This window comes from Chlorocebus sabaeus, chromosome 20 (assembly GCF_047675955.1).
Source record: "Chlorocebus sabaeus isolate Y175 chromosome 20, mChlSab1.0.hap1, whole genome shotgun sequence".
NCBI lineage: Eukaryota > Metazoa > Chordata > Mammalia > Primates > Cercopithecidae > Chlorocebus > Chlorocebus sabaeus.
Window position 1 is genome coordinate 38,146,755 of NC_132923.1, and position 72,089 is coordinate 38,218,843.

Sequence of the window (72,089 nt, forward strand, 5' to 3'; positions counted from 1 at the left end):
AGGAAGGGAGAGGAAAGGAGAGGAAAGGAGGGGAAAGGAGAGGAAAGGAGGGGAGGGAAAGAGAGAGATGAGGTAAGGAAAGGTACTTCAACTTTGGATTTAAGAAAGGATTTCCACATTCTTATGACCTAAAAGTGAGATGAGACCTTGTTTTTTCCTCTTATCCTCCCTAAATCTGAATTTAAATAGAAGGAAAAGAAGATATTTTACCTCTTTAGTTGAATGTATTCCTTGGTTTTTTTTTGTTTTTTTTTGTTTTTTTTTTTTTTTTTTTGCAGCTATTGTAAATAGGATTACCTTCTTTATTTGTTTCTCAGCTTGAATGTCACTGGTGCCGAGAAATGCCACTTATTTTTGTACATTGACTCTTTATCCTGAACCCTTACTGAATTTGTTCATCAAATCTAGGAGATTTTTTTGGAGGAATCTTCAGGGTTTTCTAGGCATAAGATCATATCATCAATGAACAGAGATAATTTGACTTCCTCTTTTCCAATTTAGAATCCATTCATTTCTTTCTCTTGCCTGATTGCTCTGGTTAGGACTTCCAGTACTATGCTGAATAATATTTTAGCCAAGGAAATGAAAGATCTCTATAAGGAAAACTACAAAACACTCTGGAAAGACACTGTAGGTAATAAAAGCAAATGAGTAAACATCCTTTGCTCATTGATTGAAAGAATTAATATTGTTAAAATGACCATACTACTCAAAGCAAGCTGCAGATTCAATTCAACTCCTATCAAAAATGCCAAGATCATTTTCAAAGAGTTAGAAAAAAAAATCCTAAAAATCATACAAAACTAAAAAAGAGCCTGAATAGCCAAATAAATCTTAACCAAAAAGAATAAAGCTGGAGGAAACACATTACGGGACCTCAAATTATACTATGAAAATATAGTAAACAAAACAGCATGGTACTGGTATAAAAATAGTTACACTGAGTAAAGGACCCCCTTTTCAAAAAAATGGTGCTGGGAAAATTGGATTTCCATATGCAGAAGAAGGAAGCTGAACCCCTATCTTTCATGATATACAAAAATCAAATAAAGTTTGAGCAAAAACTTCAGATGTAAGACCTGAAATTGTAAAAATACTGGAAGAAAACCCAGGGAAAGTTTTCCTGGACATTAGTCTAGGCAAAGAATTCTTGACCAAGACCTCAAACATACAATCTATATAAGGACACATGCACACGTATGTTTATTGCAGCACTATACACAATAGCAAAGACTTGGAATCAACCCAAATGTCCATCAGTGACAGATTGGATTAAGAAAATGTGGCACATATACACCATGGAATACTATGCAGCCATAAAAAAGGATGAGTTTGTGTCCTTTGTAGGGACATGGATGCAGCTGGAAACCATCATTCTTAGCAAACTATCACAAGAACAGAAAACCAAACACCGCATGTTCTCACTCGTAGGTGGGAACTGAACAATGAGATCACTTGGACTCGGGAAGGGGAACATCACACACCGGGGCCTATCATGGGGAGGGGGGAGGGGGGAGGGATTGCATTGGGAGTTATACCTGATGTAAATGACGAGTTGATGGGTGCAGCACACCAACATGGCACAAGTATACATATGTAGCAAACCTGCACGTTGTGCACATGTACCCTACAACTTGAAGTTTAATAATAATAAATAAATTTAAAAAAATAAATAAATAAAATAAAATAAAATGTAAAAAAAAAAAAAAAAAAAAAAAACCAAAATAGACAAATAGGGCTTCATTAAACTAAAAAGGCTTTGCACAGCAAAAGAAATACTCAAGAGTGAAAAAACCACCTGTAGAATGGAAGAAAATATTTGCAAAGTATGAATCCAACAGGGGACTGATATCCAGAATTTACAAATAATTCAAACAACTCAACCACAATAAAAAAAACAAATAACCCTATTGAAAAGTGGGCAAAAGACATGAATGGACATTTTTCAAAAGAAGATGTGCAAATGGCCAATAAGCATATGAAAAAAACACTCAGCATCACTAATTTTCAGAGAAATGCACATTAAAACCACAATGAGATTATTTTACACAAGTCAGAATGGCTATTATTAAAAAGAAAAAATAACAGATGTTGATGAGGATGAGGAGAAAAGGTAATGCTTATACACTGTTGGTGGGAATGTAAAAGTACAACCTCTATGGAAAACAGTATGGAGATTTATCTAAAAATAAAACTACCATTCAATCTGGCAGTCCCACTACTGGGTATCTACTCAAAGGAAAATAAATAATTATATTACAAAGGGAAATATACTCATATGTTTATCACAGCACTATTCACAATAGCAAAAATGTAGAATCAGCCTAAAAGTCCACTAACAAATGACTGGATAAAGAAAACATGGTGTGTATGTGTGTGTTTACACATATATACAATGGAATACTATTAATCCATAAATATTCAGCTACAAATAATGAAATCATATGTTTTGTATCAATATGGAGGGAACTGGAGGCTATATTTTAAGTGAAACTACTCAGAAACAGAAAGTCAAATGCAACATGTCCTCACTTACAAGTGGGAGCTAAACAATGTATACACATGGACATAGAAGGTGGAATAGTCACTGAAGACTCAGGAGGGTAGAAGAGGAGTGAGGAATGACAAATTTCTTAATGGGTACAATGCACATTCTTCAGATGATGGTTACACTAAAAGTCCAGATTTCACCACTAAGGAAATGTTTTGTTACATGTTATCCATGTAACAAAAATACACTCATACCACTTAAACTTATACAAAAAGAGAAGTATTCCAATATAAAACTGGGCAAACATAGTAAAAGGTAGTTAACATGAAAGGGTGCTCAACTGACATTAAATTTAAGAAAGTATTATTGATCTCATTATTAGTCATGAAATACCAATTAAAGGAGTAAAAATATACCTTTTATATCTGTTATATTGGCAAAAATAAAGAAGCAAAAATAAAACTTTTGCTTCTTTGGAGGATGTACTAGGTAATGGCAGGTCAATGCTGCTGGTTATTAGAAAACAAAAAGCTGTATAAATTATATACAACAGATGGGAAAATAGAGGCCCAGGGAAGGTAAGTAATTTAACCAAGATCACACAGCTGATAAGTGATCATGGTGGACTTTGAACCTATATATTCAAGACTTAGATCTTATTACTACTATTTAACTCTACTGACTCTAAAAATGTACAAATTATTTACAGAGTCCGGTGGATTTATTACTATAGTGAGTTCTGCCTTATCCAATTTTTACAAATAAGAATTAAGTGGACTGTTTAAGGTCTTGCATTACAGTGCAGATAATGAAATAAATTCAAAGAGCATTGACTTTCATGAACCTGCTCTAGTGTATACACTATTTGATGGCAAAGCACACTAATAATAATAAGATCATCATACATAAGAAAAAAAAGCTCTGAAAATATGCTTTTAAAAATACCACACCCTAATTATGTGCTACAGAAAAATTAATTCCAGACAATTTAGAGTTAAGTGTAAAATAAATGAAAGCATGTAATATTGAGATCAAATGCAGATTTACTATCTGATTTTAGGGTAGTGAAGCCTAAAAGTAAAGGAAGAAAAAACAAAATAATTAATCATATGCTTTAAAGAGAGAGAGAGAGATCTGTTCTGTTCCATTGGTCTATATCTCTGTTTTGGTACCAGTACCATGCTGTTTTGGTTACTGTAGCCTTGTAGTATAGTTTGAAGTCAGGTAGCGTGATGCCTCCAGCTTTGTTCTTTTGACTTAGGATTGTCTTGGCAATGCGGGTTCTTTTTTGGTTCCATGTGAACTTTAAAGTAGTTTTTTTCCAATTCTGTGAAGAAAGTCACTGGTAGCTTTGAAAACCAAACACCACATGTTCTCACTCATAGGTGGAAATTGAACAATGAGAACACTTGGACACAGGGTGGGGAACATCACACACTGGGGCCTGTCTTGGGGTGGAGGGAGTGGGGAGGGATAGCATTAGGAGATATACCTAATGCAAATGACGAGTTAATGGGTGCAGCACACCAACATGACACATGTATACATATGTAACAAACCTGCACATTGCACTCATGTACCCTAGAACTTAAAGTATAATTTTAAAAAGAGAGAGGGAAAATTTCTGTCTCAATACTATTTTCCTGTTAATTTTAATTATGTTCACTTATAAATTGCATTTATTCTTCTAAAAACAGGCTTTTATATTTCTGGCCAATTTTTCCCCATTAATTTGTGCATCATTATCTTATTGGTTGATAAGAACACTTTATATTAATGGCATTTACCCTCCGTCAAATATATTGTAAATATTGTTTCTCTATTTATCTTTTGCTTTTTACTTTCTTCTTAATGTTTTGACATTATTTTAGCATATCTCTTTATAAAATATATAAATAAGCTTTTCAAAGAATGAATGTGCAAAGAAAGCAAGAAAAATAGTTCAACATGACTGTTAATGAAATAAATATTTTAGAAATGAAATATTATTTCCTCCTAATAGATTAGGAACAATTTCCAAATAATGATAAGGCCTGGTGCTGGAGTAAACACAATAAATAACTCTCATAGACTTTTAGTTAAAATGTAAATTTGCACAATATTTTTGGAAGGCAATTAAAGAATTTACATCAACAGCATTAAAAAGAAGTTCAAACTTATAATCCCCTCTATTCAATGTGTTCAGGACATCGTGTTAACCCCCTGGTTTACACACAAACATGACAATAGTGTCTACCCTTATTGAATTAAGGAATCCACAATAGAGTTGAGTGCATGCTCAAGCAGATACAGCATCTGTTAATGGCAGAACAAGTTATTGAAATAATCTTCTATAAAGACCAACCAAAATTTCTGGATGACATAGAATAAAAGCATCTTCACACACACACACACACACACACACACACACACACACACACAAAATATTGAGAGATGATTTGGCAAAAATCTAGATCTAAGTAAACGTAGAATGCAGATAGGTAAACGAGTGTTCTAAGCCATATTTATTTTGAATGTATTTGCCATCTGGACTAAATTTCTGTGAAATTGAGCTGGCAGTTTGTGGCTCTCAATGAATTGGTCTATTTCATTTAAATTGTTCAGTTAATACATGGCAGAGTTGTTCATAATATTTCCCTATAATTTGTTAATGTCTGTAGGGCCTATAATGATACCTTTTTTTTATTTCTGATATTGGTAATACCTTTGTATCTTCTCTCATTTTCTTCTGTTTTAGTTGCTCTAGAAGTTTATTACTTTATTAACCATTTCAAAGAACAAACTTTTGGTTTCTTTGATTTTTCACTATTGTTTTCTGTTTTCAATTTAATTGGTTTCTTGTTTTGAATTTGTTTTCCTTATTTTGGTTTTATTTATTTACTTTTTTTTCATTTCTTGAGGTAGAAGCTTAGATGATTGATTTAAGAACTTCCTGTTTTTTAAAATATAAGTATCATTAGTGCAAAAAATTTCCTTCTAAGCACTGCTTTACCTGCATCCCATGGACTTTGATATTTTGTATTTTCATTTTCATTTACTTCAATTTTTTTGCTTTTTAAAAATGACATGTATCCACCAATATAATGTCATACAGAATAGTTTCACTGCCCTAACAATGCCTGTACCCTGCCATTTCATCCCTCCTTCCCTGTAACCGCTAGCAACTACTAGACTTTATATACCTATGTGTGTGTATGTCTATGTGTGTGTGTGTATATATATATTATTCAGATGGTATGAACTTTAGGGGGCCTTATAAAATTACATGAAAAACTTTTCTTCTCTTTACACAGGTTAGTTTAAATAATACTAAAATTATCTGTTCTTTATGAGCGATGTAGAATTCAGCTGTGAACCCATCTGATTCTAATTTATGTAATAATAGATTTTAAATTATATTTTCAACCTTTTCTATGGTAAATAATTGATTCAAGGTTTTAGATTTTTCCTTGGTTAAATTTTGGTAATTTATATATTACTAAGAAACTATCCATTTCATCTAGAGTTTATAATTTATTGTTATAGTTGAATGTAGTTTCTTGGGGGTAACTACGCTTTAAATATATTATTATATTTCTTTACTCATTCCTGATTGTGCATAGTTTTCACTCTTTTTGTTTGTTTGTTTGTTTGTTTTGTTTTGAGATGGAGTTTCGCTCTGTCACTCAGGCAGGAGTGCGGTGGCTTAATCTTGACTCACTGCAACCTCCGCCTCCTGGGTTCACACCATTCTCCTGCCTCAGCCTCTCTAGTAGCTGGGACTACAGGCGCCCGCCACCATGCCCGGTTAATGTTTTGTATTCTTAGTAGAGACTGGGTTTCACTGTGTTAGCCAAGATGGTCTCTATCCCCTGACCTCTTGATCCCCCCGCCCCGGCCTCCCAAAGTGCTGGGATTACAGGCCTGAGCCACGGCACCCGGCCTACACTGTTTTTTCTCCTTAATCAAGTGCATGAGGAAGTTACCTAAAATAGCTTACTGTTCTTTTAAGAAAACTAGCCTTTATTAGTTATCTATTTTTTCTAATTACATTTTTCTTTTATTAATTTCAGCCTCTGTTTTTATTACTTACATGTTTCTACTTTAGGTTGATTAAATTGGATTTTTTCTGATTAATTAGAAAACTACCTTTATTGTTTTTATTTTTATTTTTAAAAACAGACTTTGTTCTTTAAAACACTTTTGGATTCACAGTAAAATTAAGCATAAGGTACATTAATTTTCTATATACTCCTCTGCCTCCACATACAGTCTTCCCTTAGCCCCATCAACATCCTACACTAGAATGTAGTACGTTTGTTATATTCTATGAAACTATATTGACACATCATTATCACTCAAAGTCTGTAATTTACATTAGAGTTCACTCTTGGGGTGGTACATGCTGTGGATTTTGACAAATGCATAATGACTTATATCTACCATATAACATCATAAAGACAGTTTGCACTGCCCTGAAAATCCCCTGTGCTCTTACTCTTTTATCATTTTCTCCCACTAACTCTGGCAATCACTGATATTTTTATTGTTTCCATAGTTTCGCCTTTTCCAGAGTGTCATAAAGTCAGAATCCTGAGTGTATAGCACTTTCAGATTGGCTTCTTTTACTTAGTAATATGAATTCAGGGTTCCTCCATGTCTTTTATTTTTTGTGTGTGTGTGTGTGTGTGTGTGTGTGTGTGTGTGTGTGTGTGTGTGTGTATGGTTTGATAGCTCATCTCTTTTTTAGCACTGAATAATATCCATTGCCTGGAGGTACCACAGTTTATTTATCCATCCATATACTGAAGGATTTCTTGGTTGCTTCCAAGTTTTAGCAATTATAAATAAAGTTACCATAAACATCCATGTGCAGGCTTTTGTGTGAACATTAGTTTTCAGTTCATTTGGGTAAATACTAAGGAATGCTATTGCTGGATCATACGGTACCAGTATGTTTAGTTTTATAGGAAACTACTAAATTGTCTTCCAAAGTGGCGGTATCATTTGCATTTACTCCAATAATGAATAAAAGTTCCTGTTGCCCCACATACTTACCAGCATTTGGTGTTGTCAGTGTTTTGAATTTTTGCAATTCTTATATGTGTGTAGTGGTATCTCATTGTTGTTTTAATCTGCAATTTCCTAATGACATATGATATTAAGCATCTTTTCATATACTTAATTTGTTATATTTTTAAGTTTCACAAGAGACTGCTTCTTTGACCCATGGATTATTTAGTAGTATGTTGTCTAATTTCCAAGTGCATAAAAAACACACCTGGCATTTTCCGTTTTTCATATCCAGTTTGACTTCATTATGGCCAGAGAATATATTTTATAGAATTTCAATTTTGTGAAGTTTGTTAATGTTTGTTATAATGATGTCATCTGCCTTGATGATGTCATCTACCTTGGTGAATGTTTCAAGTTTGCTTGAAAAGAACATGCATTTTGTTCTTGTAGGTTAATATGTTCTATAAATATTTATTGGGTCCCAATAGTTGTTGGTGTTGTTCAGTCCTTCTACATACTTGCTGATTTTATGTCTGGTGATTTTTTTTGGTTTTTTTTGAGACAGAGTTTTGCTCTTATTGCCCAAGCTGGAGTGCAATAGTGCAACCTCGGCTCACTGCAACCTCCACTTCCCAAATGATTCTCCTGCCTCAGCCTCCTGAGTAGCTAGGATTATAAGTGCCTGCCACCACCCCCAGCTAATTTTTGTATTTTTAGTAGAGATGGGGTTTCACCATGTTGGCCAGGCTGGTATTGAACTCCTGACCTCAGTGATCCACCTGCCTCAGCCTCCAAAAGTGCTGGGATTACAGGTGTAGCCGCCGCACCCAGCTATATGACTAGTGATTTTATCAGTTACTGAGAAAGGGGTATTCACCTCCCCAACTGTAGTAATTAGTTTTCCTTTCAATGCTGTCAGTTTCACTTCATATATTTTAAAACTCTATTGCTGGTGCATACATATAGAGGATTATTATATCTTCTTGGTGAATTGACCATTTTATAATCATGTAATGATCTTTGTGCCTGCTAATTTCCTTTGCTCTGAAGTCTACTTTGTCTAATATTTATATAGCCATGCAAGCTTCCTTTTGATTAGTGTTGGCAAGCATATATTTTTATCTTTTTCCATTCTTTTACTTATTTTTTTTTTCTTTTTTTGAGACAGGGTCTCACTCTGTTGACCAGGCTGGAGTAAAGTGGTACAATCATAGCTAGCTCACTGCAGCTTTGAATTCTTAGTCTTATGTAATCCTTCCACCTGCATTCTTACTTTTACTTTTTTATTTTTTTTTTTGAGGCAGAGTCTTGCTCTGTCATCCAGGTTGCAGTGCAGTGGCATGATCTTGGCTCACTGCCACCTCCACCTCGTGAGTTCAAGTGATTCTCCTGCCTCAGCCTCATGAGTAGCTGGGACTATAGGTTCATTTTACCACACTATCTAATTTTTGTATTTTTAGTAGAAATGGGGTTTTGCCATGTTGGCCAAGCTGGTCTCAAACTCCTGGCATCAGGTGATCTGCCTGCCTTAGCCTCCCAAAGTCCTGGGATTACAGGAATGAGCCACCATGCCCGGCCCATTCTTTTACTTTTAATTTACCTGTAATTGCATATGAAATGAATTTTTTGTAAGCAATATATAGTGGAGATATGTTTTTATACCCATTCTGCCAATCTCTGTCTTATTTATATGATTAGACCACGTATATTTAATTTAATTTTAAATGGTCAATCAATAGGGCATCATCCCATACTCTCGATGACCATAGAACCCAAGAATAAAGAACAGGAATACTGCCCTATTAGTGTAAAGTGGGAATTATCAATAGGCTTCGCCCAGCAGTCTCTGTGACTGCAATGTCTGATGAGTAGGGTAAATGGCACAGGTAAACTTTTAATGGTGTTCACCTGGAGTATGGCAGGTTCAGTCAAAATAATTCTGTTCTACAGGACTGCCCTTTCCTGGTCCTTTGGCTAGAGAGAGCATGCTTTTCTTGGAAACTTTTTTGCCTTTGACCTTTGGCCTCTTCTGATTTGGCGCTTCTCTAGAACTAAGGTCAGACTATATAAGGAGTACTATCATCTGAATAGTTGTGTTCTCTTCCACCCTCCCATTCCCTCCGCAAATTCATGTGTTGAAATCCTAACCTCCAAGATGATGACAATAGGAGATGAGGTGTTTTATGAGGTTATTAGATCATGATCACAAAACCCTCATAAATGGGCTTAATGCCATATAAAATAGATACAAGGGAGCTCATTTCCTGCTTCTACCAAGTGAGGACACAGAGAGAAGGTGCGTCTATGAGGAAATGGTCTCTTGCCAGACACCGAACCTGCCAGCACCTTGCTCTTTGATTTTCCAGCCTCTAGAACTGTGAGAAATAGACTTCTGTACTTTATAAGCCATCCATTTTACAGTATTTTGTTATAGCAGCCTGAGTGGAGTAAGCAAAGGCCAAACAAAACAAAACAAGCCAGAGAACTCACCACCAATCCCTACCCAACCTGCCTTCTTCTCCTCACTTTTCAGTCTTCTGATAGTTGCCATTTGGATTTTGTGTAGAATTTTAGTTTTAATTAGCAGAAGAAATTGAGTAGGGTGTACTTATTTCATCTTTTCTGGAACCAGAAATCTTCCTACATTCTTTTAAAAAAAATCATTATGTTCAGTAGAATTGCTTATTACTATAATTTATACCTTAAATATTCCTTATAGTAATAAATTGTTGAACACACTGAACTTTACCACTTTAAAAAATATTTCACTTGAATGATACTCAAGTACAGTTTAAATAACATGAATCTTTTTTAAAGAAATGTAAAATCATTATTTCATTTGTCAGAATATGAAATGAAGGGGAGATCTGTCAAATGAAGTAAGCATTAATATCAAGAAATTTAGGTTCTGGGAAAAGTTTTGGTTATCTTTTTATTGAAATGAATAATCCTTTATTTTCAAGAAGCAAATTTTAAATACAAAACTCACTAGAACATCTTTTCTATGTATTTATGTATTTTATTTTTGACGTTGTCCCTAAGATTGTCTGGGTAGTTATTCTGGTTGCATAGATGCAATGAATCATTCCCCAGCCTAGCTCCTATGTACAGTATTCATGGGCACATATCGAGTGTTCAACAAACATTAGCAAATAGACTGAGTGCTTAATTGATTATTAATTATACTTTTGTAACTTATTCCAAATTCTACTTTTCAATCTTCAACAAAATCATTGTTTTTCACATTCACTTAATCAATAAGTATTAAATATCTTGTGTTTTGTGGTAGGCATAGAGAAAAAAATAAAATATGACCTTTTTACTCAAAGATTATAATCCCAACAAGAGAAACAAATATGTAAACAAAATCCACAGAGATAGGGGTTTGTAAATTGTTTAGGGAAACACAAAGCAGAAAGCAGCAAATTCTACCACAGGAATTGCAGGGAGTTGATAATCAGAAAAGATTTCACAATGGAGGGAAGAAGGTGGCAGGGTGCTGGGGATCGTGGGGGAAGAAAAGGCTTGCTACTGCTTGACTTTATGTTCTCATTATTTTTCACCTCCTGGTCATGTCAGAGTAGACAGAGAAGAGGATTTTGGTATGGGAGATATGTCAAGGACACAAAGCAACACAAGTTTAGATTAATTATGAACAAGAGGGTATCAAAGAAGTTTCTTAGGGGGACATAATCTATCCTTCACTGAATTTACGCTGCTTGGCGATTAGTAATACTGCTTCCTGAGGAATAAAGATTATTTACGGCAAAGCAGCGTGTAAAGCGAAAGAAGACAGAGTCCAATTTTGTTCTGAGATGCCCATTGCACATCCAGGTGAACATATCTAGTGTCCACTCTACAAATGTGTATGGAGTTCAAGGAAGAAATTGAATGTTCAGATATAGATTTGGAAGCCACTAGGACAAAGTAACATAGGGGAGTGTATAGCAAAAAGAGAAAAAGTAAAGGACATCATCTTGGGGAATAGCGTGGCTTAGTGGAAATTGGAGTAAAAGGAGTAAGAAGGAAATAGAGAAGAGAGGTCAAACAGGTGGGAGGAGAAACAGGTGTAACCAGTGTCACTGAAACTAAGGGAGATGAAATGTCCGAAGGGTCAAATGCAAGACAGCAGTCAAGTAGAATAAGGATTGCAAAGTCCATTGACTTTGTCAATTGACAGTGTAAATAAACTGAGACTGGCTGCTTGCAGTGTGAAAGGAGGCAAGAACATGGATACAATGACTATAGACCCTTTCATCGAGGATCTTGGCTAAGATGGGAAAAAGGCAGATAAAGAGGGAGTCTGTAGCCAAGTAGTCAGCAAGAAGGAACAGCTTCAGGAGGAAGAATTGCTGATGGAGCAGGATTCTAGCAGAGATAAAAGCATATAAAGAATTATTATCCTTGAATGGGATCACATGAGTCCCTGAAACCCAAAGAAATAAAGAATCAAAACTTGTACTTAAAATGAGTATTGTCTTTTTAAAAAATCATCTCTTTGAAATGTTATAAAATTAAAATTTTGACTGAGTTGCTTAAAAGGTTTTAGGAATACTCATCTCTTAACTTTACACTTAAAGATGGATGGATTTTACACCCCCCCACCACACACACAAGTTTTCTTGTTTAAATGTAGGAATAACTTTTGGAAATTGCCCAAAGTTATTTTAAATCATGTGTGATGAACCAGGCAAGCTGGTGGATAATCCTTTGGTGTAAAATGTTTTCTGGAATGGAGTTATTAACTGGCACAAAAACAAACTTTAAAAAGAGGGTCCCCAAATGTTTGTTGTTAACAAAATATTCAATAAGTTCATGCCCTTTTTAGTTCAATACTTTTATGCATTCGTTCAACAAAAATGTATAGAAATTCCACTGTGTGTCAGACGTTAAGTGAGAAAGTACTTTTGCAAACAGGACTCAATTGCACATGTTCTAATAAATTTGTTATTACCTAGATTTGTGTAACAATATATGCTAACTTCATATGACCACACATACTTCTCCCATGAAAACCAGTAAAAAGTAAAATTTGGCTTATGTTTTTAACTCTTCCAGTGATTGTATTTCTATTGGTTCTAAAGCATTTGAGTATAATTCTCACTGGCTTAATTTACAATTATGTATACTAACAAAATAATTCAGCTGAATAGAGGAAGTTCTAAAATGGCATAATGTACTGCTGCACAAAGAATCCTGGGTTCACTGAACTTAACATCACTTATATATCTCATTAGAAGTTTGGAAATATTAGCTGCATATAGAAAATGGGCTGGCATTAAGAAGCACGGTAAATTTTCCCATAGTTGAATTATGTCTATGATGATGCTTCACTCTATTATAATAGTGCCTCAACTTTTATATCACAGTTTCTTAAGTGTGATCAGGTGGTGAATCTGCATTTTTCACAAGCTTTCTAGGTGATATTTATGCAGCATAAGATTTGAGAATCACTGCTAAAATAGTTTGAAATTGCTGGGCAAATGTAATGGGGAAAAAAAAACAACAACAACTTTGTATCCACCAGAGACAGTGCGCTTTGATATTGAAGAACTATTCCCGGGTGGTCAGGTATGGCAGTGGTGCAGGCAGGCAGCAGAGTGCATTGCCCAGAATATTGATTTTGGATCAAGCAGATTTGAGGTGGACCCATGTTCACTTATTTCTAGCCTGTGTGCTTAAGAACAATGATATAACTTTTTTGGTCCTTAGTGTCCTCCTCTTCAGAATGGTGGGAATCATTTCCTCACAAATTTACTGAGGGGATTAAATGGAAATAGAAGTACAGTGTACATCTTTTTTTTTCTCTTTGTTGAACCTATATTCATTTCCCCACCTAGTCTCCATTTTAGAGGTACAACCTCAAACACCTTTAAGATTAGGCCCATGGGGAATACAAATGACCTAAGTAGTCAGGAAAAGATCATAAAAAATTATGGAAACTGTGGAGAACTGGATAATGTATACTCCACCTAAGGGCATTCTAATAAAAAATAAAATCAAATAAATCACTGCAGGTCAAACAAAACCCATCTGCTAATCAAAACAGACACATGACAGTCTCCATTCTCTGCCTTAAACTGGCAAACTCAGGTCACTTTTTATAAACCATATGCCTATTCTTAATCATCATGTTACACATTCTCGACTTCCTGAACTAAGTATGTGAACTTTAGCTCAGAAACCATGAATTTACTCCCATTTTCCTGGCTTTCTCTTCAGGTATACTGGAGAACCAGGCTTAGTTATCTCAAGAACACTTTTTTCCTTTATATAGAGTTTCATTAAGTGTTGAGACCTCTCAGTTCTTCAGTCTGCTCAACTTCCCATCTGCTTGAGGATGGAGAATAGCACAATCACTTTAAAGATCGAGAGCATATCAGATCGTCCCTCTATTCTAGTTAGGGTAACTTATTTCATTGTTTTCCAGATTCTAAAACAAAGGGACTATTGGAGGAAACCTGATATCCACCAGGAAGTAGATAAAGATGGTTATTTAATTACATCAAATAAACCTTAGTTTTATACCCAGCTTCATAACATAGCTTCACCAACTTCTGTCAACTATCTCTCTTTTAGTTTCAATTCCCATGCTGCAAAATCAACACAATAAGTCTTTGTGGTATTGTTTTGATGATAAAATGAGACAACGTTGTAAAGCTTTTTGTACTACAAGGGTGTTCATCCCTGCTCTTTGAAGTCTTGCTAGGTATTTAGCTAATGCATTTATACATTAGGATCAATCTTAACTGAGCCAATTTAATCACTTAGCGAGTCCATCACCATTTTTTTTTTCTTAAATAAGCAACTGGGTGGGCTGGTGGTATCTAGTGCTGGGTTTGAGCACTGATGTGTGATACTTCAGGGTTGAAGTTTATTGGCTTGGGGTCTTGGGAAGAGAGAAAGCACTGTCTAGGAATTCTGAGTCAGTCATGGAATAGGCTGTAGTTGACTAACCAAATCTAGATTAAGGCAAGGCAAAGGAGTAAATCAAGAACAAAGTTAAGTTTTCATAGCTTAAAGGGGAGCTGTGTCTAAAGTTAGGGTAGAGATAAAATGGCAAAGCTAGAGAAATATTCTTGGCCAAAGAAGAGCAGCTTTTTATAGGAATTTTGGAATGAAGGTAGAGTTTACATGTTTAGGAAAACACCCTATGGATATGTTCAAATACAGCTGAGTTGTATCCTAATTGGTATAGAATTGAGACCCAAATTCTTATTCATCATGGTGTTGGCTCAGAGGACAGCCCAGCCAGCCTTGCTGTCCAGTCTGCCTTCAGTCACAGGCTCTACTCTTGTGTCAATGTAGCTGTCTAACTGAAGCAACTCAAGCAATATCCGTTGTTTTTTATGTGTATTTGCTTCTGCAGTTTCCTCTTGATGGTGAGCAGCTACCTCACCCTAGTGTATTTTCTTTTAAGAAACCCTAGATTCTCTGGATTGTCTTTCTCCTGACTGCAGGCTATTGTCCCAGACCTTTTGCATTGCTTCTAACCCTGTCGTGTTCAGTCTACATGCATGCCTGTTTAAGATGCAAGTGTTATTACTCCTTTTATACACTTCTGCTTCTTACTTGGGTCAGAAAATGCCTTTGAGTGAATAGATCAACCCAGCCTAAGCCATCTCCTGATATTTGGACTTCTTCATCCTAATGCTATTCACATCTCCCTAGTGTATCCCATAAATTACCTCCTTTATATCCTTCTCCTGGAGTAGCTGTGAATACTCCTATTAAAAGGCATTCAGTGAAATTTATGGAGGCTTCTTTCTATCTTCTAATTCTCATTCTCTAATTCTAGCTTACATCTGGAAGTTGAGGGTTCGATGTGACTAAGTTTTCAAATTATCTTTCCTACAGATTTTGAAATATGTCAACAAGATAAAAAATACTTAAATAAATGTAATTTTCCCCAAACCTATGCTAATAATGTTTCTTTGGCCCTTCCTCCCAGAAATACAAGAAGCAAATTCAATTTTTAAGGAATAGAAACAAGTATGTATAGTAGGTAATGAATACTATGTATTACCTGGATGATATAGAAAACCACAGTGCTGAGTAATACACTAACATAAATAACAGCTTACTGGGCAACATGGAGAAGGAAAAAAAGTTAGCACCTGGTTTATAAGAACTCAAGTTTCTAAATCCCCAAATAAATCAGGAAGAAATCATTTGAATTACAAAAGATTAACTTGATTTAGGACAGCTTTCATCATAGTTCTTTAAAACAGTAAACCACTGAAATTAACATAAAATATAGTTTTGGTTTCCAAATGTCAATATTATATCTTTTTAAAAATACAACACTTGTATAAATAACATAATTCACCTAAAACATTAAGTAAACCACAAATAGAACTCCTTGAATATCAGATACACAACTAAACTTCAAACCTACCAGTAAATTATACTAACTTCCTAGTCATACTGCATTATCTACTTTCAGAACAGAGATGATTACTTGATTTTGTTTTTCCTTTCTAGATTGTCTCTTTCTTCTTCCTAGGTGAGAAAAATGCACAAACACAATTTTGTTTTGTTTTGTTTGTGTTCAGGCTTATGGCTAAGGTTTTGCTAGAAGGTATATTTGGAGTAGAAAAAACATGAAAATAAGGAGGAACTGCTGGAGACATGCATTTACAGAAACAAAATTTATCATAGAATAAAATTTAACTTTATTGATAATGTGAATATATATGCATTTGAATTTTGATGTGACTAGAATATAATTAAATCGCTTTTGCTATAATTTTTCTTATTGTATATTATAAATGAAAAAATCTGACAAACAAATCTCACCCATCTACACACACCAAAAATCAGTATATGTTTCAGAGTTGCATTCTAATGCACTTATTGCAGGAAACATGTTCATAATCTGATGCAGAACATTTGTGATAATATTAAACTGGTCAATATGTTAAATCAAGGTTATGCTTAATGTAGATTTGTCTTGAATAAATGAACCATAAAAATATTTAATACTCTCATTGTATTCTTATTTTGTAACATAATTATAGGAGAAATCTTTGAACAAGGATTATCAGAAGGAGATTTATTTTAACATGGACACTGAAATGCAGACTTATACTTTGCAACAATAACATGGTGGAAATTAATCAGAATCAACATCTTTTTTTTTTTTTAGCCTGTTAAGCACATTTGTGTTTTTTTTTAATGAAAATATTACTTTTTGGCATTTAAATGTTGATTCAAGAGGGTGTAACAATGCATACAAAAACAAGATCTGAATCAGTGACTATAATTATACTAGGTGTATTTACATTATTTATGTCTGTTTGAATGTAGCTTATTATATGTAGGTTTTGTGCACTAATTACTTCATGTTTTCTATAGATTTTGTTAGTTTTAGAAATATTTGTTTTTAATTAAATAGCCTGGTCCATTCATCCAAGGAAGCCTATATCTGAAGACTTTATATAATCTTATCGTTGATAGCAAATGAGCTTCACTATTTGTTATAAAAAGTAGGACACGGTATTAATAACTCTTGGTAATTTAGGAGTCTTTTTGCTTTCCAAAAACATGTACTCCGATGGGCCATGAGTAGTATTTTTTTTTTTTTTTCGTCAGTACTTAAAGGTATCTGAAGAGCGTTCGTTACCTACTTTGTGTCTCAGGACAAGCTTTCTCCTAAGCATGCTCAAGATTATGTCCTTTTATACTTCTGCAATCAATTTATCATCAGTAAATTTCTGAGATAGGTGGTGTTTAATGACCATTATATAAATGATTAGCTGGGACCTAGAATCTTTTTTTTTTTTTTTTTTTTGAGACAGAGTCTTGCTCTGTCGCCCGGGCTGGAGTGCAGTGGCCAGATCTCGGCTCACTGCAAGCTCCGCCTCCCGGGTTCACGCCATTCTCCTGCCTCAGCCTCCCGAGTAGCTGGGACTACAGGCGCTGCCACCACGCCCGGCTAGTTTTTTGTATTTTTTAGTAGAGACGGGGTTTCACCATGTTAGCCAGGATGGTCTTGATATCCTGACCTTGTGATCCGCCCGTCTCGGCCTCCCAAAGTGCTGGGATTACAGGCTTGAGCCACCGCGCCCGGCCGGGACCCAGAATCTTTAAGTGAGTCATAGAGCTAGAAAATTACAGAGATTGGTCTTGAATTCAGATCTTTTGCAGCGAAGTTCATAGTTTTTCTCCTCTACTCTATGTTTAATATCTATAGTTGACTCCTCCATTGCCACACTCGGAGGGTCTGCTATGAGTCATACATGTAGATTAATTTTTCCATGTATTACTTGGACCAATCAAGATACTGAGTGAATCCATTTTGAAGGGACGTGAACATGCCTACTGCCAAACTCATGCATAAATGTGTCTCTGATTATATATTAATATTTATATGAAGAAATTTTGAAAATAACATCACATTTTGAAAATATTATAAGAACTTTCTATTTAATTGAATGAACATTTATTGAGCACCTACTATGGGCTCTCTCTCTCTCTATATATATATGTTTGTATATGTATAATATTGGTATTTCCTATAGAAATTTATTATTTTTATTTGCAATAAAGATATATCAACCACCAACCTGCACATAAAATGGTATTTGGCAATTTTAATGGTCTGGAAAATGCAAATTAAAACCAAATAATGAAATATTTTTAATACTGCTAGAATCGCCTAACCACTGGAAATATTGGTGCAATTATGGATCAAGACAAACTCTCATATATCCAACCACTTTGAAAAAACAGTAAGTTTCAAAAAGTTGATCTTCCCTCTGATGCAAGAATTCTTCTCCTAGGTTTTTGTCAAAGAGAAATAAAAACATATATTTACAAAAAGATTGGTACAAAATAGCTTAACAATTTTATTTATAATAAGCCAAACTAGGAAATAACTCAGATATCCATAAATAGAAGTATATTCGTGAAATACTGATAAAACTCAGTAACATTAACAAATCTCACAGGCATTGTGTTGAACTAAAGCGAGATATGAAAGACTACATACTGTATTACTCCAATATATGAAGGCTAGAACAGACAAAACTAATATACAGGGATAGAAAACTGATAGTGGTTGACTGTGCTAGGGAAAGGGTTAAGTGGTGGGTAAGGGGCATGAAGAAACTTTCTGGATGATGAAATGACCTATATCTTGATTTGCATGTTGGTTACTTGGGTATATCCATTTGCTAAAGTTCATCAAATTGGTCACATAAGATCTGTGCATTTCACTCTATATAAGTTGTACTTCAATTTTTTAAAAGTAGTTTTGTGGTAAATCCCTTTGCAAAGAAAACAGCCTGCTTGTAAGAAATTTCCACCTTTTATTTAATGTCAATAATTCATTTTAAAATTTAATATTTGCTTATAGTCAGAGGTACCAATCAGACAAAACTAGCTGAGCCATAAAAGCATGGATTTTCAAACTATTTCTTAATACTTTTGAGCTTGGCTTCAGAATAGTTTTTTCATTCATTTATATACTCATTCTCATATTTATGTTTACAAATGAGAAATAACATGCCGCCACCTGGAAACTGCCATTTTTCCAGTAAATTGATAATAGCATGTATTAAAAAACTCATATAGGTTCCAAGCTATGATTTGTAGCAACTGTTTCAAAATATTAAATTGTTATTTGTTAATTATTTCTAGGTGTGATGAATTTGAAAAGGACTTTAGACCTTTGTTTTTAACTGCTGCTACGTAAATGAATTGTTTTGGACAAGCACACAGCTCTCAAGCACTATATGCAACACACAGGCTCAATCATCCAGAGAGGCAAAGCGAGTTTCCCTGCCTGAGCCCACAGTGCACCTTGCAGGTGACTTGAGAGGGTTCCACCCACTCTCTTTGTGAAGAGGGTTGTCCTAGTTTCCTGGAATGTTCGATCTATGGGCTCTGTGCAGAGCCTGCCAAAAGCACTGCAATTGGTTGTGCCAGTTGTGTTGGTGTTTTATGGCTCTGTTCATCTTTAATGATCTGTAGCCTCTCTCACCATGCAAGCTTCTGAATCTTGGATCCCGCCCAGCTGCTCTATTGATCTGAAATTTGGCCAGCAAGCAAAATCTTTTGTTTGTTTTTGGGATTATTTTTATTATCTGGCTCCAGACAGGGAGCACAGAATGGGGTGGAGACTTCACAGAAATGAGGACATCCACTCCTCTGGTAGGACTCCTGAGGGCCTAAGACCAGTCATCTGGTGCTATAAAAGAACACTGTTCAAAGTTGTAAAGAGAATTCACATTTGCATTGTATTGATGGTAACAACAGCCCCCAGAGCAGAAGGTATTGTGCAGTTCAGAGAGTCAGGGCTCTGGGGTGCCCCTTTCCAAAGCAATCTACTGCAAAACAGCAGACACAAGTTTATAAAGGCCTGGCTTTATGTGTAAGGGGAGAAGACTCTCCCTATCATGTTAGGGCTGGGAACCCAAACTCAAGTCTTAGTTTACTCAAGCTCAACAGAGTTTTTAATTTCTCTAAACCAAAAACTGAGTTTTCAAATCTGGTTGTCCTAGTCACCCTAGTAATTTGAAATGAAAAAAAAAGTGATTTCTCAAAAAAAAACCAAACAGTTCTGTAGTCAAATATTTTGGGGAAAATCTACACACAATATTTATTTTTTAAAGATTTATAATTCATATTAACCCATTTAGAAGCTGTGAAAAATCCTCTGGGGGAAAAATCTATTTTCCTTTCTTTAAACTAACATTTTCCAAATTTCTTGACTGTGGGATGCCATTTAACGGTGGTTTTGTGAAATATGTTTAGGATTGGAATATAAGATTTTTTCATGCAAAATTTTTCAGAAAAGGTATTTAATGAACATACATTAAGGTATAAATGATTAATATAATGCCTTTACTGGGAGCAAGTTTTGATGGGGCAGAGTGTGTGTGTGTGTGTATGTGTAAGAGTGTGTGTGTGTTTGTGTGTGTGTATTTGTGTGTGTGTTTTTATGTGTATGTGTAGGTATTGCGGGGGTTAGCTATTCAAAAAATCCATTATTCTCTTCCATAATTATAAAGTTGTATCTAGGATGCAGCTGCCCAACCGAAGACTACACTTTCCAGCTTCTCTTATAGCTGGGTATGGTCATGTGATTCATATTTGTCAATCAAATATGAGAAGAATTGATGTATATAACTTCTGTCTGAGGCTTCTTCCACAGAACACAGACACAAGTCCCTAGAGTATAGCATAGCCAAAATACAGAAGAAGTTTGTCCCTAAATTAACAACTAAAGGACAGCCATTTGACAAACAGGAACAAAAACCTGTACTCTTACATGAATGACAAATAAACATCTGTTGTATTGAGACATATTTTAGGATCTATTTGTCACAGCACTTTAGCCTGATCTTATTAATAATATATTGAGAGGAATGATAATCAATAATTTTTTGGAAGACATTTGAAAAATAATTAGGAAAATTACTTAAGAGTATCAAATGCCTGAAGGAGTTAAGCATTAATCATCTCCAGAGAGAATAGCCAGGACTGATGGTCCTGCATTTAATTTTGCTTTTCTCATTATATTTAAGACCCTAAGAGCACCAGCATCAGACACACCCAGTTTCAATGTTTGGCCTTGCCATTTACTAGTTTTATGTCTTTGCCAACTTTGCCAAATCTTACTTTTCACATAATAAAAATGGATAATGATTTTCAATGTGTACAGTTATTCTGAGAATTAAACAAGAAGATATATACAGTTTTTATCACAGTATCTATCAAGAAACATACATAAAAAGTGATACTCATTAGGGCTAGTCACAAATATTTTATCTGTACTCCTGGGCGCATAGTATGATTTCATGTCTTTATCTTCTTTAAAAGTAGTCACTGTCATGTGACCTTCTGGGCAAAAGTTTTAAAAGCCACTACGCAATTTTCATGCATCCCCTTTCCTACCTCAATAACTCTGAAAGCATGGAGATGGATTTCCCTTTGGCCTGGGTCTTGAGAGAAAAAAGTTTCCAACTGGCCTGCGTTGGACATGTAGCAGGAATGAAAAATAAATCATTGTGGTTTTAAGCCACTGTAGCCTAATGTAGCTTTACTGAATGACTCGGGAATTTGATGCCATAATTACTGGAGTTCTCCCACAACATGCGTTTACAATGCACTAAAATATATAGCATGCAATTACAGTACAATTGACAGTCAAAAAAATCTGTTATTGCAGGCTGGAAAGATGGTGAACTACATTATGAAGTCACAAACTATTTGGTAAACTGGTGTCTGCAAAAATCTGGAAGGCGAACAAGTCAGTACCCAATGAATTTGGAGGTCTGTAAGAAGAGATTGGGAAACAGAATGTCAGCCTGTGTTAGAGTTAGTCTCGGTTGCATTTGACAGGGCATTACAAAAATGAGATAAGCACTACAAAACATTGGCTTGTTTGCAAGTAGAAATGAAAGGGGTTAGAGAGAGTTCAGACTTCAGCCTTTTTATAAGGTTAGAGAAGGCAACTGCTTCTCAACCCCAAGGGTAAAAGAAAAGAACTGAAAAGGCTTTTGAGCAACAAAGGACTATTAAAACTAAGCCACAAACAAACAAACAAACAAAAAACTAAGCCTCATGAGAAGGATCAATTCAAGGATATGGTTCTTTTATCCATTGTTAAAATCCATGAATTAAATTCATCTCAGAGCAAAAAACCTAATTACAACAGTGGCAACCAGTAAATCCTTTTAATTGAACATTGATTAGAGAAAAGAGATTAAAAATCACTATGTGTTTTGAAAAGAGTGAGACATATGGTAAGGGGATATAAAAAAATCCAAAAAAGAGAAATAATTTGAATTACTTGAAAGACAAAAAATGGGTGTGACTGAATGTGTGTGTGTGGGTGTGTGTGTATATATATATATATATGACTATAATACATGGATAAGGAACCCATTTCCTTTGAGAAATTTATACTATCATAAAGACTACCAGCCTACATTAAAGAATTTGTTTCATATATGATGACCATCAATTTCCCAACTTCCAGGCATAATCTTCAACACCTACTTCAAATATAAGCAAGAAGGGTAATGAAGAATGCAGAATATCCCAGAAGGAAGCAGTAGAGGCCACAGAGAACACGGAGCATCACCTAAGCATCCTGGCCATTAATCTTGATGAGATATTTATGCTGAATTTGATATTTTGTGATCACGAGGTTGTATTATAGTGATCATCAAAACTGTTCCTAAATATCATATTTTTCCACCATTTGGATATGTGGTAGGATGAAATATCTCTGATTTCTTTGATCTGAGAGTGTCCAAGTTACTTGCTTTGACAAATAAGATGTGAGTGGACATGATTCACAGGGTCAATTCCAAGTGGAAATTTAGAGACTTGGCTCATAATTTACCACATTTCATTTTCCTAATTGGCAACAATGGTAACACAGAGAGGGAACCTTTCTCAGCTTCGGGGCTAATATGAGGATGAGCTTGCCATGCACATGAAGACTGCCATGCACGTGAAGACTGAAAAATCAGCCACTGGAGTTTTAAGCCAGTGGGATTTTGGAGTTTATTACTGAATCATAGTCTAGCCAATTGACTAATAGAGAAATTCAAGTTGATACAGAATGTATTAGGTTCAGTTAGAAGAAAGACACAAAAACAGATGTGTTCGAGCAGTATTTTTCTAATAGTGGACTGTGGCTTGCTTATTATTGGGTCATAAAATCAATTTGGTGGGTTTGGGCCCAGCTTCTTTTTCTAGAACAGGTTAGAAAATATCATATAGTAATATTAAGCATGGTTTCTCTCTCTCTCTCTCTTTCTCTCTCATTTTGTGTATATGTATATAAAAAATAGGAGAAAGATCAATAGAAAGTGTATGTATTTCTTAGTATGACTCACTGTGAAAAACTTTGAAAGTTACTGGCCTGAAACCTAGTTAATTGAAACAGTTGATTGATTGAATTTAGATATGAATGGCCGTCCCCAAAGGATTTTGTGGTCTGGTGATGTCAAAGAGCACCGTTCTCAAACTTTTTCTATTCAAATATTTGTTCATAGAGCTTAGTGAATAGCTTATCAATATTTTATTGAGTTCAGATTAAACTGATAAGCCAACATTGGTGATGTATGAAATGCTATGTCAAATAGAAGCTATGGAGAATGAAGAAATTAGTATATATTGTCCCAATTTTCAGAAATTGGATACAGTTAGTGACACCTATGAGCCAGTGAGCTTAATGTTGTGACAGAAAATATTATAAAATGATAAAATGGTGTATCTATGAGGACTTAAAGAAGTGACAGCATGAGACTTTGTGATTAAGCTATGCCAGATGAATACATTATTTTTAATAGAATTCCTCAATATTGGTTTAGAGCTACGTTAAAGACTATGTCAAGATTTCAGGAAATCATTTGACAGAATTTCTTATAATATACTTTTAAAACATGAAGAAATTTGATCTGGGTGATTTACTACTGGGTAGACTCAGGATTTCTATAATGAGCATCTCCAAATGGGTATTGTTAATGAATCCATTTATTGGAAGGGAGATAGCTAAGGGTGTGTTAAAGGGCTCTGCCTTCATATCTTTCCTATTCAAATATATGTATTTAGTGCCGTCAGCGAAGAGTTTATTTTGGCGTGACATAAAACTGAGATGGATATTGAATAAAGTATTTAGAGGCTAAAAGTTTAAGAATACCTTCCAAAGGGTGGAATTCTGAGCCAAACTTAAACTCTACAATTAATAAAAGTAAATGTAAATGTAAACAATGTTTAAAGACATGAACAAACCCAGAACAAGCAAAATTATAGATATACAGATATGCCTGTGTTTCAAAGACAGTAGCCAATAGTAAGAGAAAACCCTTATATAGCATTTACTTTGTGAAAAATACTTTTGTGACTATTTGTATTTCCTTACCTAATCACAACAACTCTATGATGTAGGTATGACATTTCTCACTGATCACTGATGAAAAAACCAAGACATGGAAGGTTAAAATGACTGCCCAAGGTCACAGATCTGTTAAACCATAGAGCATGGATGAGAAGATAAGCAGTCTGACTCCAGAATCTATTCTATCCACTTATTGTATCCAACAATGTGGTTAAATGGCTATACCATTCAATGTGCTTTTGGGTTGAGGCAATAAATGAACAGGACAGATCCAAACCAAGATAGAAGCCATACAGTGATAAGCCCTTGTCTGAAATATCGTTCTCAAATACAGGCTAACTCTTTAAGAGACATTGTAACAAACAAGAATATGTTTAGAGAGGGATTGAGACTGTATAGAGTGTAAATTGTGGAAAGGATCAATAATCAAAAGAACTGATAATATACTGATAATATTGAACCTTAAATGAGAAAACGTTGAGGACTACAGTAGGTGTCTTTAGAGATTTGAATCCATGTCACATAGAAAAGAGGTTCGTGTCATTGTGTACAAATCAAGAGAGAAGGGCCTTGGTAGAGTTAATGAATTGTAGATTTGGAGTTTGACATAAGTAATAATTTCCTAATAATTAGAGATACTTATATAATAATTAATGGGATTCCTTATTGGGTAAGTATGTTTTAATACTACAGGTATTTATTAAAGGATGCTTAATAATATGCCAAAAACGTTGTAGAGTTTTTACACACATAGCTGAATTCAGACTACATGATCTTAAGCATTCGCAGGTCTAAGAGTCTATGATTCCATGAATCTCAAAAGAAGTGGCAAAGTGATGTAATTTTCCTTTGTCAGATACCACCAGAAACATAACTATATTTGACCCAATTTGGGTTTGTTGACTTGTTTCATTATTAACTTGTGGGGCATCTCAATAAAAGGGTATTAGAAATCACTTATTTTAGGATTTGTCTAAGGTTAGGTGATTTGGAGGAGACCTTAAGGAAGTGAGGATTTATTCTGGATTTGATGCTGGGAAGAAACAGGTAATTCCATGATTAGGCATCTCAATAATTCTTATCTTGAAGGTGAGTGAGGCAAATGTTTCAATGAGTAGTGATGCAACTACTCATATTGGCCAGAACAGAGGGTATTTGGCCTATTTGTTTGGTCGGGATGATGGTTTTGTTTTGTCCATGATCACACATGATTATGTAGTTGTTTTGGTTTTGTCTTGATTTATCACAGTCACAGTATGCTCTGATGATGGTACCTATAAAATTGTTTACATTGAACAGAACAGAAGCTTAGCCGTGAGTGCCAGTACATTTCTTCCTTAACTCCTCACAGTTCCTGTGGCAGGATCTCCTTTGTGGTTCCAAGTCCTGCTTGACGGGTCTACCTTTGTTCTAACCTCCATTGGGTAACCTGTTCTCCAAGAAAAATCACAAGAGAAGGTCCTGTGTTTTATTTATCTGTGTATCCCAACAATGGAGGCTTGTATCTTAAAGAGTAGGCAGTAATATTATCATATTATTACCATATATTATATATATTATATAGTATATATTACACATTTTATTACATATAGTTATATTAATATGTGGAAGTGATCTGTAGTCAGTGTTTGTGTTTTGCTAGCCTCCTTGTCTGAATTAAGTACAATGGTAACAATTTAAGTGGAACAGTGGTCAGCAAATAAAGCAGGATGAAATATGCTTTATCGGTCAAATGATTCCTGAAAATTTCAAACGTTAGATAATCTTGTAATTGTAAGATTCTCCTTGCCAAACTTCAGTTTCTTCACAGACACATTTGCAAATCATGATGAATAAAGCATAGAGGGTGTTGAACAATGTAACGTGCAAACCACATTTTTGGATTTTGTAGGGGCCCAGCTGGTATGTGCAAATTCACACTTTTAAGTATGTCCACTTCATTTAATGAAGACCCCTCTTAGACAGAGTTGTTGTTGTTTTACTTTTCATGTGCATCACTGTCTCCATATAGGGTCATAGCTGAGAGCGAGATTCTAATTTCTAACTGCAAAATGTATAGCACATGTTTGGAAGCCCCTTTTTTATATGTTTTTTGGTTTGTTTTTTAAGAAAATATTGTTCACTTTCACAGCAATCTAGAAAAAAATACATGAAAAGGACAGACATTTCTTAAAGCCCCTACATAGGTGAGTCATCATAAACATCAATAATGAAGTCCTCATTATTGACATTTAAAAATCCTCTGGAATGGTTTGGGGCTTGTCTGTGGTCCCTACAGTTATAGTTAGCTCATTTGGTTAGCCTCTGGTGCTAAGGAGACCAAGCTTGTGGCTTTGAACTAGAAAGCATTGTCAAGAGATTTAAAATTCCATTATAGATCCAAAGGCTATGAAAGGCCAAATTCTAAACATGTGGTCACCAGAGTGAGGAGTGAGAAAGCTGATTCTCAGTGCAAGCCAATCACTGCCTCCTAGAAAATTCCATTTAAAAGGGTTTGGTTAAAGGGTATTGGGGGTGTTAATAACCTCAGTAAGGGCAATAATAAGAATGAAACAGGGCCACATATTTACTCACACTATGGCCTAGAAGTGCACAGAAAAAAAATGTACCTTTGTTGCATCTTTAATTCGAACTTCTTGCTAAGCCGTGACACACTAAGTATTGAGGAAGGAAAATAACCTTTGGTTCTAAAACTTAGTCTGAGGTAGAAAATCAAGCTGTTCCTTTAGATAATGCTTAATTCAACTTAGAAAAATGTCTTTGCTTCTCATAGTTCTATGCCTTCTGCCCTTGGAGCTCCTTTCAAGAAAGCAACCAGAAACCAAGTAGGGAATGTTGAAGTCATGTCAACATTGAGGGCAGGAGACCTTAAGAGTGGTATTGCTGGCTTTTCAGATCTCCAGCATGTTATCGCTTGTCTATCTGGTTTCTGATTATTCTTCTATGCTATGACAGAAGTTTGTCATGTCTGATGCTATGGTATCTTTTATCTCAGCCAGAGGTGCTAACTCAGCCCCTCTGCAGCCTTTGGCCTCTTGAATCTTTTGTGCCTCATCTTCCATTCAGTCCCTTGACAGACACAGTAACCCCAGCCTCTGCTTCAGTGTCATCTGGCCTTTTCCCAGGGTAGGTCCACTGTCTTTTAACCTCAGAGGAGGCAGTGAAGCCATGGGGATCCCTGAGTCCTATCCATAACGTGGATTCTAGATTACTCTAAAAAAGCTGAGCTGGAAGTTCGTCCCCAGGCTAACCACTCAGCACTGAGTTTGTTTAGGGGTATCCGCATATCTGGTTGGTTGGCCTTCTCACACAGTCCCAATAGGGAATGAAAGAAAGCCTCCTCCCACCCATACTCCCATTACTTTCTCTCCTTATTATCTCCCAAGTCCCCAGGGAGTAGACTATCTTTCTTACTTTTTCTTTATATCTGGATTTCCTTTATGTTAAATTCAACATTCTGGACAGCTAAGCATGTTGTGTTTAATGGGAGGTAAAAAAAATTCAATAAGAAATTACTTTTAAATAACTCCTGATTTTCATACCCATATTTTCTTAAGAAAAACAAGATTGATGTCAGGGGTGATTAGTTTTTTTAAAATATGGTTTTCATAGGAGGGAATTGAACAATGAGATCACTTGGACACAGGAAGGAGAACATCACACACCGGGGCCTATTGTGGGATAGGGGGAGGAGGGAGGGATAGCATTAGGAGATATACCTAATATAAATGACGAGTTAATGGGTGCAGCACACCAACATGGCACATGTATACATATGTAACAAACCTGCACATTGTGCACATGTACCATAGAACTTAAAGTATAATAAAAAAAAGTTTAAAAATATGGTTGCAGAGAAATTAAAATATATTTGTCTGACATTTGCAAAGTTACTATGCTGGTTTCCTAACAAAACTAATCATTTATTAATCACTTACTATGTGCTCAGCACTGGGCTCTTTACACAATTCTTATATGATTTAATTCTTACAGCAACCTGGAGAGGTATTTTTCTTCCCATTTTTCAGATGAGGAAACTGAGGCTCAGAGAAGTTATGTGATGTGTTCAAAGTCACATCACTAAGTAGAAAAGCTAGGACTGTAGGCAGATCTGTCTAATTCTTATTCTGAGACTCCTAACCACAAAGATACTCTGTTGATCATTATACCCTTATGTTATCATATTTTTCAAAGGGCATCATGTTATTCATAATATATGAGTATACTTTTTATTTGAAATAGACACAACATAACATCTTTGCAGATGGTGACCTAGAATTTGTAAATATGTTCTGCTTTGCTAAGGCAGTAATGAGTGTACAGAGGGAACCATCAAGGGTGCAGGAACATTTTCAGGACATCTGGGGCCCATCAGCATCAAATCATTTAACAGAGTGCAAACAATTTAACACTGAGAGCCTCTCAATTATCTACTTGCTAATAAATAAATGATAAAGTATACATCTTTACCCTGTAAGCAAGAGAGTACACTTCTGGGTTGCCTTCCCAAATTTGGCATCATTAGTTGGTGAATGTTCAAAAAATGCACACAAAATGTAACACTCATTTGTGCAAAATACGAGTTAGATAAATATGCCACATATGTATAAACATCCCTACAAACGTTGCAATAAGCCAAGCAGTTCACTGTAGGTGACTCACCAGATTGGATTGCTCATACTATTGTTCTACCAACACTTTTCTTATGTATGGGACTTATACCTGGTGCCCTAATACTTTATGTTGTTTTGAACTTTCTAGTATCATGAAAAGCGCTAGGACTTAGAAGCCAGAAAGATCTTGTTTGGCTTTGAATTTGCTAACTGTGTGTCTTTTGTATTTTCTAAACATCATTTTTCCTATCAAAAAGTGTGACTAATAAAATAATACCTACCATCTCACAAGGAAAATTGTGAGAACAAAAGGAAGAAATGTGTGTAAAATGCCAGCATACAATATGTATTCATGCTATAGAAGCTATTACTGCTGATGTTATAATTATTACTTTTTACTTCAGTGATTGACTAGCAGTGTTTCATTTGACTCACATATTTTTTCTTTTACATAAAGATTATGATGACAAGAAATATGAAGCCCACAAAATGACTTGTTTTGTGTATGCAAAGTCACAGCCAGATCACAAATTCCAAATTTCAGTCAATGAAATTTTCACTCTAGTTATTTCTGATTTTCTTAAACTTTGTCTTGATATCCTCTTACTTTCTTTTCCTGAGCTTCATCTTATCCTGCAGTTACTCTTCTCTCCTTCCCAGATGTCTCACGGTGAATACTGAGAAAACTTATGCTTCCCAGTATAGACCTCTTTTTACATATGAAACACAAATTCTAACTGTTTTCCCTTTGATATCTCCAAAATTAAAAAAAGAAAAAACCCTTAACCATTAAAAACTTTCATGTTTGGTATTTTGGTCATCTAGGTTTAATAATAACAAATGATTCAATCTTGGTAGGTTGTATGTGTCTAGGAATTTATTCATTTCTTCTAGGAATTGGGGTAAATAACTCTCTGGTGTATTTACGTTAATTTGGCTAGGCATTGAGGCTTTGTTTAATGACTGCTACTGCTAGAGGTGCCAGGATTTTAAAGTCCCCTAGTGTCTTTGATTTGTCTTCCTTCCTGACTTTTGGTTTCCCTAAAGACTCCTCCTCAAAAGTCTTTGTCTTGCATGACTTTCAGCAGTAATCCTCTGTTACCATACCAGAGCCCTTTTGGTGGGATTGTAGGATGTGGGAGAGAGGACACCCTAGAATCTTACGATTGATTACTTCTCAATCTTTGGGTAGGCTTATATTTCTGGCCTGTGACCCTTATGTGTTTTTCCTTCTATAGGTCTCCCCACCACTTGAGGGGAGACAGGAAGGCTCCAGGAAGTTGGTATGAGAAAAATGCCCTTCTCCCTTGGTTTCAGGGTGAGGAGGCTCCACTAAGGTCTTTCCTCTTAGAAGTGGGCCTTTGTTTTGGAGGACCTGGGCCTATTTCACAAGGATAACTTTTCCCTGTGCTAGACAGAGCTGTGAAGTGATCTCTCTCAGATCTTCATAATGGAAACCTAGGGTGGTTTTTGGAGGCAAAGCCAGGAAAGTGTGACATTTCCTGTCTCCCAACATGGTCACCCCCGTAGTTTCTCACTCTCATGCTTTACTATATTCAGCCTCCAACAATTTGTCAAAACTACCAGTTCAGTGACATCAGTGTTTGATTCCAGTGACTTCTACTCCAGATAAGTAGATTTCATCCATGATGACCCTGTGGATTGACCTGTCTCCCTAGATTTGGGGGTGATCCTGCAAATTCAGTTCTCTGATAGGGCCAAAAAGAGTAGCTGATTTTCAGTTTGTCTTTTTGTTGTTGTTTTTATAATGATGAGAGTGATGACTTCCAGGCTCTGTACATGTTGGAGCTGAGACTAGAAGTTTAGATTGATTATCTTTTAAAACGGATACTTGATCTCAAAGGAATATATGTTTTTATGATTATAAGTTTATTATGCTCATAACAAAAAATATTTGAAAAAAACAAGGTTAAAAGATAAAAATAATTTAAAATTTAAATGCCTGAGTAGTTTCTACTGCTAAGATTGTTATGAATTTCAGTATTTATGCATATACATATTTTATTTGCATTTTCCCTCTTTGCTTATTTAATTTCCTGATATTTTTACACTTACCATTATATAAATGATAAGAAATTATTTATAAACATCATTTTAATAGATGGATAATATTCATCATGAGGATATACTTTAATTTAGTGTGCCATCCTGTTCGTGGCTACTTAAATTGTTTTGTGTCTGTGTTTGTATGTGTGTGTATGTGTGTGCGTGTTTCCTTGGATCTCAGATGGTAAGAGTCTGTTTGGTCAGACTTCTCTGGTTTTCTGTTTTGCATATTTTTGCTGGTACCAGTGCATGCAAATTTCCCTTCTAATTCTTATTTTTTCCTATTTTGCATGATCTACACTACCATTCTCATTAACTATTGGCCCTAAATGTAATGTATCTGATATATATTCTCAAGCATGCAGGTGTCCTTTTAAAATATGATATATTTTATGTTTATATATCTTTCTAACTTTCTCATGAATAGTATAATGTTTGAAAATTTCCAACCTTTTAAACTAAGGGACTTTTCTTTTCTGAGGATTATGCATTCTGCCATATATACATGCAATTTGTTACTTCTTATTGCTGTCCAGTACACACTACATTAAAATCTATTTTACTTCCCAGTCTCCAGCACCTCAAGCAACATTGGGGTGAACATTCTCATATATCCACGTACACATTTGGTGAGAATTTCTCTAAAGTATGTAACCCAGAATGGGATCCAGGGGATAAAGAGCACATGTGTTCTTACAGTAATGCTGTCAAATTCTAACATTTGCTTTCTAGAATGGCTGTAATAGTATCAATCACATTTGCTCTTCATGAGACTTCCTCGTCAGCACTTGATATTATCTGAGTTATTAATTTTGCCAGCCTGCTGGATGTAACATGATACTTCTTTCTTGTTTTAATTTGCCTTCCTCAGATGACCAGTGAGTTTGACTGTCTCTTGATAGACCTCTTGATCATGGAGACCTCCCCTTTGTGCTCTGCCTGGTCATTTCCTATGCCTATTTTCTTTGTGTTTCCTTTTTTTTAGTTTTAAAACTATCTCCACAAATTATTGTCTACTTTTCCGTTTAAAAGGTGGAGCTTAATTCTCTTCTTGATGGTGAACTAGACTTCTTAAGAATAGAATATCGCAGAAATAATGGTGCATCACTTGATATGGTCTAATTGTCACTACCTGTGCCAGAATGATTCTGTTAATATTACTATGTCTTTCTGTCATGCCATAGAACCTAACAGGATGAGTGCCCAGGTTTTCTTCAAAGCTAACCTGAATATTTGTAAATTTTTACCCTTCCATAGTTATTTTAGAATGAGTTTGTTGATTCTTCCACTGACACCAGATTAAAACTGGATTTTCAAAAATAAAAATATCATCATCATCATTCTGCTACTCATAAAGAAATAGAAATTTGTTTAAAAGGTTCAAATCCTTTTTATTTCCTAATAAACAAAATATTTGAATAATATGTAGCTATTACTTGTGGTACTTCTGACTCTACTCATAGATAGGACCCGTCCATTTCCAAGGGTTTTGCTGTCCTGAACTGACATGAATACAGATATCAAAATTAATGACTGACATCTATAACTGTGACAGCCAGAAATTTCCAGATAAAGGCTTTAGCAAACAAGGGAAAATTTCTGATTTTTTCCTACAAATTTTTCTGTAGCAACTGCAAGGCAAAACCTGTTCACAGAAATTCTTAGTCTTAATATACTTACTCCTCAATCCATTACTATATTCTCTCAGAATTGAATTTAAAAAAGAGTAGTAAACATTTAAAGTAAGAGTATCCTTACACCTGAACAGAACTCTGATAAGAACCTATATTCATTCTACTCAGAGAACACTTGTCGTATCTCTTATAGGGACAGATCCAGCCATGAAGAGGGATTGTAATATTAGTATCTTTCCTTCTAATTAGAAGAAAAATAATATCATTACCATAGTAGGATTAGAGGGATTAATGGTTCCATTTATTGATTTTTCTTAGAAACGACAGACCATAGAGTTGTTTATTATGGATAATTTTGAAAATTAAAATTACATAGAGCTCTATTTTTCAGCTTGTTTTCCATGCATGATAGTGCCTAGATTTAAAGTAATTAAGAAAAAGCCTTACCTGAAATTAGTTATTTTGTTACTTGCCAGTTGTATGAACTAACAAATCCTGTTTTGTTCGAGCCAGTTTAGGATGAGTTTTATGTTACTTGCAACCTTGGGAGTTAAACATTAATTAATGTTGCATGATATGAAACTCATGTTAGGTTAAGAGTTTAACGGAGGCCTTCCAAAATTGTCTGGATTGGTTGCTATAACTAACAGAGGGTAAATTTCATTTGAATTACTTTGTGCTTATAAACACATCTGAAGTATCTTGAATAGTCCCAAGTAGTAAGAAAATAACCTCTAGGAGGAGTAACCCATGCAGAGAAGCTAATAGATCATTGGAAAATCAGTACATATAGATGTACAGGAAAACCAAGTGAGGAAATTATTGCTCCAGAAATTTCAGAAGTAATAGAGATATTTTGCCTCACTATATGCAGGAGTATAGAACACCATATAAACATTTTATTGCAATTCTTTTTATGATTACTATTTAAAATGCAGTGCAAGAATTCTCCCAGCAGCTGATAATGGTTTAAGATAAAATGTTCTTTGTAAAGCAATTTTCACTATTTCCCATCTACACCAATTTAATGTATTCAGTTGTTTAAAACAGCTATTTTTATATTCAGTTAAATGCAATATTACAGTTCATATCATTTTCTTTTCACAGGAAAGTAACTCTATGAATCTGAATCTAAAAATTTAAATCAAAGAAAAACAAATGTAGTATTTTTACTTGAAAAAATTGTGGAATAAAAATCAGTTATGTGATTTAACTGGGCCAACTATTCTACAAATCAACCAATTGTGTGATAAAATTGATTGGTCAATTTAGCTAAAATATTTATATAGATTTTTAATGGAAATATTTATTTTGTCTTCCTATCTTTTACTTATCCATCAAGACTCAGCAAACTAAAGATGGCATCATTCAAGAGATCTGGGACCTAACTCTTTTATCATTTCACTCCCAGTTTCCCAAAGGTTCAAATAGCATCTTGTGTTTATTTTTATCATAACCCTTATAGCAACAAGAATCTTTCATATATTGCATTTTTATAATACAATTTAAATTCTTCCACCAACACCATACTAAAACTGTACAATGCTAATTTTTGCTCTGTTTTAGCTATCATTTCCTTGTGTTGGTTTTCTTGACCAATCTTCCCTTGCAATTCCCTTTTTTCTGAGACCAAACACTATTTGTGGGTTTGAACAAAAGTTCAAATAGCATCCTGTGTTTATTTCTATCATAACCCTTATAGCAACAAGAGTTAGCACTTACTGAGTCCCAGCTATGTGACAGGTATAACTCCTGACATACATTATTTCACTTAATCTTCAACTAGTCTATAAGACAATTTTGTTGGTAGTGATGTAGTTCTGTTTGCTCGTTCAACAAATGAAGATGTGGAAACTCAGCAAGTTAATTTGTTTACCTACAATAAGCTAGTTAATAAATAACAAAGATAGAGAAGGTGTGATCCAAGAGACAAGAGGAAACCCATGAAGAGCGTTTGGTCTCAGAAAAAAGAGAATTCCAAGGGAAGGTTGGTCAAGAAAACCAACACAAGAAAATGATAGCTAAAACAGAGCAATAATTAACATCACATAGTTTTAGTATGGTGTTGGCGGAATAATTTAAATTGCATTATAAAAATGCAATATATAAGGAAATAGTCAAGATTCAAATCTGGATCTGTTTGATTTAAAGTTTATTGTTTTTTCTCCAAACTCATAATTCTCAAACATTAGTATGCATAAGAAAGACCTAAAGAAGTTCTTGTGAATACAGCTCCATCAGTCTCACACAGCAAATCTCTAGAGTAAGGTCTGAGGTTTTTAAGAAGTACCACCCTTGGTGACTTTGAAGTTGCTAATGGACCACACTTTCAGAAACACTGCACTCTCATGCCAGCACTAACAGAGAGATTCTTGAAGGCAAGGATCTCATTGTATTTTTAGTATCCAGCACACTACTTGATTTACAATGAGAATTTAATGTAATTTTATAGAACTAAGCAACACTGTGGTTTGAAACAAAATGCTTGATTATAATTTGGAAATAATCATCTTATATGGATACCATCATAAGTCCCGTAAGTTTAGGCACCCTGTGGTTTGTGTTTTGAATTTGCACACTGATGCTAAAGAATGTCCTTTTTAATTCTCCGGTGAAATCCTGAAAAAGGATGTAGTGGTTTGGATCTTTGTCTTATGAATAATTTATTTCAACCTGTAACTATTTTCATTGACTGTGGTTATAATTTTTTTATAAGGCTTTATCTTTCCTTAAAATAAATTGGCTTATCTCTACTCATTTAACCTTCTTTTTATCATATCTTGTAAATATTTTCTGATTACAAAATCATATATGGTTACTATTGAAAATATCAAAATTTTAAATAAGAAACAGGTGAATAAATTTCTCTAATGATTCCCAAAGAAACATCATGTTATTATACCTCCTTTCAGTATTATATTTATAATTATCTACACACATTTACAAAAAAAGTAGTATTACAACATATATACCATTTTGTAACCTCTTTCTGAACTTAATTTTAAACCATTAATAATTTTTACATTGTTAATTTTCTTTAAAACTACATTTTAATTGGCCACATAGCATTAAAATGAATGCATCTAATTAAATTTTACATGTTTGCATATTTTGCAGCCATTAGGTTATTTTCAATTGTTTGGTATTATAAACAATATAGGGGGAATTTTAATATTCAAATTTTTTCTGACATTTAGAAAATTATTTTCTTAGAATATATTTCTAAAAGTAGAAATATTAGCTCAAAATATAATCAAGACTTTGCAAGATTGTCACTGAAAAAATTTTATGGTTTACATGTCCCGATGTAAACTGTATATGCAGTGTATAAAAATAAGTTTCCACTAAGTATTAAAGGAACATATTCTTTCACACTGCATACTTCAAAATAATAAGAGCCAACTATGCCAAGCCCACAGCAAACGTAATACTGAATGGGCAAAAACGGGACTCATTCCACTTAAAAACTGGCCAAAGACAAGGATGCCCTCTCTCACCACTCCTATTTAACATAGTATTGGAAGTCATGGCCAAAGCAATCAGGCAAGAGAAAGAAATAAAAGGTCCAAATAGGAAGAGAGGAATCCAAACAGTCCCTGTTTGAGATGACATGATTCTGTATCTAGAAAACCCCATAGTCTCTGCCCCAAAAATCCTTGAGCTGATAAACAACTTCAAAAAAGTTTCAAGATATAACATCAATATACAAAAATCACTAGCATTCCTCTGCACCACCAACAGCCAAGCCCAGAGCCAAATCAAGAATGAAATCCCGTTCACAATTGCCACAAAAAGAATAAAATGTGTAGGAATACAGCTAACTAAAACTCTGCAATGATAACTGAAAAACACTGCTTAAAGAAACCAGAGATGACACTAACAAATGAAAAACATTCTGTGCTTGTGAATAAGAAGAATCAATATTGTTAAAATGGCCATGCTACCCAAAGAAACATACAGATTCAATGCATTACTATCAAGTTACCAGTGATATTCTTCACAGAACTAGGAAAGAAAACCACTTAAAAATTCATATGGAACTAAAAAAAAAGAGTCTTAATAGCCAAAGTGATCCTAAACAAAAAGAATGACACTGGAGGCATCATGTTATCTAACTTCAAACTACACTACAGGACTATAGTAACCACAATGGTATGGTACTAGTACAAAAACAGATACATAGACGAGTTGAATAGAATAGAGAGCCCAGACGCACACCTACAACCATCTGATCTTCAACAAGGCTGACAAAAACAAGCAATGGGGAAAGGGCTCCCTGTTCAATAAATGGTGCTGGGATAACTGGCTAGCCATATGCAGAATTGAAACTGGACCTCTTCATTATACCATGTGCAAAAATCAACACAAGATGGATTAAAGACTTAAGTGCAAAACCTGAAACTATAAAATCCTTGTAATACAATCTAGAAAATACCTTTCTGGACATAAGAACTGGCAAGAATTTTATTATAAAGACACCAAAAGTAATTGCAACAAAAGCAAAAATTGAAAAATGGGATCTAATTAAGCCAAAGAACTTCTCCACCACAGAAGAAACTAACACAAGAGTAAACAGACAACCTATAGAATGGGAAAAATATTTATAAATGATGCCTCTGACAAAGATCTAATATCTATCCTCTATACAGTATTAAACAAATTTACAAGGAAAACAACAACCCCATTAAAAAGGGGGCAAAGGACATGAACGGACGCCAGAAAAAGACACACATGCAGCCAAAAATCATATGGAAAAAAACTCTATATCACTAATCATTAGAGAAATGCAAATCAAAACCACAGTGAGATATTATCTTACACCAGTCAGAATAACTATTATTAAAAAGTCAAAAAAATAACAGATGTTGGTGAGGTTGCAGAGAAAAGGGAACACTTATATACTGCTGGTGGGAGTGTAAGTTAGTTCAATCATTGTGGAAAGCAGCATGGTGATTCCTCAATGAACTAAAAACAGAATTACCATTCAACCCAGCAATTCCATTACTGGGTGTACACCCAAAGGAGTATAAATAGTTACAAAGACACATGCATGCATATATTCATTGCAGCACTACTCACAATAGCAAAGACATGGATTCAACCTAAATGCCCATCAACAGTAGACTGGATACAGAAAACGTGGTACATATAAACCATGGAATACTATGCAGCTATAAAAAAGAATGAGATCGTATCTTTCAAAGGAACATGGACGTACCTGGAGGCCATTATCTCCAGCAAACTAACACAGGAACAGGAAACCAAATACTGCATGTTCTCACTTATAAGTGGGAGTGAAATTATGAGTACACATGGAAACAAAGAGGACAGACACTGGGGCCTACTTGAGGGTAGAGGATGGGAAGAAGGAGAGGATTAGAGAAAATAACTATTGGGTACTATGCTTAGCACCTGGGTGACTAAATAATCTGTACATCAAACGCCTGTGACACGAGTTTACTCAGATAACAAACCTGCACGTGTACACCTGAAGCAAAAATAAAAATATTTTACAAAAGAAATAAAATATGTTTCTAGGAACCTCATCAGCATTAGATTTTATTACTTTAAAAAATTCAGTCACTTTGATGGTGACACAAACTTTTAATTAATATTTTAATTTGGTTATGCAGAAGCTGAATTATTTATTGTACTGCAAAAGCTTCCTAAGTTCTCTTTGCCGGACAGAACTATGAATTTGTCAGGACTTTATGACAGACCAAAAGGATGGCTTTTCCATCTCTGGTTGGAGATTCAATGTTATTTCTTGATTTCATAATTTTTGAAAGTTTTCTACCAAGCACTTCTGCTCCTCTGCTGTCAGGGTTGGCCCTGAGTTATCATGAGGATTAAGTGAGATATAGAAGTAAATAAAGGCCAGGTGCAGTGGCTCACACCTGTAAACCAAGTGCTTTGGGAGGCTAAAGTGGGAAGATTGCTTGAAGCCAGGACTTCAGGAGACCAACCTGGGTAACACAGTGAGACCTTGTCTCTACAAAAAATTTAAAAAATTAGCCAAGCATGGTGGCGTATGCCTACAGTCCCAGCGACTCAGGAGGCTGAGGTGGTAGGATGACTTGAGCCCAGCAAGTCGAGGTTGCAGTGAGCCATGATTACACTACTACACTCCATCCTGGATAAGAGTAAGACCCTATCCCAAAGAAAAAGGAAAAAAAAAAAAAAGAGAAACTAAATAAGAAAAGAGAAGTAAAGAGCTTATGTACCTGATACATAGTAAACATTCAATAAAACGTAAAAATGATCTCATTATCTTAAGCAAACAATTCTTGAAGTAACAGATAAGGAAAATGATCAAGTAAACAAAAATTTATAAACAGAAAAACATAAGTATATCCTGATGTTTCTTGTGCAGCTGGAATAATATATGTGGATAGCCTTTGAAACCCAGTAGAGAACAATGAATAATATATTCAATGTGGCAAGAGAAAATAGCATTCAACTTAGAATGGTATTTTCAGGGAGAAATAAAGGCATTTTCAGATAGATTTAATCATCTTGACTAACAGACTGTCATTCTATAGAATATTATTTAATAAGGAGAAACGTGACCCCAGAAAGAAGGTCAGAGTTATGGAAAGACAAGTCAAGTAAAGAAATGATAAGCATGTGGTTAAATATAAATAAAAAATGAGTGTACAAATAATAAAAATCTAATTGGGGGGATTTAAACACACACACACACACACACGCAGGCGACAGACCTAACATACTGAACAATCAGCAGAGGTTCTCCAGTATGACAATTGAGAGCATAATTTCTGGCCCTACATTATCTAATCTCCAATCGCATCTTGGACATTTTCTAAAGATATATCTTTCGTAAACTTAAACATTATGGGCTTTATTTTTCTCACCTGTAAAATGAAGGTAATAATAGTGCTTGTCTCACAGGGCTTTCGTGAGGGTTAAATGAGATAATTAGAACAGAGCCTGACATCCACTGATAGCATACTGTGTGCGGTAACTAAATCTGAGTTAACTCATGCTAAGGAGTAAATATAATTATTGGGCTTGAATTTTAAAGGGTAACCAACAAAGAACAAAAATAGATTCTACAACTTCTATAGTTTTCACAGGACTGGATAAAATAGAGGGAAAAAACCCTCAAACAATGAAAAGAAGACAGTAAGAGAGAAAAAAGAAAAACCAAATAAAAAACAAAGAAAACTAGTAGAAATGAGCACACACATACACACATATGTTTTAAGTGTGAATCTTATAATCTCCAATTGGCTAATATATATATTTGCCTTGGCCAGATACTTTAGTACACTAATAACCTTGGTTGACTTTAATGAACATTCTCAAAATCTAAACTCTGTTTCTTCAATTTGTAAAATTAATAAGAATTCAAGCTTTTGAACCATAAAAGGGCCTACTAAAGGCTATGATTTCTCAGGGAGGGAATTTTTCCTTTTCCACAGAGAACCAATGCTATGAACTAGAAGCTTTCTTGATGTCTCAGCCGGGCGCGGTGGCTCACGCCTGTAATCCCAGCACTTGGGGAGGCCAAGGTGGGCGGATCACAAGGTCAGGAGATCGAGACCATCCTGGTTAACATGGTGAAACCCCCTCTCTACTAAAAATACAAAAAATTAGCCCGGCGTGGTGGTGGGCGCCTGTAGTCCCAACTTCTCGGGAGGCTGAGGCAGGAGAATGGTGTGAACCCGGGAGGCGGAGCTTGCAGTGAGCCAAGATCCCGCCACTGCACTCCAGCCTGGGTGACAGAGCGAGATTCCATCTAAAAAATAAAACAAATAAAAATAAATAAATAAATACATAAATACATAAATAAATAAAGCTTTCTTGATGTCTCCATCTGAGGAGAAATGCTCCTCCACCAGCCCAGTTCATCCTTTCCCTGAAGGTATGGCCTTTCCCAAGCCCTGGTTTTGGATGGGATAAGTCTACGATACAAGCCCTAACCCTGTAAAGGCCAAAAGCTTTTTATTTTTATTTTTATTTGTTCACCTTTCCACACACATTAACTGAAACTGTGGTTTAGACTTCTCAAACGCCATATGTACGCAAATCATATAGGCATGTAACTAAAAGACAGATTCTCGAGAAGCAGGTCTAAGGTAGGGTTCACAATTCTGCATGTCCAACAAGTTCTCAGGTGGTACCAATTCTACTGTTTTGAGAATCAGCACTAAGTAGAGAGACTATGACTGTCACAAAAGACAGAAGACCCAGGGGGCATTCAGCAGCTTCAATGCTGGCTGGCCTACAGTAATTTCTTCTCCCAGTTTGTTACTGGGGTCCACAGAAGATTTCACTTAATTTCTTACAACTTCATATATTTATTTAACAGGATGTCAAATTTTATTTAGTGTGTTTCAGGTTTGTAGTATGCAGGTTTTCGTTTACTGTGTTGTGGGAAATAGAATTCTCCAAATAAGAGGAAGGATTCTTACAATTGGTATTCATACTTAAATTGATCCCATTGAATATTATTTGTACACCATAAAATAAATTGTATGAATATAGATTTAGTCAGATCTTTTTTTGGTCATTTTAAGTGACCTTTGAATTTGTCTTAATGATGCAGGCAACAAAGAAAAATGAATAAATAAAACAAAGATACAGTAAACTTTTGCATAATTTATATAAATGACAGATGAAAAACAGATGTCACACAAACATGCTAGAAACTCATGGCTTGGCTGTTTTCTAAATCACACTTATACTATAGGAGACTATTGTACTTTTGATCAATGCATTTAAAAATATATTTTACAATTCCTCTGATATATTATTTTTAAAAATCGGAATTGCAGGTTTGTCTTTGTAAAATCTGAATGGATGCTTGTGCTACAAGTGCTTAGATGACTTAAAAATATCAATCCATACTTAATTGTATTTCTTTATAACTTTGATTAGATCTTTGATGATACAAAATAATTGGTTTCTGGTAGTTTTATGTCAGAAAGGTGAGTTATGTTAAACACTTGCTCTCTCATTATTAAAGACACATTGCAATGACTATTTTTAAGTCATAAAACATTAATAAAACTATGATTGTTTTGTTTAACTGCCTTTTAAAACAACCAACCTCTTAAAAGTTATCCTAATCAAAATCTCAAAAAGCTGTTCTAACCATCAGTGAATCTTTGATATATCTAGCGGCATTTGGATCGTAGAAGAGCTCAAGATCAAACAAATGAATGCTAAAACCGTGAATATAGATAATACTTATGAAGCCAGTCAGACCATCCTTATATTTTTAAAAATAAAAAAGGATATCCACATATCCAAATTGTAAAGCATATTTTAAATAAGTACATGCCATCAAGAATAGATTTTAAAAAATAAAAAAGCAAGAAAGAACCCATTCTTTTTCCTCACACGAAAATGGTGACCCAGAAAAGAAACATCTATACTGGAAATAAAGAAAGGAAGAAACTTAACTAAGCATAGGTTACCTCAACTGCAATGTACAACTAGAACAATCAAATACGTAAGGCAGAATGGATTTATTGTAGAGAAATAAGGTGAATGAGAACATTTTCCCAAATATATCAAGGGAAATGATGAGATTAGCAAAAGGTAAAACGCATGCCACTAATGTTAAACAAGGGCAAGAAATAACAAATTGCTCTTAATGGCTAATGTTCTGAATTAAGAGAGAAATAATTTGGTTCACTGAGAATCATGCAGACACTGCAGAAAAGGTTATTGACAAAAGGCATGTTAAAGAAATCTTGGTTGGGAGGCAAAGGCAGGCGGATCACAAGGTCAGGAATTTGAGACCAGCCTGATCAACATGGTGAAACCTCGTCTCTACTAAAAATACAAAAATTAGCCAGGTGTAGTGGTGCGCTCCTGTAATCCCAGCTACTCAGGAGGCTGAGGCAGGAGAATCACCTGAACCTGGGAAGCAGAGGTTGGAGTGAGCCGAGATGGTACCATTTGCAGTCCAGCCTGAGCAACAGAGTGAGACTCCATCTCACAAAAAAAAAAAAAAAAAAAAAAGAAAAGAAAAGAAAAAGGAAATCTTGGGACAACTTCAAAACGCACAAATTCCAAAATTGGGTAGTACAGAATCTGAAGGCATCAGAAAAAAACTTATATTAATTTTCTTTGAATCTCTTAAAATTATTCTTAAGATATCCCTAAGAACAAAACAAGTTTGAGAAGAATTAAAAAGCAAAAACAAAACAGAAAATATGAAACTTTACTATTATGAACTGAGACAAGTGTTCTTGGGTATGGTTTAGTGTAAGTCTATTAAGAAGTAAATGTTATGAAGCTACGCCTCATAAATTGTTCAAATTCTATCTTTTCAATAAATTTATAACATTCCTGGTGATTGTTTCTCTCTGTGATAATAGTAACGTTGTAGATAATACAGATGCCAGATTTTCCAACTCAGTAGTTCTAGTGTAAACAACAACAAAACAAGGACTACTAAGAGAAATATGAAGATTATCTATTTGTGCATCTTCTGTTTATGCCCATAAGTGAAGTGAAGTTAGAGAAATAACACCCATGCTCCTTTTGAAAAGATATAAAATCAAATCACATTTCTCTCAGTCATTATCTGATTAAAATGGCTTACACTGCATTCTGTGTTTTTGTCTGTTTTTGCTAAGCAGTAAAGGAGGTGGCGCTTTACCACAGAAAATGAGGAGGCTAGAAATAATGTTTTAACAGACTTTTATACAGCTTACATTCTAAATATCTCACATAATAAAATGCAAAACAATAAGCTATTAATAACCCATGTTCACATAACCTTATAAATAAGGCAGTGTACTTTGAGAATCTTAAATCACTAATGTTTTTTATGTCTGTGTTTTTTTCCTCCTATATGAACAGGTCTGCACTAGTCTGCATTAATTAAATTTAAGTAGGATTTCTGAGCCTGGATCATCATTAAGTCTGTGGCCCTGATTTAAATCTGCAGTAAAACATTTCTCCATTAAGTCTTGTGCTTTTGTGTCATATTTCATACACTAGTTGTCTCTTAATTAAATCCATGATGGTCCACCAACACAGACTATTAAAATAACTATACTTTGCACTTGACATATTTATGAGACAGAGTCATAAGACTATAGACTGATACTTGAACTACTCACTGAGAAATGCTAATAAGATTATGATGAAGGTAAGATTAGAACATTCCTCTCTTTTCTCTTCTCTTCTTTCTAGAGATTTATTTTTATAACTGCAGTTCACTTCTATTTCAGGTTCCGACTTTTTCTCCAGACCATCTGAAAGCTCTTTCATTGTACACTAATTGCAAATTAATAGTCAATAGAAACCTAGGAAAGTGTTTGTTTATATCACATGATGTCAATATAAACATTGAACTATGTTTTTTGAGTTTTGCTTTATTCACAGCTGCAAGTAAACACGTTAATCTAGATATATGTTTGCCAAGTCTTTAGGTGTTCAGAGTGAAGAAAATTTACAAGGACTGAAACGAGAAAATAGCCCTGAGTGAGAAAGCAGTTAACTTTTAGATGGGGTGAAAGGAAGTCCACATATGTCAATCTCAGACATACTGAATTTTCAATCTGCTCGCCACAAAGAATGATGCTGTCTTTCCAGGTGAGTTTTCAGAGAACTTATCGCATCATATGGTGAAAGACAGTTTCCAGTTTATTTTGTTTGCTTTCAGTGGTCTAATGTACACTTTAGTTTTTGTTTCGTTTCTCTTACAAACATTTTTGTTTGTTTGTTGGCCATGTAGAGGGTAGGGCCTTTAAGGTAGGGAAATTTACTTGAAGGATTAGGACATTTCAAATTACTGAAAGTTGTGTCAAAGTAGAGACTGTAGAGAAAACAACAAGTAGAATAATCATCAAGTGATCTAACATACACAGACATTATCTAATACAAAAATAAGGAGGAGTTCGCAACTGTTAAGTCCATTATTTGCTTCTTACTAGTTCAGTAGATGTTCTGTAGCTTTTAAAAATATTGCTGCGCAATTCATCATTCAGCTCTATTTTTTCAGCAGAAGTTTAAAAAAGTATTGCGAAATAAGAGATTAACTTAAAATAAAATATAGTTTTATTATAGCAGTGGTCTGTGATGAAAAATGCAAGTATAAAATAAATTCTAATGTCTTGTCAAGAAAAGCAGCCACAGTCAGGCAGCTCCACTAAACACATTAAATCTAATAAAATCACCCTCACGTACTCCTGACACTAGTAGTAATTAAAATAACTTGTTTCAAAAAAATTGGTCCTATACATGAATACTTATTGGCAATTATTTCTTAGTTCTTCAAACCAAAGATAACATAATTTGATTCTCACACAATTTTCTTGTAAATGCAGTTCATATTGGGTTTTATATGCAGCTTAAGACTGTTAATTGCCATTTTGAGCCTCACAGTAAAATAGGGTTCAATATGTCGTTTTTCTCAAGCATACAGAAATGTTTGAGAAATGCTTGTCTTAGTCTAATGAACTGTGAATAATTTACATCCTGAGTCCTATTTTTCAGTTTAAGTGGTTCTGACTTTTCTTGACGCTTGTAAAGCCTAATCAACTTGTTACATTCATCTGATTAAAGAAAGCTATGGCAAAGTAGATGAATCCAGTGCTTCTTAAAGGAAGCTATGGTGTTTTGATTTTCTAAAGGCCACTGTTTCATTTGGATCTATTCTTCCTTTGCCACACTAGATGACATATTGTAAACTAAGGATTTTATTTATATTTGTGACAAAATATTATCTGACTTAAAATATTTGCAAAATCCCCTACTTCCTGGCAAGCACACTCGATAACTTCCTGAATTTACAGAGACCAAACTGTTCTGTCAGGAATAAAAAGGAGCTGTTTCAGGGTGTGAACATTTTTTATTTCTGAAAGAATCACAAATATGAGATGTGATTCCAGCTAGTTCTGAACACGTGTGTTAAGAGAACTATATCAAAGAGATCAAGGCAGTGAATGCATTCAAAAGTGACCACTGAAAACAGCAGCTTTGTGTCACCAGCATGAGAGGGTGCTGCAGACATTTTATCTTGCACAGGGGGCTTGGTAAAGAAGTAAACTAATTTAATATTCACTAGGTATTTGCTCAAGAATCATCTTTTGTACAAGGCTTAATTTTAGAGAGACTTCAAAATATATTAGAGAAACTGTGAGTTGAAAGGAATTTTAGAGACAATCTGATTTTGCTCCTCATTTTGTTAAAGAGGAAACTAAAGTCCAGAAAAAATAAGTACCACACTCATTATTACATAATCGTGCAGCAGAATGATTGTTAACAGAACAAAAGGACTACATGATGTTGACTATTTAACATTATGGATGTGGGGAAGAGATGTGGGAAATATCTGTGAATGGACTGCAAACAGATTTTTTCTAAGACTCTATTATGCTACGGCTGCCAGTAAAAGAGATCTCTGCTTGAAGCGACATGCCTGCCAGCTATGTGATTTCTTCATCCTCAATGTGAATTTTGAAAGACCTACATGTAGTGGAAAATGAAGAAGAAAATGAATTTATTTGCATTTTGAATCTATCTAAATATTAAAAGTCCATGAAGTTAAATGGCAGAATGGATTTCTGTTGTGCTTGAATATGTAATTCAATATACATACATTGTTCCTGATAAAAACTGTGAATTAGAATACATCAAAAGAACCATCAGACAAAGCTAAAGTGTGGATATCAACCACCCAAAAAAGTCCAGGTAAAGAAACTGAAACACAGCCACTGGCAAGAAAGATGAAGGAAACACTAAAATTAGGTTTGGTAGTAAATGAGCAACAAGGAGAGGAAGGTAGGCCAGGGGTCTTAACCCCAAGACTAGGACAAGAGAAGGATGAATAATGTATTGTGGAAAATCAAAATAAGAAAAGGGACTGGCAGGGTTTTTGTTGTTGTTGTTGTTTCTTTTGGGTGTTGGTTTTTTTTTTTTTTTTTGGTCTTTGTTTTTTGTGTTTGTTTTGTTTTTTGGTTTGTTTTTGTTTTTGTTTTCTATTTAGATAGTAAAGATTTGGAGTACTGAAGATTATATAGTCTCTGCCATAACCACTCCACCCTGCCAACCATAGACAATACAAATAATAAACAAATGGGCATGGCTGTGTTCCAATAAATCTATATTCACAAAAATAGAGGCGCCAGGCAAATTTAGCCTGTGGGCTGTAATTCATCTATACCTATTATAGATAAAGCGGTAGATAATAAATATATAGATACATAGATAATAGGTAGATAAGAGAAAGAGACAGAGAGTGAATTGCATAGAAAGAGATAGTTGTTGACATACTTCTTTTCCCCTCTATAAGCAACCTATCTTCCCATTCCTGGAGATGTATCTGAATATACTCTGAGAATGGTGGAGGCTTCTAATGAGAATGAATAGGCTTCTAATAAAAAAAAAAAAAGAACATGAAAACAACTGTTGGCAAGCATGTGGCTAAAAGGCAGCACTTTGAGGACTGTTGGTGGGATTTTAAACTAGTACAGCCATTAAGGAAAAGAGTCATGATGTTTAAAAAAAAAAACCTAAAAATAGAACCACCATGTGATCCAGCAGTCCCACTTCTAGGTATATACATAAAGGAAATGAAATCAGTATGTCAGAGAGATATCTGCACTCCCATGCAGATGCACTATTCGCAATAGCCAACATAGAGAATCAGCCTGTGAGAATCAGCCATAGAGAATCTGTGCATGGATGAATGGATAAAATGTGGTACATATACACAATTGAATACTATCCAGTCACAAAAAAGAATAAACTCCTGTCATTTGCAAAAATATAGATGAAACTGAAAGACATCATGTTAAGTGAAATAAGCCAATAAGCCACACACAGAAATATGAATGTATGATCTCACCCATATGTGGAATGTAAATATATATGATACAGAAGCAGAGAGTAGAACAACGGTTACCAGAGACTAGGAAGGGAGGGAAGATGAGGGGAGGTTGGTCAATAGGTACATAGTTACTCTTAGGAGGAATACATTCTTGTGTTCTACTGCACAGTAGGGTAATGAGTTAACAGTAAAGTATAATATTATATATTGCAAAATAGCTAGAAGGGAGGCTTTTGAATGTTCTCACCACAAAGAAATAATAAATGCATGAGGTGATGGATGCACTAACTCCCCTGACTGGATTATTATACAAAATACATATGCATAGAAACATCAAAGTGTACCTCAAAAATATGCACAGAGTCAATTTAAAAATTTTAAAAATTAAAATAAAGAATGTATCTTTGCTTCAAATATCTACCACACGACAACCATCATAACTTTAAAAAATATAAATTAGATCACGTCCTCCTATGGTTGAAACTTTCTTTGGTTTTCATTATAAGTAGAATAAAATCCAAGGTTTTGGACCATGTCTGACTCTGATTTCATCTTGTATCATCCTCTCCCTTATTCACTACACTTTAGCCAAACTGACCTTTTGATTTTTGGAACATTGAAATTGATACCGAATTTGGCTTGCTGTCCTCTCTGTGTGAAATCCACTTTCTCATATCATAGCATGATTAGCTTCATTTCAATATTCAGGTCTTGGCTCAAATGTAAAGTAATCAGAAATGCATTTTCTCATTTTTTCTTCTTTGCATACTCATCAATATCTGAAATTATTCATTTACCTGCTTATTTTCTGCGTTCCTAACTAGAATAAAATTGCCATCAGGAAAAGGAATATGTCTGTGATAGTCTTCACTATAATTCCAGGACTCATAACAGTGACTGACACATGGTAGATATTTATTAAGTATTTGTAAATGAATGGATGGATGGATGGATGGATGGATGGATGGATGGATGGATAAACCAGACTCTACTTTTTCATGGATTTTTTTAGGGGGGATGCTCAAAATAGCCTTACAGTGTATTGCAGATATTATTGCCAGCTAATAAAACAAGGTTTCAAATAAGCTAAGTTGAGTGGCCCACATTACTGGCCTATAAAATGGCACAACTATGATATTAACCTGAGTGTTTGCCTCTAAACCAAGTTGACTTATTTAACTCTTATCTATCAAAAACTCTACTACATTTTACAAATACTATCTCTTTGTAGAACCCCTATGCATAAGTACTACTATTATCATCATTGTATATGTAAGAAAACTGAGGCACAGAGAAGTTAAGTAACTATACAAAGTCTCACAAATAGCAAGTGGAAGAGCTGGAAATCCAAGCTGACTGTTAGGGCTCTGGAGTTCTTAATCAGTACATTTAGCTGTATTCGTAGCCTATGTGCGGAACTCTTGGATTTGAACGATCATAAATAGCACATTTGTTTCTTACTGTTGCTATAACAAGTTACCTCAAATTAGTGAATTAACTCAAATGTATTCTCTTACAGTTTTGGAGGTCTGAAGACTGAAATGAATCTTCCAAGGCTAAAATCAAAGTGTTAGCAGGGCTGGTGCCTTCTGACTCCCAGAGAAAATTCATTTCTTTGCCTTTTCTAGCTTCCAGAGGTCAACTGTATTCCTTGGCTTATGCCCCCTTCCTTCATCTTCAAAACCACTGGCATAGCTTCTGTCTCTGGGCTTCCCTCTGCTTCTGTTATCACATGGCCTTCTCCTGATTCTGCTTCCTCCTGCATCCTTTTTATAAGAACTCATGTGATTGTATTAGGCTCACCTTTATAATCCAGGATGATATCCCCATCACAATATGTTTAATTTAATCACATCTGCAAAGTATCACTTAACATATGAGTTAATATTTGCAGGCTCTAGGTGTTAGGACATTGAGATTTTTGGAAGGCTACCACATGAAATACCTACTTAGCTGCTCAATATTGAATATTTTCACCACTTAACCAAGTATAAATGGAATGAAAGTGCATTACTAATATCGCTACTGCTCATTGTCAATTTAGTGAAGTCTATCCTAATGTCTTATTCTAAATTGCCACCTCCACACCAATTTTCTGCATCCCTGTTCAGCCTGCTCTAATTTTCTCCATAGCACTGCCATCCTTCACAACCATAAAACTTACAGTTTCTCTTCCACCAAAATATAAACTCTGTGAAGGAAGAGATTTTGATGGATTTGTTTACAGATCTACCCCATTCCTCGTGCCTAAAACAATATCTAGCATATATTGGCCACCCAATAATTAATAAAGAAAAAATACATTAATAAGCATCAGTGCACAGGTCAGCTTCTGAGAGTAGGGTAAGGTTGATGAGCCAGCTCTGTACCTTCCCTCATACCTCACTGTATGCATCTCTGCATCTGCATCCCTTGTGATATCATTTATGATAAACTGGTAAATGTGAAAAGAAATAATCAGTATTTTACATGGATTATTCTGCTACAATCATATGGTTTTATCATTGAAGCCTTTGTGATGACAAAAACACACAATCTAATATAATATATGCGGAAGATATAGGTGGCTAGCACATATTAAGCTAACAATACAATTTTGAATAAATGAATGAGTCATAGGTTCAGGTACAAAAGAATTAACGCCTTTATTATGCTCATAGCTTAAAATGAATCTTTCCATATGCTTAAAGAAAACTATGTTTATTGAGCATATCGGAAATCTATTAGTATATTCTAATACTGTGTAGATGCTCTCAATGATAAGCCCATTGTAAGTTGAAGATATCATAAATTGAAAGTGCTTTTGACTTTCTATATTTTTAATGTATGTTGGGTTTCTCCAAAGGTAACTCCATCTTACATTGGGGAGCATACTGAATTCACAGAACTTTTGCACCATCATAAAATCAAAAAATTGTAAGTTGAGCCATCATAACTCAGGACCTTCTGTAATATTTAAATACAATGTATATGTCCTCCATAGTTTTCCATCTTAATCGTGTGTGTTAATATGTGTGTGTGTGTGCATATGACACACACACACACACACAGAGTTAAAAATCTCACTGTAATGAAATGGAGTTTTTTTTACTAAAAAAAATTCAAATTAGAATTTAGTCTAATTTTTATTGGTACCAGAATTTTCCAGAATTATTTTGACAGAAATAAATGAAGGTCTTGAGCCCATCTACTTAAGTATAGAACTTAGAACTATCAGTCAGTTTGTACCAATCAATGTTGTATAAAATGGTACTGATTTCTCTAACCATGCCGTGATTAAGATAAATCTTTAAACTGATGGGTCGCTGAGATGATGAGTAAGACTAGAATGCATTGCTATATGCAAATTATCTAAAAGACTGAAATTAGCTCTTATTTAGTTGTGGTCATCTCAAGAATGTTTTTCTAGATATTGTATAGTTTCTAATTCTGTCAGCCATTCTGATGTGAGGTGAAAAAATTAATTTGACCTATGTCACTATATTGACTCTGTGACCTGAAAACATAATGTCTGCATTTAATTTTAATGTTAAGGATATTCTTGACTAAAGAGGCAGACTTATTTTGTGGAGTTACTTTGTCCATTCTTCGCACCGATTTACTTTTTACGTCTCATTGTATTTCCAAGTTGTCCTTAGTCTTAACTTATATACCTATTTAAACAAATCTTACTTATTTTATTTTGCTTTCAAAATCTTAGCCTCTTCCATAGATAATAGTCCTTCTTCCACTTGAATTTGCGAGATTGCTTCATAGTTTACATATGTGTGCTACATATTCGTTTTGAAATTGAAAGCAAAAATCCATAATTTCCAGAAAGCTTTTTAAGATTAATGTGAAATGGCTGTGCTGCCCATGTAGAAGCCTCAGAATATTTCCTGTCAGAGTGCCAAACCAGTAGTCAGAAGTGCTGAGAATACTCCTGTGAATGCAGAATTCAGGTTACCTTGTACAATATTATTGCATTGAGGTGTCTTACTTTCAAATCAGATACACTGTAAAGCTCAGCCTCACAGAGACTGAAACTGTCTCTGACTCCCCCATCCCTCCTCTTTTTAAAATTGAAACCACCACAAAGCTGAAATTGTGAATTTTTTACTGGAATTTTTTTAAAAGTAAAAGTTGAGTTGGCAGTGATGTTAAAATTTATTGGCCCACTTCAGTAAAAAAATAAAATCTACAGATGGACTTATAATATTTCACTTTTATTCTTTTTCTACATAGCTGGACTCCTGCTTAAGTAGGAGGTGTGGAAATTAATTATTTTCCTCCCATGTGTACCATCCTCTTGTGGCTTCTGTCACAAATCAACACACTGTGTGGTTTTATAACCAGAATTCCATCTCCAAGAAAGCCTGATTAAATGGACGATATCACTACCTAACTAGGTGATTGGCTCAATCTGGTCATGTGACTCACTGTTTTCTCTATTCAGTATTGAGATAGGGCAAGGGCAGCCTCTCATTAGTTCTATTCATAGAGCGGTGGATTCAAAATGAAGAAAAAGAGCACAGAAATTTCAAGCCAAAAAACCTTAAAGATCACTTGGTCCAACCTCCTCATTTGCAATGAAGAAAATTAGTCTGGAGAGTTTGAGACCGTTGTCTAGAGCCCCAGGTAGCTTAGGCTGGTGGTAGAGTTCAGTGCCTTTTCCACTACACTGTGTTACCACTCTCATCAGCCTGTGAAACAAAATCCCCTCAGCAAGAAAGTTGACCCAATACCAAGCGACTTATGTGTATGTGCTAGACTTCAATTCAGAACCTTCGTGACTCGATTCAATGTTCCTTCATGGTCTATCTCTTGACTTACCAGTTTTTCTGTTACAACGACCTGAGCTGGGCCTGGTGGTTCACGCCTGTAATGCCAGCACTTTGGGAGGCTGAGGCAAGAGGATCGCTTGATGCAGGAGTTTAAGACTAGCCTGGGAAATATAGTGAGAACTTGTCTCTACCAAAAAAAAAAATTAAATTTAATTTAATTAAATTAACTGAGCATGGTTATGTGTGCTGTAGTTGTAACTACTCAGGAGTCTGAGATGGTAAGGTCGTTTGAGCCCCAGACTTCGAGGTTGCAGTGAGCTATGATCACACCATTGCTCTGAGGCCTGGGTGATGTAGTGAGACCCTATCTCTGAATTTTAGAAAGACAGAAAGAAAAGACAGAGAAAGAAAGAAAGAAAGAAAGAAAGAAAGAAAGAAAGAAAGAAAGAAAGAAAGAAAGAAAGAAAGAAAGAAAGAAAGAAAGAAAGAAAGAAGAAAGAAAGAAAGAAAGAAAGAAAGAAAGAAAGAAAGAAAGAAAGAAAGAAAGAAAGAAAGAAAGAAAGACAGACTCACCTGACTGACAGTCTCATTAACACTCACTAAATATGCCAGGTTCAAGCACATAACTTTCTCCTTGAAAATCGTATTTATCCATCTGCCTCAAATTCTCTTTTGTGAGAGGCAACCAGCTAACAACACCATCCTTCATGGTCAGAACAAACATTACTTTTTTTGAAAGCATTTCCTAAGCCTCTCCTGATCATTCAGAGACTCTTCTCTATGCTTTCGCCAGAATACCTATCCTGTCCACCTCTTCTACATCTCTCCTAAATCTACGGTAATCATAGATCTCCTGCAATCTTCCATTAATATGAACACTTTGGTCATGGAGACTTTAACTTGTTCCCTTCTTTATTCCTAGTGCCTAACATGGGATCTCACCCTGGTAAGCATGCAATATATGTCTGTCGAAAGGATGAATGTAAATAAGCATTTGTTTGATGATCACACTCATACTTATCTTCTCCCCATTTCATCTTCATTTCCAACTCTATGCTTCTAGCTACCACTCTTCAGACATTTGTCAGCCTTCTACTATCATTTCTCTTTATGCCAGATGAGTTTGCAATTCTTAATAAGAAGATAATTCCCAGAAACTCCTTAATTGCTTTCATTTTTTACCATAATGCTCAGGGGCACAGAACAAAGGCTAGGTCTATGCATTACAAAGTGAAGGGAGACTTGGCACTCTGACCATTAATTAGATCCATGTAGATAACCAACCCAAATAATTTAATTCCTGTAGTAGAGAAGGTAAGTGACTTTAACATTGTGCTTTATATTTGTTAAGAAACACAGCATTGCTGGAAATTGTGTGGCTATTTCAGACTGAATTATCTCTAGAATATTTACTTAGATTGAATTAATGAAATGTGTGTTGAGTTTCCACTTCCCATTTTGCATACTCGTTGTCTAAATGGTGAGAGATTTTTTTCCTGAAATATCAGGAAAGATATTTCCTGGGAAGAAAGTATAAAATCTGTTTCACATCTTTAAAGGAGTACTATTATGATACTGGGAGGTGAGGGGGAAGCAAAAACAAGAAAAAACTTGGATTTAAACTAAATTTATTACTAGGTAAGGCCCAAATTATCATGTTACACGTCATGAAACCATAAATAATATTAAACTTTTCTGCTTAGCTTATCATATTAACTCTGATACAGTTTTATGTATGTAATATTTTTTTCAAAAAAAGGAAGTAAAATGTTAGGCTTTCTAAGTCTTTCATTTTCTAGAATTAAAGACTTTGTTAATGGGATTACAACAGGAATAGAGTACATCATGGAGCAACTTAAATGCATACTTCTTTTTTAAATGATCACAAAAAAGTTCAAGTTATAACAATATTTTGAGGTTACTGGTTAATGTTGCTAAAGTATTCAAATGTAATGCTTTGTAATGATTTATTCCCATATTAGAATGATAAATACTTAGAAAAATTAAGTACAAAGAAAAATAAAAATATACACTATTATATAAATATTTTTGTGACAACGTATTACAAAATAATTTTTAAAAACTGGATATTCTTTTCTGTTTGAAAATAGCTTATTAATTTATTAATTTATTTATTAATTTTAGACAGAGTCTTGCTCTGTCTCCCAGGCTGCAGTGCAATGGCACAATCTTAGTTCACTGCAAACTCCACCTCCTGAGTTCAAGCGAATCCCCTGCCTCAGCCTCATAAGTAGCTGGGAGTACAGGTGTGCGTCACCACACCCAACTAATTTTTGTATTTTTAGTAGAGACGGGGTTTCACTATGTTGGTCAGGTTGGTCTCGAACTCCTGATTTCAAGAGATCCACCTGCCTTGGCCTCCCAAAGTACTGGGATTACAGGCGTGAGCCACTGCACTCAGCCTGGAAGGAACTTTTTAAAATAATGCTTCTGGTCTGTGAGAATGCATGTAGGAGAATGTGTGTTTTATTCACTGAACCAAAAACAAAACAAAGCATCAGGAAAAAGTAAAACATATATCATGGGAAGTATTGTCTTGCCTATTCAAGACATCTGTTCTCTAGCAGTTTCTAGAATATCCATGTCTTTCTTTTTCTGGTTTTTTTTTTTTTTTTTTTTTTTTTTTTTTTTTGGATAACTACTAGATGCATCTCGCAAAGTGACAGCAGGGGTTTGAGAACACATGATGATAGTTTCCTTCCATGTAGGAGACAAAGAGGCCGACCTGCAAAGGGACTTCTGTGTACTGGGTCCTCTGGGCAATTATCAGGAAGACTCTTCTTCCTCCTTGAAGTAGTCTTTAATAAAACAGGCAGCTAGATGTCTGTTACCCTTCTCCTGGTTCTTCACAAGGTCTGGTAGATTATTTCCCACCAAAGGTCAACAAACCCTGGAGAGTAAATCATATCTGATATTCAGGGTCAAAGGCATTTACATCCTGTAATCAAATTTCAGGTGTATTTTTCTACTAAACTTTTCTAAACTTTCTCTGTTGCTCACTGAAAGAAAAGTATGGAAAGAAGAGTACTCTGGTGGTGAGAAGATAGGATTATCGCCCAGGATCTGATAGGAGTATGATATTGATGAAAGGCAAGTTATTTTATTATTGTGCTTATAAAATGAGATAATGTATAACATTTTTATAAACTATTAAGATGGCAACTTTACATATTAACGTTACTAATAATTTGAGTCAGCCCTGTAATTTTTGTTTCTAAGTATTTTCTTATAATTTTCCTGTTACTATTTTTAAAATAGATTTAGTTTTCCAAGAATGCCTAGTCAGTATAGAAATTTTACTTTTACTTCTTTTAACTTTCTCTGCAGTACCAAGAGAATTTCTATCCATCCAGTATTTCTTGATGAATTACAAGTAGTTCAATAGGTATTATGGATGTTCACTGATATTTGGAAGCCATCTGACCCATTGCTGTTTATCATCTTACTTTCTTTTATCAGACACTCATAGTAAACCTGGCCTGATAGCTCAATTACAAGATTTCTTTTAATGAATCAATCAATTAAGCAGTCAGGTTTTCTTTTTCTATGAAAAAAATGATCATTTGCTATCATAACAAAGATTACAGTTGGGTAGAATCATATCTATGAAATATGTTAACATTATAAGAATTTCCACAAAATTAACTTTTTAAGTAATGATCATTGTTATTTTAGGTGTCCTTGTTACAAGACACCAAACTATAATGAGCTACGTGGTTTGTGCTGGGTAAAATCATTGCTTTATATTTTCATGGTCAGTATAGCCCAGTTGTTCCCAATTCTGTGCCAGCACTCTTTCAGCTTTTAGTGTCTTTTTCAGCTAGCAACAGCATAAGGCTTTGCCTCTAGAATAACAACAGTATCATGTCAAAGAGGAAAATGGGCTTCGTCGTACCTGTGGTTTGATGTAATGGTTGTTAGGCACATATCCACAGAGACAAATTCACATAGCTCAGAGACATTCAACATCTGCCATAAGCCTTGACCCTATTCTACAACAGTGTCTATAAGCTTTGGGGAAACACGTTATTGAAGGATGTCTGATTCCAAGAACCATCACAGCTGTCACTGGGGTTTAGTCTATCCACTGGCTGATATGCTTATCATAAACCACAACTCTTATATTGACTCTTGTTCAGATCTTGACTGTTCCCATTATACAAGAAAGAGTTAGAAAATAAACACTTGTAGCAGTTTCCGCTTAATGCTTTTTAGAATTGTGTTGGCTAGACAGCAAATCAAATATTCCCCTCCCTTCTTCCCTCCTTTTCTACACTTCCATTAAAACAAACACACAAAAATCAAATAAAGCATCAGATCGTAGAGATTTATGGTCACACTGCCAATGCTTGGAACTTGAAAATTGGACCTAAGAAACAGATATGATTTTCGCCAGTGGAGATATGTAAATCAGCAAATCAGCACAAACGCATAGGATGAGACCTAAAAAAAAAAAAAAAAGAAAAAGAAAAAAGTCAGGCCTGGCAGAAAGTATGCTCTTTGAAAGTAAGAATTTAAACAACACTGTGACTCCAAGTATCAATGCTATACTATTGGTATTTGTGACTGTCAGATAGATCATTACACATATACAGGACAAGAAAATCTAGAAAAATAATGGAAATATTTTTTCAACTTATCGAATAGGTTGATTAACTTATCTGAGAAAGTCTGTTAACTAAATAGTTTTTTGTATTCCCATATTTTGATGGCCATTTTAAATTTTCATAAAACTGCTGTTTGTATCACCGCCAATAAGAGCTAAGATTGTATTCTTACGGACATCACTCCATTCTATGTTTAACTAGGAAGAGCTACACCTAGAAGCTGGCAGTGCTCATTTTACACACTCTAGGAAGTATGCTTGGCACAGTATACTTACCTAAGCCCACTCCCTCTACCATCTTAACCATGGATCTTGCACACAGTACGGACTTCACAAAGGAAAAGATGAACATCTAGATTCCTGCTGCTTGTTTGCTTCTCTGTGCCAACAGCTTAACTTCCTTTATGGTTTTGTTTAGGCTAGGCGGGGAATCATTTTTGGCCTCTGAGGAGTCTCTTAAAAACAATTAACAATATCTTCATTTCTCCGATATTATGCAGCTTACTGTAAAACCTAATTACCAATCATTGTTGAGTCATCAATTCTGTTATTCCTATTGATACATTTCTGTTAGCTATGTTGTCACATCTATGCTTCCCACACTTAAAACCCTCTAAAATGCTATTATAATCAGGGTAAAAGTTGTCCTTTTAAAACATGTTCTGACTCCCCTCGCCATTGAGCAGATTTTCATGAGGCTCCATGAGCTTCTCTGTGAGATCACACTCTACTTGTCCTAGGCTGACAAGTGACTTCACAACAACCATATGGTGGTAAGGCCATTCATATAAAAACGCCTTTCTCATGAGCTGTAAGTTGGTCTGTAAAAATAGTGTTTTGTTAATGTGGCTATAACAACAAGTTTCTTCTGCTCAACTTCTATATGCAATTAAAAAAAAATTCTCACGAGTTTTATCAGCTCCATGGATTCTGGGGAGCATGGCTTTCCGTGTTCTTCCACCCCCGACCATCACTGATCCGCTGCCAACCGTGAATGATCTTGATGCCAGTCTTGTATGCTGCAGGCCCCTGATTTCTAAGCCTGGCTTTGTGACACAATTATCAGGGGAACCATATTAAAACGCTGATTCTTATGCCCTATATTCTACCCCATACCTACTGAATTTGAAACTCGATGGCAGTGGTAAGATGAGCAGTTCTCAGATGAGAACGTTATCATTCTTTATGTTTTTTGAAACAAATTACCCCTCTAGTCAACCCAATCCTAGTCCGCTTATTTGCATTTGAGAATAACTATTTATTTTGTATGAAAGTAAAGCAAATTTTGCAAGACAAGATATCAGTCCTCTGGTAAAGCTAGGGTAAAGGTAGCTTATCTTTGTGCTTCCCTTTCGTTTTGTGAGACTGCATTCTGTCATGAAAGGAGATTTGATATGTTTGACATGGGTACATCAGATGGTAGTTACACTAAAAAATGAATTCATGGTGACTTTCCTATCCTAGACACAGAACATCCATATTGTTTGCTAAGCATCAGAAGACCATTCATTCATTATAAATGATTATTTACTGGGAGCCCACCATATACCAGGCACCATACAGGTGTTCTATTTCTCTGATTATACCTTGAATGATATACCCATTGCCATGTGTAATTAAGAATTAGTGATATAGATAAACCCCAAAGAAAATATCATTCAAATACTTGAATGAAATGTTGTACAGAAGTTCTTGACATTCTAATCAGATAAGCAAAGCACAAATCCACTTTATAAAGTATGAAAATGACTTTACAATAAACGTTTCATTATGATAGTGCATATGACTATGACATAATGTCTAGGAGCCAAGGTACAGCATGGAGGCTTCCCTGAGAGGTAGATAAGAAAGCCTTAAAAATGTAAAAATGTACTGGGGCACAGAAATATTCACCAGTGGGTGTATAAAGACATCCTTAGAGCCACAGTTCTACTAGAGAGAATCCCATCAGCAGGAGACAGGGCAGTGGACCTGTTGGAATGGCAACACCATCTGGGTAGCAAGGATTATGTCACAGGTACCTGTGGCTTCAAATATTACCCAAGTACTCTCTCTCTGAAACAGATTCATAATGCAGTCTGGGAGGATTTTAAACCATTGTGATATTTCTAATGTGTCTAATATTTGTAGTTATCTCTCTGTTCCTTTACTTGCACTTCAATTTGCTAGATTATTTCTAATATGCTTAAAATTTGTAATGGAGGTCAGTCTCCAGGTTTGGCCAAAGGAGTAACTGCCGAGGTTTGTGAGTAGAGGACTTATACTGTCAAAAGGTAACCCAGTCCTCAATTTCACTTTGAATATATGGCGATCCCAGTACAGAGATTAAAGACATTTTCATTCAACTACAATTCCTTGAAGACATGGGCTGTAGCAAGTCATTAATATAACTTGTAAGAATAATTTCACTTGTATTAGATTTATTTCTTTTAAATGTCCTAATGCAACCAGACTTATTCCATAAAAACTACACTGAAGGCAATAATAATAAAATTGTCACTGTAGAGAAATTTAAAAACCCAGAACACAGGGCCGGGTGCAGTAGCTCAGCCCTGTAATCCCAGCACTTTGGGAGACCAAGATGGCAGGATGACTTGACACCAAGGGTTGAAGATTAGCCTGGGAAACACAGCGAGGCCCTGTCTCTACAAAACAAAAGTTAAAATAAAACCCAGAACACACTAAGAGAGGAAGGAGGGGATTCAATATTCTGCCATAATCCTGATTGAACTCCAAGTCGCTACTGACACCACGCTGATGCCTTACTGAAAATAGTCAGTGTTTGGTTCTAAAAGTTTTTCCAGAATTTTGACTCTGAAGTATTTCTTTTCTATTTATTTCCATCATCCTTTTGTTTGATAATTTGTTCCCTTATTCCTAAATACTTTAATAGCCAGCTAACCATCCTTCCTCCCTCTAGTCTGCCACATGGCCTCTAGGATTAAACTTCTTAAAACACCACTTGATTGGGCTTTAGATCTTCAATGGTTGCTTTCAATCACTGGATCCTGGATCCATAAGTCCTCAGTGAAGTCTGCCTAAATCCTCTCTCCATCTGAAAGCATTCTTTCTTTCCTTTAAACATTTTCTGTACCCTTTTAATGGCATCTGATGCAATACTGCTTTTATTACAGTAATTTTCTTCCATAGCTTGTCTTCTGGACTCTACTGTTCTACTGTTGATAGCATGTCTGTGTCTGATTCATCTCTGGTTCCTATCAGGCTCCTGGTAAGAATGCTGAGCACAGAGGAGCATAATTCTTTACTCAATGAATATTTGTAGGATGAACCAATGGAGACTCTTGGCACTCTAGAAATAGTACTGAAAATTTCAGATTCTATAGCCAGTGCAAACTATCTGTAAAGGTCTTAGCCAAATATATTTATTAAAACCTTGGAACTCTGATCTTATACCTAAGATTCTATTTAGCAAAGAAGTGCAATGAAATAAAAAGCATGACTCCTAGGACTTTGTGCTGACTGGGTGGCCAAATATTTACAAAACAATCCAGTTAATCATTGGCTTAGTTTTATGATCCATGAAATGAGGAGAATATCAGCCTCATGTTATTGTTGCTATGGTTGGCCAAGACATCCTATGTGATAATGTTATGAAAAGTAACAAGAACTATATAAAGATTTGGGTTATCGTATTATTTTACAAACACCATTGCTAAATTGATTATTTGCTTATATGTTTCTCCCACATTTTTACATATGTAAATATACGGACATGGCCAGGTAAGGTGGCTCACACCTGTAATCCCAGCACTTTGGGAGGCCGAGGCAGGAGGATCACTTGAGGATCAGGAGTTCGAGACCAATCTGGCCAACATAGTGAAACCCTGTCTCTACTAAAAATAAAAAAAATTAACCAAGCTTGGTGGCATGCACCTTTAGTCCCAACTACTTGAAAGGCTGAGGCATGAGAATCACCTGAACTGGGAGGTGGAGGTTGCAGTGAGCTGAGATTGTGCCACTGCACTCCAGCCTGGGAGACAGACTGAGATTTCATCTCAGAAGTAAAAAATAATAAATAAATAAACAAACAAATAAAAATTAGGGAAAAATCTATTTAAACAGTACTTACACCAAATATTTTAGTATTCTTTACTATGCCTCTAAATATTTAATAGATTATTAGTAGATATAAACATAGAAGACACTATTTCACATTTGCATGTTAATGAAAAATTATAAATTATACATTATTTGCTATGTGAAGTACTGGAAACAGTATTCATTTTTTACGGCCATAAAAACTTAGATTGTCTCCTGAAACACACATCAAATCCCCTTCTGTAATAGTGCCAGAAAGATCTGCAAGCTTTTTAAAGCATCTCTAGCGAAATCAGATAGATTTGTTTGTGCCGCTTTGCAACACGCTAGTGTGAAAGTTCATTTTAAACAAAACAGTTTTAATAATGTCATTACTAATGTACATTTGGTCATCACTAAAAAATGGGGTTTTAATATGAATGTTTCATTTTAATAAACGGCAGAGGAAGCGAGTTGCCCTGAGTCAGCAGGAAGTGGTTATACACCAGAGAACAGCCTGATTGTGTTAGATTCATCCAGAACACTGAACAGCCCAGAGACAGTCCAAGAAAAAACAACTGGCTTTATTCAAATGATTAGGCTTACTGCAGCTCAATAGTGAGATTCACACATTCTCCTATTATTTCTTGACCTTGTGCCAAAAACTCCCACTTACAGTAATAATTAGAATTAGTGTTTCCAGTGCATGCCTCCATCTTCCTAACAAACAGTAAAAAAAAAAAAAAAAGTGGCGCTTACAAACTATGCAGTTAATGAACATTTTCTTTATTTTGTTTGATTAATACAGCTCAATTTCCCTAACTCTTTACCATTACACCCAAATATATCTAACTTCTATTGCTAAATCACTACAAGTACCACTACTAGTACTGTCAATACTAACATTTTGAAAAGAACCAGTGTTTCTTTCTACCTCTCATTAAATTTTAAGAAACTCCTTTCATTTTCCTGGTCAGAGTACATATGTAAAGCTGTCTTTGACTGCTGTCATTCTGGGTTCTGTGCATTTTTGGTCCAGTAATGTAGAAAACTGTAAATACCACAAATACTGAATCACAAATGTTGCACTTAGCATACAGCACAAATTACTGTGCCTGTTGTTTTAATGAGTGCAGTTTGTGGGAAGGTCTGGAAGGGCCCATGAAATCTTCGTAGATGTTGATGAAATGCTTCTGTCTACATTACCAGTCTGAACCCCTCACCAGGCTTCTCCTTAAGCTCAGCATGCACTTCCACGAAGGGACTGGCAAGAAAAGAGTCATGTCATATTTTTGTGTTCAGTGATTCTTGTAGCACTGTGGTTATTACCACTCTCAGAAGCCTAACACATACATCCTAGGAGTTTACCCTTAGTTGGCAGGACCTAATGGGAAATCAAATAGGAATCATAAGGTGTGAAAAACAAACAGGAGAAAAATAATCAAAACTTAAAAAAAATACTTAATAGAATAAATAGGAAGAGTGAACTGAATTCCTTGTAAGAGATAGAAGTCAAGATTGGAATCCCAAAACCTAGACTGGACCCCATACCTCTGCCATGAACTGATTTTAGTCTGCTTGGATGAGGCATCAAGTTAGGAAACCTGGGCACTCTAAGCCTTAGTTTTCTTATTTACAAAATCAGGCGAGCAAAATTCCTACTTCAATCACCTCACTAGCTTGTCGTCAAGAATGAATAAATGGATGCAAGTCTTATAAAGTCTACATGGCTACAGGTTGGTGATTTTTCGAGTTCATGGCAAGAGACTGTATGGTCAATCCATCACCTTGCTTCCTTGCTTCAAGCCCTTCTTGGCTTCACGCAGCACTTGGTATCCACGTCCCTTGCTTGGCCTACAAGTTCCTCCTAGCCCTGGGCCCTGCTACCCTTTTCAGCATGGTCTCATAGATGCAACAGGCACATGGGCCTGGGAAGAGGCCAAGATCATTCTCACTTCAAGACCTTTGATATGCAGAACCCTCTGAATGGAATGCCCTTTCCGGAGAACCTTATGAGGCTGGCCCCTTTTCCTTCGAGCCTAGCTAAATTTTACCTCTTCAGTGGGCCTTTCTTCGCCTCTAGCTACAGTACCTTCTCCCACAGCACTCCCTATCTAACCTATTGACTTTTTCAATCTGAAATTATCCTCCCTGCTTCTTTGCTCACCTGCTTATCCAAGGATCCTCACAGAATGTAAGCTAACTAAGAGTAGGACGGTTGCCTGTCACGTTCACCGTTTTAAAATTGGCACCTGGAAAAGTGCCCAGTCCGTAGGAGGGACTCAATAAAACTTGTTGACTGAATGATGAATATGACAGTTGGCAGTTCTCTGGGAAGGATAGATAGTGGAAAGGGCCCAGCTGGTGTTTGAAGACCCTGACCACTGCTCTTTTTGTAAACCATCTTAAATGTGTCCTGTGCCTTCATACTATGGCTCCTGGTCTCTCCCTGTCTGAACTACCCATGTATCTCCACTCTATCTTATTTCCCAAGGTAAAAGTAATAACTAATTATTATTATTGACAAAAAAGGAGCAATATCCCTTTCCTGAGTGATAAACTGACTGATAAAAGTCAATTATCTGTTGAGAGTAATAATAATAATTGAGCACTAACTTGTAGCTAAGTATTTTACATATGTAATCTCATTTAAATTATTAGAACATTTTATTTTTGAGTGAACCAAGGATTAGAGAGATGAAGCAATTTGTAGAAGGTGTCACCACCGCAAGAGGCAGGGCTTGTCCTCAAATGCATGTTGGTGAGAGACTCTCTCCTGCATCTTACTGCTTTGTATATAGCAAAGCCCTTGCAGAGAAGAATTCACACTCCTGCTTCTACACAGCTGGACTCATTTTTTCTGCGCCCGCTCTCCCCCCGCCCCGGCCCCAGTATCCCCTATCCTGGGTGATAAATTGACTGAATTATCAGAGAAATGAATCAGGCAGCTCATGCTCTTGTTTTTTCTTTAATGTATATATCTTTTCAGAAGCCTTCTGAATACAAAATAACTGGCAAAGGGACACTCCAGATTGATGATCATAATAATAGCTCACATTTATGGGGCACACACTATGTGTTAGGCATTTGAAGCTTCATGACAACTCTATGAGATATGTCCTATTTGGATCCCTTCTCACAAATGAGGAAACTGAGCCACAATAGAATTTAATAACTTGCCTCATGACACACAGCCAGCAAATGGTAGAGCTGGGATTTGTACTCACTAGTATAACCAAATAGGCATTGTGCTCAATCACTATGTTAAGCTGATGGAGCCATGAGATCAACGCAAGGTCTAGTTTACTTGGCCTACGTGTAAAAAAAATCTCATCTTTAATAGCAACTCATTTTTCCATGTAACATCTGGCCTAAGATGAGCCCTTAAATAAATCATTTTCCATTTTTTGGCAATGTTAGTTAATGCTTCAGTCTTGTGATTATTTTTAATATTAGAATGATAAAAAGTAGCACAGTCTTGGATAAATAAACAACCTATTTTTCATTTGATACAGATGAGCCATCATCCAAACAGTATCATTAATCACCTTAATATATCTATCACCATCACTTTCTCTAGACTTGTTTCTTCCTTTGTCAATGAGAAATGTATGAAATAAAACAATTGTGTGATAAGAAATCATGCAAACAATTCACTGGCATTTCCCGTTTCTATTTTAGAATTTTTGTTGCTGTTGTTAAAATCTCAAATATTACAGATTTTAGTTAGAACCGCAATATCATTAAATTTCTCAGTTAAATAAGGGAGGATTTTAAAAAGGAGCAGAAACAGTTGCACAAAGACTCCTAAAGTAAAGATAGTTTTAATGAGACCTTCTTTTCACTAAAAATGAGATTTTTTTTAGATAAAGTCAACCAAAAGGGGAAAAATATGACAGAAATTTTGGATCAGGAATTTTCATAATTAACCACCAATTTCCAGATGATAAGGCCGAAAGCAAGCTAAGTCTTGGAGAAATTGCCCTCTGGGGAGAAAGGAAAAAAGGGATTTTTAGTTTGACAGTTCAACCTTGTATCAGCACCGTTTTCTCCTCCTGCCGGTTCAAGGAGTTCTAAGCACCCTTCTGTAAATCATCATCTTACACATATTTATTATCTTCCAGCTCAGTGCACAATACTATCTGTTACACATGGATACCAGCAATAATACACGGGGGGCTCTGGTGTAGGAGACAGTAAGCTCTGTGCTCATCCACGTTCGGAGTCTCATCCTGCAACAGGGAGTTCCTGCTCATGCTGTAGCCACCATCATCAGCAATTAACACAAAGGTATTATGCTTCTAGTATTCGTTCCTCTTTACTTACGCAATATGATGTTAGCCACCCAATGCTATATGGATACAGAAAGTGTCTGACTGCCTTACGGCAGCATAAGGTAGAAGAAATTATGTTTATTTATTTAATTTTTTTACTGTTAGAGAGGGCAATTTAATAGGAATTTGGTAACCTGTGTTGCAAGATACTTGTATACACAGTAGCACTGCTTCTGTTCAGTGGAGAGCTAAAATAAAATGAATTCCACATCCCTGCCAGAATGCTACAAAAGTGTTAGCTATTATCGCAGAAGAGGAAATCAAACCCAGTGGAACAAAAATTAAGAACTTTAAATGTATGCTATGTTGCAGTGATTCTCAACACAGGCTCTGAAAAGCTTCAAAAAAAAAAAAAAAAAAAAAAAAATCCAGACACCCGGTGCCCATCCACGAGAGATTCTGATTCAATTAGTCTGGGTGGGACCCAGTCACTTGTATTTAAAAAAAAAAGAAAAAACTCAGATAATTCCAATTTGCCCGCAGGATTGAGAACAACTGGTCTGGGGACGAAACTTCAGAGCCCGATTGTTGTTTTAGTACTAGCACAATCATTTACTGGTGAGACTTTCTACCAGTGCTTCATCTTTCATTTTGTTTCTAGGTTTCATCTATCATAAAGAGCTGTCATAACAATTAATTAAATCTTGTAAGTGAAACTACCTTGATAAGCATAAAATGCTATAAAAATATAAAATAAAAAAGAAATGAAAGAAATCTCTGAAATCAAAGAATTGTGAGGTCTATTATCAATTCTAACATGATTTTTAGACTCAGAATTTTTGTCTGACTTCAAGCACATCCTTTTACATATCTTAACTTTAGTTTCTGTACCTGTAAAATGGAAACAATGTGTTCAACCTGCAGCTCGTAGCAAAAGAAGATAAATACCCCTATTTTATAGAAGTGTGAGGATTAAAATACAATATTTTTAAGGTACGATTACAATCCAGTTTAGTTTTGTTCCTCTCCCCTAAAGGTTTCTCTGAGAATCAAATAAATTAATATATGTGAGAGCATATTATAACTATGATTTATTATCATTATGCTGTTGTTATTGTTATGTTTTCATTATGCCTTATTTTATTTAGCTGTAAAATGAGAGTATTGAACTAAATCATTCTAAAAACATCCTCTAAGCACTAAAAATCTGTGATTGTTAAAAAACATGGACAACCTTTGTACTCATTTGATTCTGGTTCTGTGTGTGTATGTGAGAGAGAAAGAGAAAAAAAAAAGAGATTGAGAGAGAGAGAGAGAGAGAGTGTGTGTGTCTGTGTGTGTAAGTTTCAGGAAAAATAATATTAATGAAAGGAAGTTTCCTGAGTTGTCTTAGCCTAGAATTCATCACACTTTGCGATGGCATTATTCCTCTGGGACAATTCACAGGAGAATTCAGAAGAGTTCACAAATAAGAATCTTGTTGTATTCTGGAATTTAGGTATACTTTGACTTCTGCTGATTTTAACTGGTTTGGATGCTGAGCTTTAACTTTGTTTTAAGCCAAAAGTCTAAAGGAGCAAGCCCAGTAACTACATGCTGCTCTCTGGAATAGCCTGAAGATGTCCATTTCAAGTTGCTGGACTGTCTGAATCACTTAAAAGCACCGAACCTCCTCAAACAGACCCACGTAGCCAAATTTCTGATGCTAGATTTGGAGGAGCAAAACATATTTCTGGATTTCTGAAAGCATTCAAGAGAAGTAACAGGAAAATGCTGCGTTCTATTAGTAGGTGTGTACACGTGCGGCTTCCCTATTGTGTGAATCTTTAAACTGGTCCTCTCTGTGGGATCATTTTCTTTCGGGTATAAATATGCTCAGGTTTCTCCGCTCTTAAAACAACATCAAAGTAAAAATAGAAATTAAAAATCATCTCTTCCACCAAATATTTCTTTCTAGCTGCAGCACTACCTCTCTTCTTGCTTTCATAACCAACATGCTTACAGCACCTTCTATGTCTGCAAACTGTTTTGCCTTTTCTGATTCATCCTTAAATCCCCTGTAGCCTAGCCTTGTCTCTACCTTTGGCCAAGATGGGCAGTGTTCTCCTATGTGTTAGTTTCAAAATGCCAGTTCTTCCCTTATGTGATCTTACTGAGTACTACTGCACTTCTAATTCCACCGACCACTCCTCTTATCTCAGACCTTATCCTCCCTTGGGTTTATAACACTGATCACTCCTAATTTTTCTTCTCCCTCCCTGCCCTGTCCTTGGTTTTCTTCAGGCCCTTCTCATGCTATTTGGTTATTATACACTGATTTCCCAGGAACCTACCCCTATACTTTTCTTCCAATCACTCTACACACACTTTCTGGAGAGGCTCATTCACTTGCATGGTAGCAATCACTACCATTCCCCAGTTCCTCAAAAGCAGCCTAAGTGGGGCAAATCTTCACATGCTACTACTTTCTTAGGAAGTACAATCTCAGAAAAGCATGAATGAGCAAAAAGGAAAATGAGTAAGGGAAGGAGTAGGAACAAACACAGCTGCAGTTTTGTGAAAAACACAACTGATTTTTCTCTCACAGTTCGCTTCAAAAAGGCTGTATATAATCCTATGTGTCTGGACAGTGTCCTATGCATCTTCAAATCCAACATATGTAACTTTAAACTGAACATCATCTTCACCCTTCCAGTCTCAATACCTGCTCCTCCAACAGCATGTTATTTTTCTGTGAGTGTTACTTAAATGACTTGCCAGTGCTTTCAGGATAAGAGTGGAAGTGCCTAGCATAACATGATCTAAACTTGACTTCCACTTCAGCTATACTTTGCTCCAGTCCTCTTTTTAAGCTTTGAGCTTTAGCCACATTGAATGACCTGTAAGTTTCTCCAGCATGTTGTGTCTTGTTATGGCATTCTTCCTCTGCACATGCTCTTTATACTGATTATAATGTCCCCCTCTCTCAACTTCTTCTTCTAACTTATACCTGCTCATCCTGCCAGAGTTATACCCGCTTCCCAAAAAACCTTAACCTCACCCAGTCCCCTTCCCACCATATGGGCTCAGCACCCTTACCATTTGCTCTCTTTACATGCTAACACTGCACTTCTCACACACCGTACTGTGAAAATATTTTTTAACAAACATAAGGGAATGGCTAATTTTACCTGTACTTAACTGGGTTAAGGGATGCCTAGATAGTTGGTAAAATATTATTTCTGGATACACCTGTGAAGGCGTGTTGGAAGAGATTTGCGTTAAAATTGATAGAACGCTTAAAGAAGATCTGCTCTCATCAATGTGGGCAAGCATCATCCAATCTATTGAGGGCCTGAATAGAGCAAAAGGAGAGAAAGGGGAGACTTGCTCTGTTTGACCTGAGACATCTCCTATCATGTAGCTCCTATACGTGTATTTCCTATTGGTTCTATTTCTTTGGAGAACTCTGAAAATACAGTAAGTCTTGGAGATTTCCTATTTGCAGGCACTGTTTAACCAAACTTGCCAAATCTTGGGTGCCTGGGAGGGCTGAGTAAGCCAGTGCCTGTGAATAAATTAGACTATGCTAACAACAACCAAAAGAGGTACTGGATGATTTTCCAGCACTCGGATTGTGTCAGGCAGAGTGCTAAGTATTTTATATATATAATCAAGTTGTCAAAAAATTAGTTTTGGGTTAGTCTATTTGTATTCCTTTTTCAGACCCAGGTTAAATCACAGGCAAAGGTATCCCTGTGATCAGGATCAGATTTCCTTTCCAGCATTCCCTGCTGCTATTCCAGGACACTTCCTCCTACTAAGAGCTAATATTCATTGTCCTCTTACTATGTTTGAGCCAGGCGCTGAGCTAAGCCTATTAATCTTCACAACAACCTGATGTGATAAAGACTATTATATTCCTATGCTGCAGAGGAGAAAAATATAGCACAGAGAGATAAAGTAACTTTACCAGGATATATTTATAGTAAGTGCTGGAGCTGGGATTTCATTATAGACCCCAGATTCCAGAGCCTGCACACCACTCGACATACCATTCCTATAGCCAGATGATATTGTGGCTGAAGGCATAAGAAAATACAGGCATTGAGAAACCTGGCTTCTGGTCTCTGTTCATTTTTATTAAGCTACAAATCTTTGTCGTGATCACAGGAACTCAGGTTCCTCATCTATCAAAAGTGTGGAGTTTAATTCTGATATTCACTATGCTTTCTTCTGACTTCTATTTTGGTGACTCTATTCTAAATGTTAAACTGAGCGTCACAAGCTCAATGGGAAAGGGAATCATCCATGTAGTCCTGACAGCCAAAAAACCCATTTGTAAAAGATTAAAGAAAAAAAAAAGAGCCATTCACCAGAAAAGTGACTGGACAGGTACAGGCCTACACACCTCATACCAGGAATCCAAATGTCCCTTTGTATTGGCCTATTCTAAATGACTTCATTGGTGCTTTTTAAACCAGTTTATTATGGAAACAGTTTATAAAATTATTCTTCCTTTGTTCAGTTCTCTTGAATTTTTATCTTTTACTTGTTTTGCCAGTTAGATAAATAAAGTTACTTTCCAGAACTACTCAGACACATCCTTCAGGGGACTGAACAACCACAGGGAAGCCACTTGGTAGCTCGTGTCTCTGAAGATGAGGACCCCCACGCTAAGGAAAACACCAAACACCATATTTCCAGGGATACATTTAGGAAAAAATGTGATTCCAAAAGAAAGCAGCCTGTGTGACACAGTATGTATCTTCCCAATCACCCTAATTGTGAGATCATGGTTGTAAATCTTACCTAAGCAACCCCCAAAAGTAGGGATGTTGTGGGGGAGGTGAAAGGAAGAATTAAGTGTATGTGTACAAGGGTCCCTTTCCAATGGAGGTCTCTAAATTTTGCAATTAATGAGAGATTAAGAGCTCTGGCTTCAAGCCCTGACTTTCAGTCCGGGCTGAATTAGCTACACAGCCTCCGATGTCTCCTCCTCTCTCTGAGTCTCTGATTATCTACAAAACAGGTTGCTGGAAAAAAATGAGCTCTTAAGTTCCTCATAGTTCTAAGCATTCTATAATGCTGATTTTTGCTAAGGCTCCAGAATTTGAATTTAGTTTGTAATCCCAGATATTGCCACTAAAATATTTTTTGTTCAGCCGGTTTCATAAGCTCAGAATTTCACACTTAGTACAAAACATCATAAAGACAAACAAAACAAAACAAAACAAAACAAAACCCTAACAAACAAAAATCCCTCCTATCCCTGTCATTGAGTTTAAAGATGAGGAAGTGGGCTGCTGGGGATTGTCTGGGTAAACTGCAGTGTGATTGCCTTGTCCTAGCTTGGGACCCTCTTCTCTTGGATCAGAACCAGACCAGCTTTACGAGGAAGCCAGTTGCCTCTCTACATTTCATCTGAGTTACATTTGAATGAAAAAATTGCAAATAAAACCCCAAAAAGGTTTTTTTTTTTTTAGAAGTCAACAAATTGCTATAACTAAAAGGTTGTTTGGGCTCTGAATCAACTTTATTTCTTGTCTTTTTGCTCTTTTGAAAATAAAAAATCTCATTTCCAGCTCATAAAGTAGCATTAGTTCTTATTATTCCATACATTAGAAGTCAACTGGTAATTCATACAAATTAAATTAGTTATTTTGCATTTAATTTACTGACGACAAACTATAGGATTCAGCAGTTTGGCTCTGATAACCTTTAAAATGTATTAATTTCACCAGTGATTTACATACGGCTTTATTTCCCACTGCTACAGCTTCATTCTCCAAAGCAGAAATGCCCCATGGTTTTTCAATTTGTTACCTAATCAGCACAATATATTCCTCCTTTTCTTCCTTTTATATTGTCTCCTAAATTTGAGGCTTCAATATTTGAAGAAATTGTACCAAGAAATCTCACATGGCTTTTCTATTTCTGGGAACCTTTAAAGGAATAAACTGAGAAAAATTATTACATTGAACTAGTGGTACTGCTTGCAAACACAGCAGTCTTAAGATGATTGCATTCAAATGAATTTTTTTTCAAATCATGATACTCGGACATTTCAAAAATATTTCCGCAAATCCACCTAAAGCTCCTAATATCAATATATCAAAATCCTTGGGAACTACACCAATGACAAATATTGAAGTTCTGAAAAGCAGTTTCCTAAGGCGATTCTGATGAGGCATACTGTGTGACAAAAGCCATTCTCTACTCCCTAAATGCCCCCGTTCTGGCACCAGAGGGAGGAAGTAAATTCTCTCCAACCTTGCCCTTCTTTATTGTTATCTCCAGGTTAGAGGACCCCAGAGAAAACTGGGGTGAAGCCACAGTTAAAAAAAAAAAAAAACTCAAGCTTTGCTAGTCAGACAGAAATCCAGTTTCTTTAACTTACTATGATTCTATGAGCATCATAACTATATACTTCACATCTAGTTAAACCTCTGGCAAAAAACAAAAGACACTTTTTCAAATTTTAAGATAATTTTGGAGGTGTTTGTCTTGGCTAAAGGCAGTGAAATCAAACTGTATATTGGGAGTGAAAATATTCTATTTTTCCAAACTCAATTCAACAAAAGTGCTTATCTCACAGGAAAAAAAAAACAGCAATGAGCAGCTGGGAGCTACCAAAGTCCCTACCACAAGTGTCTGGTGCTCCATGTTGGGGGTGTAGAACATTTGGCTGAACCAAGGAGGTGGATGCTGGGGGGCAAGAGTTTGGGAAGAAATGAAGGTGTATTTGGAATTTTGTACTGGGCAGAGATAAGTGTTACAGAGAAAATGGGAAGAGATTTGGCCATTTGAGTGGAAATATCTAGTTTCTAATATGCCTTGGAAAGTTGACAAACAAGAAAACTTCAAGGGAACTCTTCTTTGGGGGCTGCCCTAGAGAAACTTGTTTTGAATGTAAAATGAAAGAACAA